Source organism: Macrosteles quadrilineatus, unplaced genomic scaffold (genome assembly GCF_028750875.1).
Source record: "Macrosteles quadrilineatus isolate MER2022 unplaced genomic scaffold, UCM_ALF_1.0 Scaffold_8__2_contigs__length_117827958, whole genome shotgun sequence".
Taxonomy (NCBI): domain Eukaryota; kingdom Metazoa; phylum Arthropoda; class Insecta; order Hemiptera; family Cicadellidae; genus Macrosteles; species Macrosteles quadrilineatus.
In genome coordinates, this window is record NW_026542601.1 from 88,771,802 (window position 1) to 88,843,890 (window position 72,089).

The following is a 72,089-nucleotide window of genomic DNA, read 5'->3' on the forward strand; positions in this document are numbered from 1 at the left end:
ATCACACGAGGAATAAATGGAAATAGAAATTCATCCTGACAAATAATATGAAAGAAGTTGTATCCAAAGACGTATTCACTGTACAAAATCGGGGGAAAAGATATATGAGAAGAAAGATTTAAGAAGCGTATAAACTATTCAGTCAGAAAACGTCAGCTCTCATGCAGTAAGTGATCAAAAATGTTTAATCCCCAATTTATGATAAAAAACTTAATAATTACGGCAATATAGTAAATTGAAAATTAATAATCCAGAGTAACATGTAGGAATATAAAAAAAGACTGCTTATTTTGTGAATTAAAAATTATGGTTAATCAAAGTATTGTCATGTAACTTAAAAAGTTAATAGATTGGCTTTTGGTAATTTACAAGAGTATTAATGTAGGTCTTAAAACAAAGATGGCGTGTTGTTAATTTTATTTAGGTAAGGCTGTGGGTTGAGATTGTGCGCGGACTCCAGTGAGTGGATGAACGCCGCGTGATTTCTCATGATGTCTGAAAGTTTTCAAGCCTCGGCGTGTACTGTACCTTGTAACAAGTAAGGTTTAAACCTAGATGAATCCTTTTTTCAAAAATAACTACATAGATGATACCGTAATTATGTTTTACCTAGTTGTTAAGATAAAGTTAACCGACAATTAATAATTTCCATGATGGTCTTTTTTAACATTAATTTAAACAAACGCAATGAATAAATTATACGTATGTAAGTTAAATGAAGAAATTGAGTATGGTTGGTTGTGTTGTTCCAAAAGAATGTTTACAGGAAATAGGAGTCTTAACATTAAGACCGGCCGTTGAAAGATATTATGTGTTACGCAATTTGAAAATAATGAGCTACGCAGTAAGGTGACGAAGCAGCGATTTATCAAGCTAGAAACATGCGAACTACATGTAAAAATGTATAAAGGTATTTATAAGGTTTATAATCTGATATGGTTTCAAAATATTTACAAACGAATGAAAGGGAGTTATTGAATTCCATGTCTGGTCTATACTGTAAAAGTCTTAATATAGCTAAAGTTTAAACATCTATAGTAATATTATTAGTGCAGTTAAAAAATTTTTTTATCAATTAGAAGGAAAATTGGGTTAATAAATCATATCACAAACAAATGTGTGTATTAATTAATTACTGATTAAGCTTTAAACTTCAACTATCGGGTGTTGTAAAATTTGTTTAGGTAATGCTGTTTGGTTGTGATATCGTGACAGCTCCACCTGTCCTCAGTGCATAATCGCGATGATGGAAGTAATCACGGTGTCGTATTCATTCGATTCTTAAGACCAGCCGTGTGCCATGCTCTACAACAAGTAAGGGAATATAAAACGTACTAAGATAAGTTATGTTGAGGTAATAAATATAAATTATGTTTAAATTACAGATTCTCTTAATTAAATTTTACTGCAGTTGCAAATAAATTACAGTTAAATATTTATAATTATTACTACGATTAATTGTGTATATGAAAAGTGCTATTTTTGTGTTCTGTTAAAAGAATGTTCCCATGAATACTTATTGGTCTACGTGAGGCTCCTACCAAGAATTCAAGCCGTGAATTTAAATGTTAAACAATTCTAAAAGTGTGAGATGCGCAGTTGAAATATTCCAAAGACAGATATAGAAAAAGCAGCATTGATCGAAATTTATCGTTTTTGTCTATCCGCTTGTTCAGATTGGATAAATGGTCTCAGCGTAGAAACAGGTATGACTTGGAAATGTAATTAAAAAAATGAGTAAATAGAGTTGAGTGAAAATTAACATTTTCAAATGTTAACTTTTCTTGCTTTTAACATTGATATTACAGTTTTATGATTAAGTAGAGTTTCGTGTTGCTAAAATATTTTTCAGGAAGCGATAGAGATTTACATTAGACTTTGCAATCACACGAGGAATAAATGGAAATAGAAATTCATCCTGACAAATAATATGAAAGAAGTTGTATCCAAAGACGTATTCACTGTACAAAATCGGGGGAAAAGATATATGAGAAGAAAAATTTACGAAGCGTATAAACTATTCAGTCAGAAAACGTCAGCTCTCATGCAGTAAGTGATCAAAAATGTTTAATCCCCAATTTATGATAAAAAACTTAATAATTACGGCAATATAGTAAATTGAAAATTAATAATCCAGAGTATCATGTGGGAAGATAAAAAAAGACTGCTTATTTTGTGAAATAAAAATTATGGGTAATCAAAGTATTGTCATGTAACTTGAAAGGTAAATAGATTGGCTTTTGGTAATTTACAAGAGTATTAATGTAGGTCTTTAAACAAAGATGGCGTGTTGTTAATTTTGTTTAGGTAAGGCTGTGGGTTGAGATTGTGCGCGGACTCCAGTGAGTGGATGAACGCCGCGTGATTTCTCATGATGTCTGAAAGTTTTCAAGCCTCGGCGTGTACTGTACCATGTAACAAGTAAGGTTTAAAACTAGATGAATCCTTTTTTCAAAAATAACTACATAGATGATACCGTAATTATGTTTTACCTAGTTGTTAAGATAAAGTTAACCGACAATTAATAATTTCCATGATGGTCTTTCTTAACATTAATTTAAACAAACGCAATGAATAAATTATACGTATGTAAGTTAAATGAAGAAATTGAGTATGGTTGGTTGTGTTGTTCCAAAAGAATGTTTACAGGAAATAGGAGTCTTAACATTAAGACCGGCCGTTTTGAAAATAATGAGCTTCGCAGTAAGGTGACGAAGAAGCGATTTATCAAGTTAGAAACATGCGAACTACATGTAAAAATGTGTAAAGGTATTTATAAGGTTTATAATCTGATATGGTTTCAAAATATTTACAAACGAATGAAAGGGAGTTATTAAATTCCATATCTGGTCTATACTGTAAAAGTCTTAATATAGCTAAAGTTTAAACATCCATAGTAATATTATTAGTGCAGTAAAAAAATTTCTTATCAATTAGAAGGAAAATTGGGTAAAAGAATCATATCACAAACAAATGTGTGTATTAATAATAACTGATTAAGCTTTAAACTTCCAACTATCGGGTGTTGTAAAATTTGTTTAGGTAATGCTGTTTGGTTGTGATATCGTGACAGGTCCACCTGTCCTCAGTGCATAATCGCGATGATGGAAGTAATCATGGTGTCGTATTCATTCGATTCTTAAGACCAGCCGTGTGCCATACTCTACAACAAGTAAGGGGATATAAAACGTACTAAGATAAGTTATGTTGAGGTAATAAATATAAATTATGTTTAAATTACAGATTCTCTTAATTAAATTTTACTGCAGTTGCAAATAAATTACAGTTAAATGTTTATAATAATTATTACTACGATTAATTGTGTTTATGAAAAGTGCTATTTTTGTGTTGTGTTAAAAGAATGTTCCCAGGAATACTTATTGGTCTACGTGAGGCTCCTACCAAGAATTCAAGCCGTGAATTTAAATGTTAAACAATTCTAAAAGTGTGAGATGCGCAGTTTGAAATATTCCAAAGACAGATATAGAAAAAGTAGCATTGATCGAAATTTATCGTTTTTGTCTATCCGCTTGTTCAGATTGGATAAATGGTCTCAGCGTAGAAACAGGTATGACTTGGAAATGTAATTAAAAAAATGAGTAAATAGAGTTGAGTGAAAATTAACATTTTCAAATGTTAACTTTTCTTGCTTTTAACGTTGATATTACAGTTTTATGATTAAGTAGAGTTTCGTGTTGCTAAAATATTTTTCAGGAAGCGATAGAGATTTACATTAGACTTTGCAATCACACGAGGAATAAATGGAAATAGAAATTCATCCTGACAAATAATATGAAAGAAGTTGTATCCAAAGACGTATTCACTGTACAAAATCGGGGGAAAAGATATATGAGAAGAAAGATTTAAGAAGCGTATAAACTATTCAGTCAGAAAACGTCAGCTCTCATGCAGTAAGTGATCAAAAATGTTTAATCCCCAATTTATGATAAAAAACTTAATAATTACGGCAATATAGTAAATTGAAAATTAATAATCCAGAGTAACATGTAGGAATATAAAAAAAGACTGCTTATTTTGTGAATTAAAAATTATGGTTAATCAAAGTATTGTCATGTAACTTAAAAAGTTAATAGATTGGCTTTTGGTAATTTACAAGAGTATTAATGTAGGTCTTTAAACAAAGATGGCGTGTTGTTAATTTTATTTAGGTAAGGCTGTGGGTTGAGATTGTGCGCGGACTCCAGTGAGTGGATGAACGCCGCGTGATTTCTCATGATGTCTGAAAGTTTTCAAGCCTCGGCGTGTACTGTACCTTGTAACAAGTAAGGTTTAAACCTAGATGAATCCTTTTTTCAAAAATAACTACATAGATGATACCGTAATTATGTTTTACCTAGTTGTTAAGATAAAGTTAACCGACAATTAATAATTTCCATGATGGTCTTTTTTAACATTAATTTAAACAAACGCAATGAATAAATTATACGTATGTAAGTTAAATGAAGAAATTGAGTATGGTTGGTTGTGTTGTTCCAAAAGAATGTTTACAGGAAATAGGAGTCTTAACATTAAGACCGGCCGTTGAAAGATATTATGTGTTACGCAATTTGAAAATAATGAGCTACGCAGTAAGGTGACGAAGCAGCGATTTATCAAGCTAGAAACATGCGAACTACATGTAAAAATGTATAAAGGTATTTATAAGGTTTATAATCTGATATGGTTTCAAAATATTTACAAACGAATGAAAGGGAGTTATTGAATTCCATGTCTGGTCTATACTGTAAAAGTCTTAATATAGCTAAAGTTTAAACATCTATAGTAATATTATTAGTGCAGTTAAAAAATTTTTTTATCAATTAGAAGGAAAATTGGGTTAATAAATCATATCACAAACAAATGTGTGTATTAATTAATTACTGATTAAGCTTTAAACTTCAACTATCGGGTGTTGTAAAATTTGTTTAGGTAATGCTGTTTGGTTGTGATATCGTGACAGCTCCACCTGTCCTCAGTGCATAATCGCGATGATGGAAGTAATCACGGTGTCGTATTCATTCGATTCTTAAGACCAGCCGTGTGCCATGCTCTACAACAAGTAAGGGAATATAAAACGTACTAAGATAAGTTATGTTGAGGTAATAAATATAAATTATGTTTAAATTACAGATTCTCTTAATTAAATTTTACTGCAGTTGCAAATAAATTACAGTTAAATATTTATAATTATTACTACGATTAATTGTGTATATGAAAAGTGCTATTTTTGTGTTCTGTTAAAAGAATGTTCCCATGAATACTTATTGGTCTACGTGAGGCTCCTACCAAGAATTCAAGCCGTGAATTTAAATGTTAAACAATTCTAAAAGTGTGAGATGCGCAGTTGAAATATTCCAAAGACAGATATAGAAAAAGCAGCATTGATCGAAATTTATCGTTTTTGTCTATCCGCTTGTTCAGATTGGATAAATGGTCTCAGCGTAGAAACAGGTATGACTTGGAAATGTAATTAAAAAAATGAGTAAATAGAGTTGAGTGAAAATTAACATTTTCAAATGTTAACTTTTCTTGCTTTTAACATTGATATTACAGTTTTATGATTAAGTAGAGTTTCGTGTTGCTAAAATATTTTTCAGGAAGCGATAGAGATTTACATTAGACTTTGCAATCACACGAGGAATAAATGGAAATAGAAATTCATCCTGACAAATAATATGAAAGAAGTTGTATCCAAAGACGTATTCACTGTACAAAATCGGGGGAAAAGATATATGAGAAGAAAAATTTACGAAGCGTATAAACTATTCAGTCAGAAAACGTCAGCTCTCATGCAGTAAGTGATCAAAAATGTTTAATCCCCAATTTATGATAAAAAACTTAATAATTACGGCAATATAGTAAATTGAAAATTAATAATCCAGAGTATCATGTGGGAAGATAAAAAAAGACTGCTTATTTTGTGAAATAAAAATTATGGGTAATCAAAGTATTGTCATGTAACTTGAAAGGTAAATAGATTGGCTTTTGGTAATTTACAAGAGTATTAATGTAGGTCTTTAAACAAAGATGGCGTGTTGTTAATTTTGTTTAGGTAAGGCTGTGGGTTGAGATTGTGCGCGGACTCCAGTGAGTGGATGAACGCCGCGTGATTTCTCATGATGTCTGAAAGTTTTCAAGCCTCGGCGTGTACTGTACCATGTAACAAGTAAGGTTTAAAACTAGATGAATCCTTTTTTCAAAAATAACTACATAGATGATACCGTAATTATGTTTTACCTAGTTGTTAAGATAAAGTTAACCGACAATTAATAATTTCCATGATGGTCTTTCTTAACATTAATTTAAACAAACGCAATGAATAAATTATACGTATGTAAGTTAAATGAAGAAATTGAGTATGGTTGGTTGTGTTGTTCCAAAAGAATGTTTACAGGAAATAGGAGTCTTAACATTAAGACCGGCCGTTTTGAAAATAATGAGCTTCGCAGTAAGGTGACGAAGCAGCGATTTATCAAGTTAGAAACATGCGAACTACATGTAAAAATGTGTAAAGGTATTTATAAGGTTTATAATCTGATATGGTTTCAAAATATTTACAAACGAATGAAAGGGAGTTATTAAATTCCATATCTGGTCTATACTGTAAAAGTCTTAATATAGCTAAAGTTTAAACATCCATAGTAATATTATTAGTGCAGTAAAAAAATTTCTTATCAATTAGAAGGAAAATTGGGTAAAAGAATCATATCACAAACAAATGTGTGTATTAATAATAACTGATTAAGCTTTAAACTTCCAACTATCGGGTGTTGTAAAATTTGTTTAGGTAATGCTGTTTGGTTGTGATATCGTGACAGGTCCACCTGTCCTCAGTGCATAATCGCGATGATGGAAGTAATCATGGTGTCGTATTCATTCGATTCTTAAGACCAGCCGTGTGCCATACTCTACAACAAGTAAGGGGATATAAAACGTACTAAGATAAGTTATGTTGAGGTAATAAATATAAATTATGTTTAAATTACAGATTCTCTTAATTAAATTTTACTGCAGTTGCAAATAAATTACAGTTAAATGTTTATAATAATTATTACTACGATTAATTGTGTTTATGAAAAGTGCTATTTTTGTGTTGTGTTAAAAGAATGTTCCCAGGAATACTTATTGGTCTACGTGAGGCTCCTACCAAGAATTCAAGCCGTGAATTTAAATGTTAAACAATTCTAAAAGTGTGAGATGCGCAGTTTGAAATATTCCAAAGACAGATATAGAAAAAGTAGCATTGATCGAAATTTATCGTTTTTGTCTATCCGCTTGTTCAGATTGGATAAATGGTCTCAGCGTAGAAACAGGTATGACTTGGAAATGTAATTAAAAAAATGAGTAAATAGAGTTGAGTGAAAATTAACATTTTCAAATGTTAACTTTTCTTGCTTTTAACGTTGATATTACAGTTTTATGATTAAGTAGAGTTTCGTGTTGCTAAAATATTTTTCAGGAAGCGATAGAGATTTACATTAGACTTTGCAATCACACGAGGAATAAATGGAAATAGAAATTCATCCTGACAAATAATATGAAAGAAGTTGTATCCAAAGACGTATTCACTGTACAAAATCGGGGGAAAAGATATATGAGAAGAAAAATTTAAGAAGCGTATAAACTATTCAGTCAGAAAACGTCAGCTCTCATGCAGTAAGTGATCAAAAATGTTTAATCCCCAATTTATGATAAAAAAACTTAATAATTACGGCAATATAGTAAATTGAAAATTAATAATCCAGAGTAACATGTGGGAAGATAAAAAAAGACTGCTTATTTTGTGAAATAAAAATTATGGTTAATCAAAGTATTGTCATGTAACTTGAAAGGTAAATAGATTGGCTTTTGGTAATTTACAAGAGTATTAATGTAGGTCTTTAAACAAAGATGGCGTGTTGTTAATTTTGTTTAGGTAAGGCTGTGGGTTGAGATTGTGCGCGGACTCCAGTGAGTGGATGAACGCCGCGTGATTTCTCATGATGTCTGAAAGTTTTCAAGCCTCGGCGTGTACTGTACCATGTAACAAGTAAGGTTTAAAACTAGATGAATCCTTTTTTCAAAAATAACTACATAGATTATACCGTAATTATGTTTTACCTAGTTGTTAAGATAAAGTTAACCGACAATTAATAATTTCCATGATGGTCTTTCTTAACATTAATTTAAACAAACGCAATGAATAAATTATACGTATGTAAGTTAAATGAAGAAATTGAGTATGATTGGTTGTGTTGTTCCAAAAGAATGTTTACAGGAAATAGGAGTCTTAACATTAAGACCGGCCGTTTTGAAAATAATGAGCTTCGCAGTAAGGTGACGAAGCAGCTATTTATCAAGTTAGAAACATGCGAACTACATGTAAAAATGTATAAAGGTATTTATAAGGTTTATAATCTGATATGGTTTCAAAATATTTACAAACGAATGAAAGGGAGTTATTGAATTCCATATCTGGTTTATACTGTAAAAGTCTTAATATAGCTAAAGTTTAAACATCTATAGTAATATTATTAGTGCAGTAAAAAAATTTCTTATCAATTAGAAGGAAAATTGGGTAAATAAATCATATCACAAACAAATGTGTGTATTAATAATAACTGATTAAGCTTTAAACTTCCAACTATCGGGTGTTGTAAAATTTGTTTAGGTAATGCTGTTTGGTTGTGATATCGTGACAGCTCCACCTGTCCTCAGTGCATAATCGCGATGATGGAAGTAATCATGGTGTCGTATTCATTCGATTCTTAAGACCAGCCGTGTGCCATACTCTACAACAAGTAAGGGGATATAAAACGTACTAAGATAAGTTATGTTGAGGTAATAAATATAAATTATGTTTAAATTACAGATTCTCTTAATTAAATTTTACTGCAGTTGCAAATAAATTACAGTTAAATGTTTATAATTATTACTACGATTAATTGTGTATATGAAAAGTGCTATTTTTGTGTTCTGTTAAAAGAATGTTCCCAGGAATACTTATTGGTCTACGTGAGGCTCCTACCAAGAATTCAAGCCGTGAATTTAAATGTTAAACAATTCTAAAAGTGTGAGATGCGCAGTTGAAATATTCCAAAGACAGATATAGAAAAAGCAGCATTGATCGAAATTTATCGTTTTTGTCTATCCGCTTGTTCAGATTGGATAAATGGTCTCAGCGTAGAAACAGGTATGACTTGGAAATGTAATTAAAAAAATGAGTAAATAGAGTTGAGTGAAAATTAACATTTTCAAATGTTAACTTTTCTTGCTTTTAACATTGATATTACAGTTTTATGATTAAGTAGAGTTTCGTGTTGCTAAAATATTTTTCAGGAAGCGATAGAGATTTACATTAGACTTTGCAATCACACGAGGAATAAATGGAAATAGAAATTCATCCTGACAAATAATATGAAAGAAGTTGTATCCAAAGACGTATTCACTGTACAAAATCGGGGGAAAAGATATATGAGAAGAAAAATTTACGAAGCGTATAAACTATTCAGTCAGAAAACGTCAGCTCTCATGCAGTAAGTGATCAAAAATGTTTAATCCCCAATTTATGATAAAAAACTTAATAATTACGGCAATATAGTAAATTGAAAATTAATAATCCAGAGTATCATGTGAGAAGATAAAAAAAGACTGCTTATTTTGTGAAATAAAAATTATGGGTAATCAAAGTATTGTCATGTAACTTGAAAGATAAATAGATTGGCTTTTGGTAATTTACAAGAGTATTAATGTAGGTCTTTAAACAAAGATGGCGTGTTGTTAATTTTGTTTAGGTAAGGCTGTGGGTTGAGATTGTGCGCGGACTCCAGTGAGTGGATGAACGCCGCGTGATTTCTCATGATGTCTGAAAGTTTTCAAGCCTCGGCGTGTACTGTACCATGTAACAAGTAAGGTTTAAAACTAGATGAATCCTTTTTTCAAAAATAACTACATAGATGATACCGTAATTATGTTTTACCTAGTTGTTAAGATAAAGTTAACCGACAATTAATAATTTCCATGATGGTCTTTCTTAACATTAATTTAAACAAACGCAATGAATAAATTATACGTATGTAAGTTAAATGAAGAAATTGAGTATGGTTGATTGTGTTGTTCCAAAAGAATGTTTACAGGAAATAGGAGTCTTAACATTAAGACCGGCCGTTTTGAAAATAATGAGCTTCGCAGTAAGGTGACGAAGCAGCGATTTATCAAGTTAGAAACATGCGAACTACATGTAAAAATGTGTAAAGGTATTTATAAGGTTTATAATCTGATATGGTTTCAAAATATTTACAAACGAATGAAAGGGAGTTATTAAATTTCATATCTGGTCTATACTGTAAAAGTCTTAATATAGCTAAAGTTTAAACATCCATAGTAATATTATTAGTGCAGTAAAAAAATTTCTTATCAATTAGAAGGAAAATTTTGTAAAAGAATCATATCACAAACAAATGTGTGTATTAATAATAACTGATTAAGCTTTAAACGTCAACTATCGGGTGTTGTAAAATTTGTTTAGGTAATGCTGTTTGGTTGTGATATCGTGACAGGTCCACCTGTCCTCAGTGCATAATCGCGATGATGGAAGTAATCATGGTGTCGTATTCATTCGATTCTTAAGACCAGCCGTGTGCCATACTCTACAACAAGTAAGGGGATATAAAACGTACTAAGATAAGTTATGTTGAGGTAATAAATATAAATTATGTTTAAATTACAGATTCTCTTAATTAAATTTTACTGCAGTTGCAAATAAATTACAGTTAAATGTTTATAATAATTATTACTACGATTAATTGTGTTTATGAAAAGTGCTATTTTTGTGTTGTGTTAAAAGAATGTTCCCAGGAATACTTATTGGTCTACGTGAGGCTCCTACCAAGAATTCAAGCCGTGAATTTAAATGTTAAACAATTCTAAAAGTGTGAGATGCGCAGTTTGAAATATTCCAAAGACAGATATAGAAAAAGTAGCATTGATCGAAATTTATCGTTTTTGTCTATCCGCTTGTTCAGATTGGATAAATGGTCTCAGCGTAGAAACAGGTATGACTTGGAAATGTAATTAAAAAAATGAGTAAATAGAGTTGAGTGAAAATTAACATTTTCAAATGTTAACTTTTCTTGCTTTTAACGTTGATATTACAGTTTTATGATTAAGTAGAGTTTCGTGTTGCTAAAATATTTTTCAGGAAGCGATAGAGATTTACATTAGACTTTGCAATCACACGAGGAATAAATGGAAATAGAAATTCATCCTGACAAATAATATGAAAGAAGTTGTATCCAAAGACGTATTCACTGTACAAAATCGGGGGAAAAGATATATGAGAAGAAAGATTTAAGAAGCGTATAAACTATTCAGTCAGAAAACGTCAGCTCTCATGCAGTAAGTGATCAAAAATGTTTAATCCCCAATTTATGATAAAAAACTTAATAATTTCGGCAATATAGTAAATTGAAAATTAATAATCCAGAGTAACATGTAGGAATATAAAAAAAGACTGCTTATTTTGTGAATTAAAAATTATGGTTAATCAAAGTATTGTCATGTAACTTAAAAAGTTAATAGATTGGCTTTTGGTAATTTACAAGAGTATTAATGTAGGTCTTTAAACAAAGATGGCGTGTTGTTAATTTTATTTAGGTAAGGCTGTGGGTTGAGATTGTGCGCGGACTCCAGTGAGTGGATGAACGCCGCGTGATTTCTCATGATGTCTGAAAGTTTTCAAGCCTCGGCGTGTACTGTACCTTGTAACAAGTAAGGTTTAAACCTAGATGAATCCTTTTTTCAAAAATAACTACATAGATGATACCGTAATTATGTTTTACCTAGTTGTTAAGATAAAGTTAACCGACAATTAATAATTTCCATGATGGTCTTTTTTAACATTAATTTAAACAAACGCAATGAATAAATTATACGTATGTAAGTTAAATGAAGAAATTGAGTATGGTTGGTTGTGTTGTTCCAAAAGAATGTTTACAGGAAATAGGAGTCTTAACATTAAGACCGGCCGTTGAAAGATATTATGTGTTACGCAATTTGAAAATAATGAGCTACGCAGTAAGGTGACGAAGCAGCGATTTATCAAGCTAGAAACATGCGAACTACATGTAAAAATGTATAAAGGTATTTATAAGGTTTATAATCTGATATGGTTTCAAAATATTTACAAACGAATGAAAGGGAGTTATTGAATTCCATATCTGGTCTATACTGTAAAAGTCTTAATATAGCTAAAGTTTAAACATCTATAGTAATATTATTAGTGCAGTAAAAAAATTTCTTATCAATTAGAAGGAAAATTGGGTAAATAAATCATATCACAAACAAATGTGTGTATTAATAATAACTGATTAAGCTTTAAACTTCCAACTATCGGGTGTTGTAAAATTTGTTTAGGTAATGCTGTTTGGTTGTGATATCGTGACAGCTCCACCTGTCCTCAGTGCAATGATGGAAGTAATCATGGTGTCGTATTCATTCGATTCTTAAGACCAGCCGTGTGCCATACTCTACAACAAGTAAGGGAATATAAAACGTACTAAGATAAGTTATGTTGAGGTAATAAATATAAATTATGTTTAAATTACAGATTCTCTTAATTGAATTTTACTGCAGTTGCAAATAAATTACAGTTAAATATTTATAATTATTACTACGATTAATTGTGTTTATGAAAAGTGCTATTTTTGTGTTGTGTTAAAAGAATGTTCCCAGGAATACTTATTGGTCTACGTGAGGCTCCTACCAAGAATTCAAGCCGTGAATTTAAATGTTAAACAATTCTAAAAGTGTGAGATGCGCAGTTTGAAATATTCCAAAGACAGATATAGAAAAAGCACTTTTCTTGCTTTTAACGTTGATATAACAGTTTTATGATTAAGTAGAGTTTCGTGTTGCTAAAATATTTTTCAGGAAGCGATAGAGATTTACATTAGACTTTGCAATCACACGAGGAATAAATGGGAATAGAAATTCATCCTGACAAATATTATGAAAGAAGTTGTATCTAAAGATGTATTAACTGTAGAAAATTGGGGGAAAAGATATATGAGAAGAAAGGACTCCAGTGAGTGGATGAACGCAATGAAGAACACGCGAGATTTCTCATGATGTCTGAAAGTTTTCAAGCCTCGACGTGTACTGTACCTTGTAACAAGTAAGGTTTAAAACTTGATGAATATTTTTTTCAAAAATAGCTATATTGTTGATACCGTACAGTGTTAGGTTAGGTATGTAAACTACGATTGCATGTTGTTTATTTTTTGGTGGGCTGTGGGTAGAGATTGCGCGTGGACAAACACGATGAAGAATATATGTGATTTCTTTTACTAGGGGCTAATTTAAGTAGTAGTTTTTCTTGGTTCTTGCATTGTAATTTAACTTTTTTTCTTGTTCTTAACTTGGTAACGTGAAACAGATTGGTTGTACATTATTGGCATGAATTATTGGATGAATATACTATGCTTAATTTTTTAACAGAGAATCCTTTTAATATTTATAACAATCTTTTTACCTATGAAGCCATTCCCCATCCATGGTTGTTGGTGTGATGTACTCTTGACTGTCACACTTAACTGTGCAAGATTTTGAGGACATAGCCCAACAACCACATCCGGCTCTTGGTAGGGGTTCTATTAAAGTAAAAAATCGTTTTTTGGAGTTGATGATGACTTTAACTTTTCTGAGAGCATATTAATTTTTTCCCCTAACAAATGTTAAGTCAACCAAAAGCAGTCTTAATTTCTGTTTCAGAAACTACCTGGTCCTGCAAATGTCTTGTATAATATTTACTGTAATGTTTGTCTTTTATAGTAAGCACGGCTTTTCTAAATACCACTTCTTAATATTTGTTATTAATTCTTTCCTGGATAAACAGAAATGAACAGCCACTATTGTTTATGATATGTTTCAGATAACTTGCTACACGTTTTTATTCCTTTGAATGTAGAAATTAAAATGCACCCTTCAACATAGCTATATTATTACAACGTGCAACCATTTCTAAGAATTATAATTATTTAAGGAATCCAGTTTATTCTTCTATTCTTGTTTACGTGGTTTAAACACAGGAGCTTGTCCTCTTTGTAGTTTTTCAGAAATAAGAAAAAAATAATGGTGTTTGTCCAAGGAACAAAGAAAATGTGAAGATAGAATTTCTCTTAAAGGTTTCTCTTGCTGCTTTTTATTGGTAACTGTATGTTCTCTGGCATTATCACAAGTTAGTATTATTGCCTGTTGTGTTCATATTTAAATGTATTTTGGTTTAATTTCATCAAACGTAATATGATAGTTAAGCTTGTAGGAAATTAACAGCCACTATAGTGCATGATGTTTCAGACAACTTGCTACACAGTCTATTCACGTTTAAGTGGTTTAAACACAGGAGCTTATCCTCTTTGTAGTTTTTCAGAAAAAATAATGGTGTTTGTCCAAGGAACAAAGAAAATGTTGTAAAGAAAAAAAAGAGAAATTCTTCACTTATATTCAAAATATACTCTTAACTTAACTGATCATTCCATCAATCAAAATCACCTCACACCTTTATGTAATGCAATTTGGCTATTCCATACAGGTGTGAGTATAACAAAAAGTTGCCCCCTGGTGGGGTTTTAATGAATTTAATTTACACTTTTAATTGAACTACTGAGGACATTACAATCACAGAGCTGCGCAGTGGAAATAAAGATGTTAAGTGTGGGCCCTGTAATTAAATATCCCAGAAGTCCGATTTATGGACCGTGAGAGGTCTGATATGTTGTCCTCCTTCACACCTTCTTCAGCTTAATTCTAACACTTCTTAAAACTAATAGATGTGTCTATTTGAACACTCCATGAATTAAAATGTGCTGTTCTGATGAAAGATTGTGATATGAATTGATACTCTGTAAAACTGTAAAATTGCAAATAATAATATTGAAATATTGATTGAAAATATTTGTGAAACTGTTTGTTCAGGAAATATTTATCAAAAGTATGACTTCAAGATGTTTATATATACTGGATTCGGTTAAGCCGATTGCTCGTGAATTCACCAATTTGATATTAAATATTATGAACTGAACCTATAAAAATTGTACTGTCAAAATATATTTATAGAATGTAAACATCAATATTCTTTGTGTATACTTTGTATACTTCTTTCAGTTAAGCCATTTACCTCTTTACTTTTCCAGTTTTAATATTAATAATATAAGCTAAAACACAGGATAATGATAAGATGGATTTTTGTAAAAACACTGTATAATGAATCAGAATTGAGCTGTGATACAAATTAAACATAAATAATGCAGTTACATTTTGTGCACAATAATTAACGGTTTGAGAGAGAGTGAGAGAGTTGATTGTAAGCTTTGGTGGTTTGCCACATTTTGAAACTACAAAGTCTCGGGATGACCAAGCCTTGATGATTTTATTTATTTGTTTTGGATCACCAGACTCCCCAAAGATGTTCGTAATTATCAAACTGGCCAGTTTACAATTTAATCAAACAGGGACTATTATGTAGGTTTGTGATCTACATCACTCCTTGCTGATCAGTGCAACGGGGCCAATCGACTGCTGAGTCGATTATTTGATAATTTTTTATTTAGTATTTAATATTTATGAATTTAATGGGAGTCTATCCTCATGACCCTTTATCAACCCTAGCCTTCGACCGAGCACTCTGTTACCCCCATTTACGTTACACAATCAAACTCTCACTATTAAAAAATGTAATACTGTTCAAAAATTATTCTACACATGAAATACAAACGTTTTAAATAATAATACTGATGATGATAGAATCTGACTGTACATAGAATACAAAAATAATAATATCACAGATAAACATTGCTCTTTAAATTAATATACCATTTCAATTCAATTTAATAAACAATTTTCATTTGACTAGGTTCACTATTATAACTTAAATTCTTTGTATGACATGACCAAATTTAATAAAACATTTTATCCTGAATCGTGACCATGTGCTCTAAGTAGACCAAATGAAACATGAAAATCTCAGACCAAACAAAACATGATTCATAACTTGTAAAACGAGTGGTACATGTGAAAAAATGTGGCAGATTGGCAAGACTATTTTAATACTAAAACACAAATAACACAAACATTTACTTACGTACACATGTCGACACATACACATTCATTCCGACGAAGATTCACGCGTACCGAACATTTAAAAACTGACTCGTGGTAATTTTGACTTTTTGTCTGACCGAGCGGAACATCACGACACGGTTTTTTCTGGTGTAGGACTTATTAATTCTTGTTTTTTCGAGCTGGCGTTTAATGATTCAATTGAAAATACCGTCACGACGACCCGCGATTCGCTAGAAATTGACATTTGCTATCGATATGATGCATGTACGAATTTTCATCACGAACGCGAACAATCAATCCGGCATCTCAACTGTCTCGACTTAATACTAATAAAACACACCCCCAAATGCAATTCGGCGAAATTTTGACAATTGCGATCATTTGATGCACGTACAATTTTCGCCCGAACGCAAATTTCCGAGCTACGAATGAAGATATTAATAAATTCGTCCTACACCAGCGACAAAACGCGACTTCACATGTTGACTACGCGATTACTGAGCCACGAGTGACGACGAGACGTTTGCACACGGCACGGCTCCCAACGGTCTTCCAGTTCGTATCCTTCCGCGTTACGTCATGTTGGACTGACTTGTCCATTGCCTGTCGCGGATTTTAAATCTTTTGATTTGAAAATCGGCACAATGTGAAGATTGAATTTCTCTTAAAGGTTTCTCTTGCTGCTTGTTATTGGTAACTGTATGTTCTCTGGCATTATCAAAAGTTTGTATTATTGCCTATTGTGTTGATATTTTAATTTGGTTTAAGTTCATCAAACGTAATATGATAATTAAGCTTGTTTGGAATTATATTTTTATACGTATTCTTGATGTTTTAACACATTTAACAAAATTGGATCTAAAATATAAAAACCATCTATACATTTTAATGAGGATTATGCAACTCGATTCTCTTCAAATTACTATTCCCTTTACTTGTTGTATTAGCTTTGCAGTGCTAACTTAATACTAGATTTTTGTTTTAATTAAACCCTTATTATTACTGTTTTCATAATAAAAAACAGTAAAAATATGTTTTACTACTTGCATTTTGTGTTTCTTGAAGGAATGTATAGTGAACTATATGTTATGCCACATCACTGATTTTCTCTTCTATTTGGACCCTACTGCATCAAAGCTTTTTCATGGCTTTTTGCAACCTTCCAATCAACAGCTTTTGTTTGTTGTGGATAGAATAAAAGGCACTGTATGAAGTAATCTGTGCTTAGAATAGAACTTGGGTTTGCAAAGGTGGTAGTAATGGTTGGCAACTCTTTGGAATAAGATGGAATAATTGCTTTGGTCCTACTACACTTGTGTCTAAAGATTTCTTGAGTGGTGCATTACCACTATCTATGGCAGTTTTGTTGTGTTTATTGCAATTCCTATTTCAACACTAATTCATTTGGATGTTTTTTTTTCTTTCTGGTGTTGAGGAAAGGTTTGACAGGGAAGATGGTTAATATTACATAAAAGCATGTTTTATGTTCAGCATCTTGAACAATATTGATATGTTAAACCTGTTGTCTATAGGTTACTAAACACATCAAGATTCACATTACCAAACGTCATATAATTCATAAAAATGGAAAAACAAACTGTACAGATTTGCTGTTCCTATCAAGTTGATTTTTTCCAGGCAAGTCATCATCTACAATAAATTAAAACCAATGGATACAACCCAGAGTGTAGCATGAAACTTTCTTTTCTTGCTGGAAAGTTATCAGCTTTCATGGGGTTCAGCTAATGTTGACTTGATGCTGCCTCTTTTACATAAATGTCTTTTCAATGCTCGTCATCACTGCCTTTGGTTGTTGCATAACATGTAGACAATTTTGTTGTTGCTTGAATTTTTGTGTACAATGTTGAAAATCTAGTAATCATATTGCACTTTCAAACAGCTTCTTAGCTAGAGAATGTTGAGTTTGTTAAAACAAGTCAAAGCTTGTGAGTACAGAGTTGAACCACAACCTTGCCCTGTTCTACCAGAATGTTTCAGATCATCTAGGAAACCGAGCATTAAGACAGGACCTACAGCCACTATCAATTTACAACTTCCAATGTTGCAAACTAAACTAAGTGCTCATGATAATTACAGAAGCATCCAAAACCCTTGAAGCATCTCACTAAAACCTACCATTAATAATTTTCTGTCTAGGCGGTGATACAGTTAATTTAAAGAATGTTAAATATAAGATTACTTGATTAGGTATGGTTGATAATAAGAATGGAAGTTTTAGCTAAGAAGAATCCTAAAGGCGAATCCAATTACACTAGTAACAATTTTTTTAAGTTTCAGACTAGAGGCCAGTCTTCAACTCTCTAGGATAGGTTCAGCCACATAAGTATACTTCACTTAATAAATTACAGATAAAGAAGTTTTGCCAAGATTTGTAGAGTTACATTGCCACGACCTTGCTTGATTATAACAGGTTAAAAAAATTGCAAGTTTTATACTAGGAACGGTTCCAACAATTCGGCCTATCTCAACAATGTCACCTGACCAACACTGAGAAAGTTAAGCTAAGAACCAGCTCATCAAAGCCAACTGAAATCTAAACTTCTCTAATGTACAGTTGATAAGTTTAAATTTAAGCACTTGATGTAGAACATAAAGTTTAACCACAATCTGTGTGCTGAGACAAATTCCACCAAATTAGTTTTGTCATAAACTTACACTCACCAAAAGCTTCAGCTCATCAATTTTACAAATCTGCTAGAATGTCTATTGCTAAGAACAAGCAAGCACGTTTCAGCTTATCAGGTTAACAAACAGTCTAAACTTTTGAATCGCCAGTCAGACCTCAACATTGTGTGCACCATCATCAAAGTCTATCAAATCATTTTGTGTGGTCTCATATCTTGGTTTCAGCTCATATGTAAAGATTTTCAACAAAACAAGAACACAAGCGTTCCAGAATCCAACATATCAAGCTTAACCTTCAATATTCATTTTAAACCAGTTCATGTCATGGTGTTCAACCATGACTCAACCTTACTTGTTTACAGAGGTTCAACCAGAATGCCACAAATGTTTCCAAGTCACCATCTAGTTTCTCGTTCAATCATCCAACAACAGCCAAGATGTTTCTTATTAATTTTACCTCTCTTAAGTTTTAGATTATGATTTCCAGCATCTAAGCCCAATGATAAAAAGTATGTGTTAAATTTCACAAGATGCAACTTAAATTCGTCCATAATCTCAAATGAACACTGTTTTAAGACTACCTGCATGGGAAAAAGAGAAATCATCACATGCTCATCAAATGTAAATGAACGTCAATGTAAAAAGGCAACATAGTGTAAATATTTCACTTACCAGAATTTTCCAATTTTTCTGTTTTAGGCAAATATTATCACATTATACTACCTTTGTTTCAAGGGAGTTGAAGCTGATGTTTGCTGGCATATTCACTGTAAAACATTAAATGTCAAGTTTATCTTAGGACCGAGACCACTTTAGATTCAGTTTTCTATCACAGGTTTAGTATTTCAGGAAAAAAAAAACTATTTATATAACACGCTTAATATACACACACTTTATTGTAGATGCTTAATATAAAGTCTTATTTCACCAAAAACTTGGTTTCAGATATTTGCTTTAAAAAAACTAAAGAAGCACTTTGGTATATTTATGTGTTCAACTTGTGAGCTTGTACTTTAGTACCTAAATAATAAACAAGTTGTGTCTTGTATTACTGCAATGATAGGTAGCATTAATTTAAAGGTTTATCCTAGCAGAGGTGCTTAGTTGTGTGCATATGGACATTGGTTTAAGTTTTTTAAGAATGTGTGTGTATCTTATATGCATCTTGTGTCCTTTATCACTGCCTATTTGAATGTCTTGGGGAGAATATTAATACACTATATTTGGTTGAAAATAGTACTTCACATAAAACTGTTGATTTGTTGTTTATGCTCTATTTAATACATTTCCATGCATACTTCTGTGCAGATATGGCATATCTCTATCACACTATCACCCTTAGTTGCCTTCCATATTATTTGTTGTTTGCTAGAAGATTTAATGTCGGATTTCTATGTACAGAGAGATATTTGTTTTAAAGTGTTATTGTTTTGTCCTCTGTTTTGTTTCTAATACCAATAGAAGTATTTTACTTGTTTGGAAGCTATAAATTTACATTTAAATGTTTATATAATATAAATATAGAGTTGTGTTGGTGTGGCAACACTTCAAAGTAGTAATCTATTTGCAACATGATTAGCAAATTGTGTGTATATAGCTTCTTTTGCTTGTGTTACGTACTAGTGTGGCTGCAGGATTTATCACTACATACTTTTTTATCCAAAAGTTTTTGCCAAAATTTGAAGCGTAATTTTACTCTCTTGGGATCCTTTTGCTTGGTTTTAATGTCAGATTAGTTATGACGTCTCATGTTGTTATGACAGTTGGTAGTGTTAATTTTCCCATATAACTAAGCAACTTAGAAGGGTGCAAGCAAAGATTAACTGAACATGAAAGAACCAAGCACGGCCTATTTAGAAATGTTGTAGGCAGTGTTAAGAGTTAACAACAGTTTGTTGTCTTGTCTGATTCTCTGGTTGCCTGCATACAATAAGATATAGGTATACTTGTTCTGCATGAGTTGGTGGCTTGAATAAATTTTCATTCAACAATTTTCTTTAACCAATTTTGATTGTAAAATGTACTGAAGTATTTGGATCTAATTTGTTTCTCTAATTTATGTTCTCCCTCAAGCTTAACTCTGCTCAACCACAACAGATATGGTAGTTACTACACTGTAAGGTGTTTTTTTTTAGGCTTTACTTAACTGTTTCTATTTTTTTTATTAAAATTTGTTTTTGTTAAGCTGTAACAAAATTTTACTGATTTATGTAAATTGAAAATAAAATTATAATTAAGGCCAAATAAAAAAGTTTTATTTAAACAACTAAAAAGAGATATTTAAATAATAAATTTAAAACAAAAAAAGTAAGGGTAAAAAGAAAAAAGACAAGAAATACAAAAAAGGACAAAATAAAAACATTCTAAGCAATAAAACAAGTAAAAACTAGACAAAGCAAATATACATAAAAAATGATATTATAGGCTAGTAGTTTTGAATAATTTTACCTAGCAGTTTAAAATTAATTGCTTTCAGTTGAATGTGTCCGCTTAAACAATGCCTCAGCATGTAATCAAATCTTAGACGGTTCCACGACAAGGCTGACTTTGGTGGTTCCACAATGGGGCGGACTTGGGCGGTTCCATGACGAGGTGGACATTTGCTGTTCCACAACAGGGTGTATTTTTGCTGTTCCACGACTGCCATATTTGGCAGTTCCACATCGAGACAGTTCTCAGCTAGTGGTTCCACAACGATGCGGTCATCGGTGGTTCCACTAAGAGACGTTCTTGGGTGGTTTTACGACAAGGCGTTCTTCGTTGGTTCTACGACGGGGCGGACTTTGACGGTTCCATTTGGTGATTCGGCGGCAGTTCCACGGCTTCCCGGGCATCGTCGGTTTGGGGTCAGAGCATTCATCAGCGGTTCCTTGGCGTGGCGTTCTTCGGCAATCTCACAGTGGAGCAGTTTCAGGCTTGATGGTGGGTCAGTCTTCAATTTTAGCAGTTTTTCATATGTGACCGTTTACATATTATATTAACTAATTATGTCATCCAGCAATCTTTTTTGGTAATACTTTTTTAACTCAACTAAATAATCAAAGGTTCTCTGAATCAAAATTACCATGGTTTGATAATTTGATAATAATCTTAAAGATATTTTTTCTCAAGTTGAAGATCATATAGTTTTACTTTTTTTTGCATTAATAATAATATTAAATAAGTATAGATTCAATGGTTATGGTGGCTTTTATAAATATAAGTAATGATGTATAAAATTGTTAGGGTCTAACATAACATTTCTAATGTCGATTTTTTTTCTCTTAACCTTGAATACCTGAATAACATTGATAAAATGGCTTGAATAGTATATGAAATAAAATGTGTGCTCTTAATTCAGACACACGTTTTTCTAACAGATGGTACAATCATTACTTTTGCACCTAGTATATTTTATTCAAGATTTGTTAATTGGATGATTTTTACAGATTCGCGCCAGAGAAGGAGACTCGTAAAGCAATTCCGCAACAGTCAGTCCTCAATGATTCCAAAGCGGCTGGGCTTCAACAGAGAGCGGTCTTCAGTATCTTAACATCGGGCAGGATATGGCGGCTCACAGCGAGCTGTATTTCGGGGTTTCATTACTAGGCGGACTTCGGCAGTTCCACGGCGAGATGGTCATAAGTGGTACCACGGCGGAGCGGTCTTCGGCCGGTTCCTCGGCGTGGCGGACTCCTGTGGCTCCACAGCGTGGTACACTCCGATGGCTCCAGCTCTACGGCGTGACGGACTCTGGCGGCTCCACGGCGTGGCGGAGTCCGGCGGCTCTACGGCGTGGTGGACTTCGGCGGCTCTTCGGCGTGGCGGACTCCGGCGGCTCTATGGCGTGGTGGACTTCGGCGGCTCTTTGGCGTGTTGGACTTCGGCGGCTCTTCGGCGTGGCAGACTCCGGCGGCTCTTCGGCGTGGCGGACTCCGGCGGCTCTTCGGCGTGGCGGACTCCGGCAGCTCTTCGGCGTGGCGGACTCCGGCGGATCTTCGGCCCGGCGGATCTTCGGCGTGGCGGTCTCCGGCAGCTCTTCGGCGTGGCGGACTCCGGCGGATCTTCGGCGTGGCGGTCTCCGGCGGCTCCACGGCGTGGTGGACTTCGGCGGCTACACAGCGAGGCGGACTCTGGTAGCTCTACGGCGTGACGGACTCCGGCGGCTCTTCGGTGTGGCGGACTCCGGCGGATCTTCGGCGTGGCGGACTCCGGCGGATCTTCGGTGTGGTGGTCTCCGGCGGCTCCACGGCGTGGTGGACTCCGGCGGCTACACAGCGAGGCGGACTGGTAGCTCTACGGCGTGACGGACTCTGGCGGCTCCACGACGTGGTGGACTCCGGCGGCTCTACGGCGTGGTGGACTTCGGCGGCTCTTCAGCGTGGCGGTCTCAGGCGGCTCTACGGTGTGGCGGGCTCCGGCGGCTCAACTGCGTGGCGGGCTCCGGCGGCTCCACTGCGAGATGGCTTAGGCAGTTCCACGGCGGAGCAGTTTCAAGGCTTGAGGTGGGTAGGTAAACAACTATTCACGTCATACTGCCATCCTTTTTAGGTGATACTTTTTTAAACTACTTTTTACTAAAAGGTTCTCTAAATCAGAATGATCAAGGTTTGATAATAATCTATCAAGTTTTTTTTAAGTTTTGAGGATAGAAGTAATGCCGTATACAATTATCAAATATAGTCTAAGGTATTTTTTTCTTAGCCTAGCATAACTGAATAACATTGATACAATTAGGCCCACAATTAGGCCGTGATGTGCTGTGCTGTGGGCCAAAGAGGTAGTTGCGCCCTCCCCCATACCCCTCAACATTGATTTGATTCATATAATGAAAACAGGCATTTTACGAGTGCACACGCATCTGTAATATTACAACAATAAGGCTCGTTATATTGTGTTTAATTTTGATTGTTAACACGTTGCCTACCAGCCGTCACACACAAGCTGTATGACAGGTGTTGTGAGACGTGATAGTGAAGGGGTTAATAAAATTAGACGCATAGTAAAGTGTAACATTTAAAAGAACAAGATAAAATCTAGTGCATTCAATTTAATCTCCATTTCAATCACAACTGAATTATTGTTATATAAACAAACTTGACAATCAGAACAAAACAAAATTCTTTAACACGTTGACTGCGCGCGCCGACTTTACAGGCGCTCCCCAGTGGCGGGCGAAGCCCCGGCGCGCAACCGAATTAGCGAACGCAATTGGCATTCAAATATTTCAGTCTGACGAATCACAAAAGAGCAGTGGTGACTGTGCTGCGTTACGCCGAGAGTGGATGTAGTTCACTGAAACACCCAAAGGTAGCAGCACTGCATGGATCCGTATCCAGTGTCTTTGTAATGTGGGTTGAAGAGAAAAAATCCCCGAAACCGGGACAAAAGCATTGCCAGACAGGATTTTACGGGAAGTTTAAGTACCAACCTACACCAAAGTAAAGCTCGCATTCTAAGCTGGCAGGCTGGCAACGATTATAACGTCTCCGTCTGAGGCTAAGCTCACACTGACTCAATGTATTTCTGTTGGTCTGGTGCCGACTTTAGTCGGCGCGCGCCACCTGGGAGCGCTGGCGACGCCGACTAAAGTCGGCACGCGCAGTCAACGTGTTAACGTCTGAAATGTAACAACATCATGAAATCAAATGCTGCTTCTTGCACAATGTATCAATTATCAATTATTTAAGATGGGGACGCCACTATGTGCGTATTTTAACCCAAATATGAGTGAAGGATGAGTGTAGGATGAGTGGCGCGATCTTGTAGTCTTGTTAGTGACTAAGGCCGACATGTTCCTTAGACACAGCTGTTAATTAATAGCCCATACAGCTAATGGCAACTAAGGGACCTACAGTTTATAGTGGAATCCGAACCACATTTTTCCTTGTAATTTACGAATTGGTCTAATTATCAGGATAGTACTGCGGATAGTCGTAGTACTCACTAGTGCGGACGTTAATCCACACCAGTGAGCATCGCATCCACAGTGCATCCCTATAAATATCCACAATTCGTGACCTCCTAGTAGCTGGATTACAGGACGACGCCACCCGTCCCAGTTTACTTATATGTATATATATATATGTACATATGTATATATATGTACAGTTTATATATGTATATAAACATATATTATATAAAGTAAAAACTTAATCTATAAAACAAATATTGATTAAGTTTAACTACACATTTATATTTCCAAGGGAGCATTTTTACAAATAAAATGAGTTTAGTTGTAAAATGTTTGTATTACAAAAAAAAAATTATTTGAGAAGTTATTTGCAAACATTTAAAACTCTAAGGAAGCAGTCAACACCTTAAATTACTGGTTTTTCCTACATTCGGTTCGGTAAACTCATCATCTAAGTTCATTTTTAGGGTTACGTCACTTTCTTTGCACATGTGATCATTAGGCCTTAATGGTTTTAATGATACTGTAAGCTACTTATTTATTTATTAAAATACACCACATAACACATAAGGAGTGCTTCTGCACGCAGGCAGGTAAATTGTCATTGTGCCATAATATACATTGTGTACTTACTAGAATAGAATAAAAGCAACAAGTCTCAAATAAGTTACGTTATTAGAAAAATTTGCAAGTACAGTAGAACCTCTTTAATCCGAACTAATTGGGACCAGGGGTAGTTCGGACTAGTGAATAGTTCGGATTACAGAACATATTGGTGTTTTTACATAACAATAGCTAAAACATGGCTAAAATTGATCTAAATTATTTTGGGAAAAGTGGAAAAAATGTTTTATAAATTAAAATACAGTGTTTATTTATTACATTAGTAAACATGGTGAATAAACAGTACTGTACATTAAATACAGTATACATTAAAGAACTGCTGTACTGTGTATAGAGTACAGCAATGAGGGGTTCGGATTAGTGGACGTTCGGATTACGGGGGTTCGGATTAAAGAGGTTCTACTGTAAGTTATACCAATTCTAATAAGTTATGTCTACTACAATCAGACTGATAAAAATGGACGCGTTGCAGAAAGTCAACAGTCCCGGAAGGTCAAATAATTTATACCTGTGCCGCTAGGTCAAAAACTACAATGTTTGCAGTGTCTGTAGATCAAAAATCCCAGTAAGTCAAATAGTACAGTCCGGGCTAAAAACGTAGTCTATGTTAAAGCAATTGACTTATTGGAAATTTGACCTAATGCAACAGCAGTTTTAATATAACGAAATAAGATAAAATATAAGTTCAGTTTCGCTGAGTCAACAGTGCCGGAAGGTCAAAAGTATAATCTGTTAAAAACAGCGATAGTCCTCTCGACGCATGACTTCAATAATTTCGTGTTTTGGTGTACTTAAAGTTGTGCTAACATTTTGAAAATTGGCACAGAGCTTCTTGGTTAGTCCTACTCGATGACAGTTTTGTTGGAACTTTAATTATTTACCGATCTAATTAATAAAAATTCATATGTATGGTGAAATATTTTTAAATCGTGATTTCTAACATGAAAAAGTTAGCATGCGAGATTTTTTTTTTGGGGGGTTAGAGATGTTTTGTCTGTGGCAAAGTTGTAGCTAAAAGTGCGTTGCGTAAAATATTTTTTTTTTTAATTTTTTACAATAAGTGGTTCAATAGATAACTTGGGTTGAAGAGGACGGCAAATTTAGCATTTCGCAACGCATGGAAAGAACTACATCGTACGATGCGACTGCTGAGTGGACTTTTAATTTACAGTTCTAAGGACAAGAAAAAGATGAATATACAGATTACCAGTACATTCATATTATATATAAAACATCTTTCTGTATTACCAGCTTACATTTTTCACTTATATTAATAAGAATACATCATAAACAGGGTGTTAAAAATAAGCGGAGAGATACTTTACCTAGTTAGTTATTCCTTGGGTCAAAATAAACAGAAAATGAAGGATAACATTTTTTTCCAAAATCGTTTCGTTAACCAGATATCCGCCATTTTGTATTTTTTACATACCGTACAAATATTTATCTTTACACTTTTTCAACCGATGATTATGAAACTTGGTATGTATGTTAAGGTAGGAGAGACCCATGTTATAAAAAAAAATTCATCTCGATTCACCCTAAAATTTCTACATTTAACACTTAACTACAATATAATATACTTTTCTACACCACAATATTTACGTATCACCATAAATCTTTAATAAAATAAAACGTTTACATTTTTAAAATTCAAAGTAAATCAATATAATCTTTCTTTTTTTGAAAAATATATAGTAAAAAAAATAAGGCGATGTTAAAATAACGACAGGCGAGTTCCGATCTGGGTGTTTCAGGTTTGAACCTAGGAGGATTTAACATTAATTAACATTAATGTTTAATCCTCCTAGGTTTGAACTAATTGAGAGGAATACATGAAACCGAAGGGGAGAGGTAGCAAAAAGTGCACTAGTACTTACTAGTGTCCAATTACAATTTGATGGATTTAACCAAAACCTATATTTCACTTATTTTCAGCTGTTAATTTTCAAACGATACGTTTTAGCTACATTATTATCATCATCATCGTTTGAGTTTGGGTTTGCGGCAATGTATTTTTATGTATAAACCCTTTAATTTGATACCTACCAAACTTGACCTCTGCTGCTATTAATTGACTGTATGGACTATTAATTAACAGCCGTGTCTAAGGATTACGTCGGCCTTAGACACTAACAGGACAACAAGATCGCTCCACTCATCACACACTCATCTCCATTCATACTTGGCTTAAAATGCATACATTTGTATGGTCGCCATTTCAAAAACAGGTAAAATAGTATTACAATTAATTATATCAGAATTTTGTCTTAGTCTTTGTGGTCCATCCCTCTTAAGGGATAAAAAAGTGATAATAACTTTTCAACCATACTGTATAACGCCAACACGAAATTTTTCCGTTGAACTCCTCCGCATTTCTTAGGCGATTTTGACCATTCATGTCTCATTAGAGAGAGCGTGTCACGTAAATTTGCAAACCAACCTTACATTTTTAAATCCCTTGGGCTCAGCCCCAGCGGCTCATGTTATGAACCTATGTTATGCCTATGAAGAACATATTGATTTATTTATATTAGGATCAGCCCAATTAATTGCTGTTATGCAATTCAAGGAAATAATGTAGGCTACATTATTAACATGTTACTGATTTTTTTGAAATACTATATTTACTATTTCAATTTGGGTTTGCTGGATAATTTAATCCATTTTACCAAACAATAAAAATTAATGGACAAAGTACTATATTTCATGAGCAATCATTGAAAGGACCGATTGAAGTCCTCGTCAACCAAAAGAATGCCTACTAAAGCAAATAAAATTGAGGCGAACATGTAATGCACAAAATCAGATGGTTCTTAAGTATGTGAAAAAATGTATCGCTATTCAAAAACAGACGGAAAACTTGTAAACATATTCGTGACAATGGGTGTAACCATGTAACATGGCTACAATCAATGACAAACGTGGACAACCTTATACGAGTGTAAGTCCGAAAACAACTCTAAAAAACAATAAGCAATAAATTGCAAGAACCGTTGCGCCGTTGCTTATATCATTGGGTATACACGTATCCACTGACGTGTATACTCAATGCTTATATCGAACTGTTATATGTACATCGTGAGTTGTTCCATTAGTTGTTCCATTTAGTTGTGTGTCCATTAGTATAATATTTTAGTTGACTCTTTTAAAGTCGGCGGAAATTGTGACTGTTATTACCCTTGAAATAATGTTTGTGTAGTACTTTGCAATCCTACCAATGCTTATAGGATCATACGATTACAATTTTCTGGCTAGAATATGTCGCATAGAGTGGTGACTACTGTATCTTTTTGGTTTGCTTGTAAAACAGGATCAACAAAGATTTTCCATCAACTTAAACAATACGATACTCCCAAATTGTTCATTGCAATAACAAAATATCACACAGTTTGATGAATATTTGTGTGTAAACCACATACAGTACACCTGTATTCTATCTATTTTACCTTTTATTTTTCAAAGACTTTATAGAAAATCACGCATTATGTGATCGGCGAAGAAAGGCTGTATCCCATGTGTTTTATAGGTAAAGAAGACAAGGGCGGTCCTAGACATATATTTTGGGGGGGTCACCGGGGGCCTGGGGGGTATGGAATACCCCCCAAAAAGGAGGGGGGTCCTGGGGTTCCCCCCGGGAAAAATATATAAATAAATAAATATAGGCTATACAGGGTGATCAACTCAAGGAGGCCACCATTGGGATATCTGAAACGGTAAGAATTAGAGAAAACTCAAAATGGAAGACATTCCTTTATTTTTTGTGGCAGTTAAAAATATGATTTTAATTTTTTGAAATTCAGCCACCATTTTCCAAAATGGCGGCCAAATTTGAAATTTCTTATCGAACCCTATATTTTATCATGTTTTCGGATAGAATAGGCAATTTAAAAACTTTTTTATCCTTGAAATTTTTTCGATAAACCCACTCGTCTAGGAGTTACCGCCTATGGAAAAATGACTTCCGGTGTACATATTACATCATGTAGCTCCTAAACAAGTAAGTTTATAGCAAAAATGCGAAGAGTAAAAAAGTCTTACAATTGCATCCACATTCCAAAAAGACCATAAAATTCATAAAAATATTAATTATATTATTTAAGAAATGGCAGCAAACTTGAAAAGTGGAAAACTTTTTATTTTATAGTCTTTAAGGAATGTAGATGCAATTCTAAGACTAATTTACTTTTTGCAATTTTGCTCTAAACTTGCTCGTTTAGGAGCTACATGATGTAAAATGTACACCGGAAGTCATTTTCCCATAGGCTGTACTCCTAAACGAGTGGGTTTATCGAAAAGGGTCAAGGCTAAAAAAGTTTTGAAATTGCATATTCTATCCGAAAACATGATAAAAAAACTAAAATCATATTTTTAACTGACACAAAAAATAAAGGAATGTCCCCCATTTAATGTTTTCTCTAATTCTTACCGTTTCCGATTTCCCAATGGTGGCCTCCTTGAGTTGATCACCCTGTATATGAATTTGAACGGATGATGTTTTTGGCCTCTAGGGAGCTCTAAACGAAAAATTAAATCGGTCCCGGGTCCAGGTGTTACCATAAGTACTACGGTAATAGCTTATTCCCTATATGGGAAATTCTCCAAAAACCTAATAGTTATACATAGAACAATATTACATTCAACCAGCTGTTAGTTAAAACAAATTATATGGGACTAAACCAAATCGATGATTACAAAGACTCCTTTAAAAAATAATTTGAACATCCTACTATTTTACTATGCATATTTAATTAATCTGCCATCCTCATACCTAAGAATTGAATGTATCAATGGTCAGCATTACACATAGTATAAATAAGTCAACCCTAAATATATCTTTAAATTTGTTTCCAAATGCTGAATTTGTGTCACAGATGCTGAATGTTTACAGCTGTTATGTTAAGCAAATTATAATATATTGTACTAAAAGCTGGCTTAGAAGGTTAGCGTCGGCTGCTAGACTTTTTAAAAATAAAACTTAATTTCTAAAAAACTGGGACCCTTAATTATAATTATGGCTTTGACATTCCCTAGTTCTCAAAATTATCTTTCTTTCAACACAAAACTAATGAAAATCCATCGTCTGGTTGATTCAGAATCGTGAAAACCCCCCATTTACGTTTTAATAATATATATGATAGTTTGGACAGGTTTCAACCCTTCCGAGGCGTAATACATTTACACAGTTTATATGTAGACTACATTATAACTCATAAAATAGTTCTACAATTAAATGGATCTCCTTTTATAAACGTATATAATAACCAGAAATTTTCAGATCGTCCTTGCGTGTATTTTATGCCACAAATTTTGACGAAAGGCTTTTCATTACATAAACTATACCTATTTACAGTGTTGACCAAACAGTTGGCAAGAAGCATTAATAGATAAGCTATGTACCAAATATGATAATTTTAGCTCTATTCTAATTATGACAAAACACGAAGTAACTAAAAGCGAGTTTTGTTGGTGTAGTAAGCGTTGCAGGAGGTCTACTTTACACTGAATCGACGTTCACTTTTATTGCTTTTGATCTTCCGGCACTGTTGACTCAGCGAAACTGAACTTGTATTTTACCGTATTTCGTTATATTAAAACTGCTGTTGCATTAGGTCAAATTCCCAATAAGTCAATTGCTTTAACATAGACCACGTTTTTAGCTCGGACTGTACTATTTGACTTACTGGGACTTTTGATCTACAGACACTGCAAACATTGTAGTTTTTGACCTAGCGGCACAGGTATAAATTATTTGATCTTCCGGGACTGTTGACTTTCAGCAACATTCCCATAAAAATCCCTGAATGCTGTAAAAACTATTGTCTAACAGGTAAGACAGTAAGTGTAACAGGAACTTTTTTAAATGATTCCAATTCTTTCAGTGATAAAGGAAGCTTATTATATAGTTTGAGACCCATATAAAAAGTACTCTTTTCATAAGTAGCAGATTTATGTATGGGGTATTGCAACACAGAGCTCCTGGGCCTAAAGCTGTATTGGGAGTTAGTTCTTTTTTCTTAAAAAATAGAAAAATGTTTTTTGACAAAGATTTAAGTGTTAAATATATAAAAAGAGGGCATAGGTAAAATCTTCATTCTTTTAAACAACGTTGTACAAGATGTTCTGTTTTAGGAACCGTTTGCAACGCTTTTTCACTGTCCAAAAGTTTTTTGCCGCCCTCTTCTAGCTAAAAAAATCTCTGCTAGCAGGAGTCCATTTGTCTCTGTGTGTCCCGGCCTTAAAATTTAGAATTTAAAATTTCAAAAATTATAGGACAGGGGAATCCTGATTTATGCATAAATTCTATAAAAATCATTTAATGTTAAGAGAAGCGCCCATTTTAGTGAATTTCTCTATAGGGAAGTTGCTATTAGTTCCACAGCGGGGCTAAGACCTAAACCCACGACCAATTAATTTCCATGTTGGTGTCCCTAGAAGCCAAAAACATTAATTGTTCAAATTTGTTTATATGTATAGTTAGGTTGTTCAGCTTCAACTAGGACAAACTTCAAAACAAGCTAAATATGCAATACAACATGTGTCCTATTTCAAACCGATAAGTATCTGTCTGCATGCATCTTATACAAAAATGTTCATAACTCATTAACGGTTTGAGCCACAGCGTTCAAATGGATTTCAAATTCCATGAAAACCGTAAATTTCACACAAAAACTGCAGGTTACATGAAATTTAGTGAATTTTATATAGATTTCAAGCTTAGTTTGAACACAGAATAACTCAATAAAAAATAATGAAATCTTGACTTGCTTTACCTATAGTTTTTTCAATTTTAACAATGTTAATTTGGATTAATAGTAATTTTAAATCTATTACTAAACAATATATATGGTTCCAGGGCGGCATGGACTTCGGTGGTTCCAAGACTGGGCGGCGGTGTCGACTTCGACGGTTCCAGGGCTGGGCGGCGTGGATATTGGCGGTTCCAGGGCGGGTACAAAAATCGATGCGGCATGGACTTCGGTGGTTCCAAGACTGGGCGGCGGTGTAGACTTCGGCGGTTCCAAGACTGGGCGGCGGTGTTGACTTCGGCGGTTCCAAGACTGGGCGGCGGTGTTGACTTCGGCGGTTCCAAGACTGGGCGGCGGTGTTGACTTCGGCAGTTCCAAGACTGGGCGGCGGTGTTGACTTCGGCGGTTCCAGGGATGGGTGGCGTGGACTTCTTCGGTTCCAGGGCTGGCCGGCGGTGTTGACTTCGGCGGTTCCAAGACCGGGCGGCGGTGTTGACTTCGGCGGTTCCAGGGATGGGTGGCGTGGACTTCTTCGGATCCAGGGCTGGCCGGCGGTGAGACTTCGGGGGTTCCAGGGCTGGGTGGCGTGGACTTCTTCGGTTCCAGGGCTGGGCGGCGTGGACTTCTTCGGTTCCAGGGCTGGCCGGCGGTGTTGACTTCGGCGGTTCCAGGGCTGGGTGGCGTGGACTTCTTCGGTTCCAGGGATGGGCGGCGTGAACTTCTTCGGTTTGAGGGCTGGGCGGCTTGGACTTCTTCGGTTCCAGGGCTGGGCGGCTTGGACTTCTTCGGTTTCAGGGCTGGGCGGGTGTGGACAGGGTGAATCCACGACGGATGATCGATGTTTCAGAGCCCGTCTTTTTTGTGATTGTAAGTATGATTCGTTATTTAATTTCAAAGTATAATATAAGCTAATACATGTTATCCAAGCAGAGGCGGATCCAGGGCACAGGGCCCCCCCCAGACAACCTGACTTCACACTAAATAAAATGAATTTTTACAAGAAAATGTTTTTATATTAGTTTTAAACGTCTTCATCATAACGCCTGCATAATCTTTGGACAAACGTAGTTTCACACAACTCCACCGAGAGCAGGACAGCAGGAGCAGCTCAGTCTCACTGGACTTTTAACAGATTTTTTATAGTCTTTTGGCAGCTTGAAAGAACATTACCATAGCCTCGAGTTGCTGTACAACAAAGGTAAATAAAATATGGTGTTTTTTTTACATTTACAATGAGATTCCTAGATAATGGAAGCTATAATAATTTAAATTAGGTACCAGTACAGAAAAATCTTTGCTCTAAAGTAAATACACTAAAACATGAGTTTTAATGTTAAAATTTGAAAATTTTTCTTAACCCCCCTTTTCACTGGGGGGTCTTCCATACCTCCCAGACCCGCCAGTTGTGCCCCTCCCAACATAAATTCTGGATCCGCCCCTGTATCCAAGTATATTTCAACACAAACTACAATACCATCATTGACTATTAATAGTCAAAGGTACCATGTATACCATCACATGGTATACCTATCAATTCTGACTTCATCTGTTGTTTTTGTTAAGTTACTATCTGAATGTGTACAAACATATTTTCGGTATTACATTTTGAAATTGATTATTATATTTTAAATAAGTAAGGCTTGTACAAAATGACGTTTTTCTTGGTTTTTTGGCAATATTTGCAGCCGATGCGCGACCGGATGATATTAACATACAATACTATTATTTAAATATCAATTTCTTAGTATCTTGTAGATTGTTAGCGTCTGTTCATATGCCTTATTTAAAGTCATGGCAAAGGTAACTTTAAAGTAAAATCTTTTCTTAGTCAGTTTGAAAGAATAACGGACTATTGCGTAGCATGACAGTTTGACCGGAGTCAGCCAACTCCGCTTTAATAGCACCCCAAGTGAGCTAAAGTCAATCTTGGACTATGCTTAGGTTTCCCAACAACGAGTTCTTTTTAGCATGGGTTTATGAGCTAACGAACATAAAGGCTTAATGAGTTAAAGAAAACTCTAATGGATATGTCCCTTGGTAAAGAACCATAAACTGTTTCCTGTCCTCGTTTGACTTCATAAGTATTAATAAAATTATTGATTGGTTAAGTTAAGCTAAAATAAACAAAACAGGATACAGTAATACAAACAAATAAGTACAGCTGAGGTATTTTTAACATTAGGTATATGGAAAGTTCCCTTTAGAAAGGAATTACGACCTTAAAGGGCAATTTATGAAATAATGGATAGTTTTGCGCAAGGTTTCTCGTCATGGTGAACATTTAAAGTATATGGTTTATGGGGGTGTGACTTGTAGTTTTCTCAAAAGTTCATGGGTACTTTGGCCTTATATATAGATATCGTTTTTTACCAAAAAAATACTGAAAAATGAGTGGTTTATACCTTTCTAGCGTAGTGGGTAAAAAAGCTTTAATAACCCCTAATTTATTTATGAAAATTGGTGAAGAATTAAGGAAGTTATGATGTACAAAAAAAGTAGGTACTTAAGAAATTATTATATTTATATAGATTGTCACACTGAATATTTATTTTTTTAAATCTAATCATGCCTGAAAATATGTTAGCTGTGTGTTGGATAAAACAACACCAAAATCACTATAAAATTTATTTAATTTTAGCTTTAGGAAGCCTAAACAAAAATTCAAACCCCAAACACTACTTTCCTAAAATAATTTTTCATTCTTTGTTTATCAATACTCGATTATCAACTATTATTTTGTTCAATTATTTTAATGATATTGCCAAACAACTTGGTTGATTCTAATGAAGCTAACTGTATGTCTGTCTAAAAATTAAAATAACAGTGATATAAAAATTTTCCACAAAATAATTGCTAGATTTTACTGATACTGTCCCAAAACTGTGATTTTACTGTTACTAAAGCTTCATATAAAATCAATTAATGGTTTTTGAATATTCAGTATTTTTTAAAGATGTTTTATAACATATTACATTCCATTTATTATTTTACCAACCATTTAAATTAATTCCTGCAACATGTAAATAATAATTTTAGCACATAATTGATCTATAAGTGGACTGTTTTGTTTCAGGATCTGTCAGCAAGAGACTACAGTCAGTCTTCTATTCTCAGCCATTCCAGGATGAGTTTGTACGGTTTCTCATCTCTTTCAGGCAAATGCCGGAATGGTTCCCCAAAGGGCCGTACCCCGCCAGGAAAGATGGAAGATAGGATAATGTCCTAATCATTCCTGGTTTTAGCATTCCCTTTAAACTGTAATTCATAATTCTTTCAATCTTAGTATAATATTGCAATTAAATAAATAGAATTTTGGTGTATAAGGTGTTTTAATAAAAACCTCTTCCTTAATAGATTACTTGTAGATATTAATAAGCTTAGCAGTTAGGCCGTGTTTACATGAGGACAGTTGGTGGGCAGATTTCTTGCCTCAGGTAACTTGAAATACATTAGAGGCAAGTAACCTGCCTGCTCTACTGGCCTCATGTAAACGCGGCTTAAGAGAAATCTCTATTCTCTTTCATTTTCTAGAATATGATTAAAATACTCTTGTTATAATATAAACCAACCATTCAAGTGAATAGTGAGTGACATCAAGAAACCAGTGGTAACCAATTGTTGTGAGTTACCAAAATTTAACAGATGTGAGTTAAATTTCACATCAAGATTTTACTTTCTTTGTAATCCATGTAGAAGAAAGATGTCTAATTTGAAAAATATTGAAATTTTAACTTGTGATTCAAACTTAAAAGTATTGCTGCAGCTGTGTGCAGTATTTGAACACCAATATTTGCCACAGTTACTTATTATCATACAAGCATCAAGAAATATATCTATTTGTGGTGAAGACAACCATAAACTTTTGGGTGAGATCCAACTGAACTTTATCTAGGCCTACCTTGTTAAAATACATTCCAAGAATTTCCTTTGACTTTTGCCAATTTGAACTTGAACCAAATTAATATTATATTATTTTATTAGACTATTCCAAATCCTAACTTAAATCTTTCAAAAAGTGTCTAATTGAACTTTAATTTGTGATGAACATTAGGCCTATGCCTATAAAAAATCACAGTCTGCTTTTAGCCTGCACGATACCCCTAGTACCCAGAGATATAGAGAGTTTCACCATACAATGTATAATAACCCTATTTATAAATTTTGATCAATACATGGTATATGTTTATTATTGTAAACTCTGGACGTTTATTTATTTACCACATCTACTTAGTAAACTTTGCATTGGTCAACAAGTAAACTCAGTACTAAAAATGTAGGCTGTGTATGTGTTTGACCTAATGGGATTTTGACCTAGTGAACCGGTCCTACGAATAACGAAGAACAAATATTTGATCAAACAATCTATTTGGATGTGTTGCTGAAAGTCAACGGTACCAGAAGGTCAAAAATTAGGAATAGTGTATTCAAAAAGCCAGCGGGCATATCTTCTCATATGCTTCTTATTATGTGCAGCCACAATCGAGGACCACAGCACACCCCCTATAGTAGAGGACCAGTAAAAATAATATTTATGTTTTCTTATCTTTGCTTGAAACCAAATGCTGAATCATGCTTGAACCTCTAGCACATAGGAGAAGCAAAGAAACAAAACACTTCAAGCAAATCGTTGTGCAACATTTTGCTTCAGGTGAAATGCTGGATCAGTGTGCGCCCAGCCTAAGCAGTTCTGGTTGTTTACATTGAAATGTCAACGCAAAGGCAAACAAAGATTGTGAATGTTCTCATGCTTCCATGGAGACCAATATTATTTTTGAAAACCTCACCTCATAACTTACATCCAAGGGACGTGGCCCAAGAGGAACTCAGGGAAGTGAATAGGCCTATGACATTCCTTGATTGTGGACCATCTTTGTGCCTAATTTTGGCTCTATTTTCTAGTATTTTAGATGTGGCAGCCACACAGACACCACCTCAATTTTATAATAGTATAGATAGATTATATTGCAGCTGCTGGACTTTTTATGGGTGAAATAAAATACAAATCATACAAAGAAAACCAAATATATATTTATATATATATATATATTTTTTAATCTAACGGGTTCTTCTCCTTTTGAAAGCTGAAACAGAGTTAAGAGAAATATTATAAGCGTAAAAAACTAGCTTCAAATAAAAATCCAGTTGATTATTTTACCACTAAATTACCCTGAAACCAAAAGTAAATTTCCCTTTGCCAGTGGCTAATATAGAGAGATGAGAAAATTATATGTCTATACAGCCAAAATAGTTTTAATTGTTTTTTAGTTTTAAATTGATAACTTAAATTAAAATTAAAGCACACCTTTTAAACAATGGTATAAAGTATATACATAACAAGAAGAATTATTATACATGTAAATATTTAATTTAGAAGGCAAAGCAAATGCAGCCAATAATAAGACCGTGACACATCTTGTCCCAACTACGAATTATTGGCGTCAGTTGAGTTTTGTTCTAATCCAAGTATATTTAGCAATGTTGATTATTTAAACCGGCGATTCTCTGTTTTATGATACCGTAGTCATTGAGTTGCACTGTGTATACTCAATGATAATATTCATTAATTTGCACTATACCACTTTATAATAACAACCATATTAAATAAATCATAAATATTTATCTGAGACTGGATTAATAACAGAAGTCAGCAAAACAAATGGTAGGTAGTGGTTTTTTACTTCTTTAAAAAACCCCTAAGAATTAAAGTAGGCCTAATCCTGGCTAGCAAGCCTGTTTCAATCTCATATACAAGTATAAAAAAGGATGTTGGTTTGTATATTTGTTATATTTGGCAGTGATAATCACAGACACCATTGGACTGATGCACACAAAACTTGGATACCAAACATTTTGTGATTATATTTCCAAAGAAATAAAGGAACTAAATTGAAATTTAGCTTGTGGATCGACATGTTTTTGTTTTCGATTAAGGTCTTAGTTGAGCAATCCCTATACAATCTACTTGCCAAATTTCACTTTAATGCAAAAGTACCTCCTCACAAAATCTTATCATAAAACACAATCTATACTTGGCAGGAAAACAAGTTTACCTTCCTTCGTTTTCTGCTATTAAGAAAGGTAATAGTGGTGATGAAATAAGTAACTATTAGTTGTCTCGTTTCATTGATTGAAAGTTTATCTAATCCAGACGTACAAAGGGTAAAGATTTACAGGTACAACAGGAAAAGACTTACAACAGGTAAGGCTATAAATTTTAGCTAAGAACTAGGAAATCCATTTGGATAAACATGAAAAACCTCTAAAAAGATAATTGAAAGCGGTTACAAGAATCTCAAGGATTAGCAAAAGTATTGTTATTTTCAATTGTCTCTGACACAAGTTAATATTAAAAAATAACTCACCTTTCTTTTTATCTGCTTTGCCACTAGACTTGCGTTTACCCTTCATCTTGCCTTGAAAAGCTGCTTCATCTTCAAGAACTTGGATGTCTTCAAAGTGAGTCAGCTGGTCACCAATGTTGCCAACTGTCATTGAGTAACGACTTTTATGTCGGTCTTTTTTCATTGTTGGCAGCCTAGTGAAGTATTCTTCTTCATATCTAAGGGCACACAAATGAAATATTAACATTGTTAGTATATAAACAATACCCCCGCCACAGCAAACCTGCCGACTAAGCGAATTTCCATTTATCTGAATTGATTTTCAATTAAAACTATTTAAATAACATTAGGTTTAACAAGTACCTAGGTTTGCTGCTACAAGGAAACTGAAACTAATAATGTGTTTTAGTAAAATATTAATAGCTTAGTATAAAATAAATAAATTTGCCAATTTTTAAAAATATATCCATAAACAAGCAAACTACATTTTACAATATTCTCCATAAGAATAACATGGGAATTTTAAATTTAAAATTTTTTTTATTTTCTCCGTTACCAATAATTGTACAAAAATACTTTTATATACTAAATTATTTGTATTTTTAAGCTCTTTAAAAAGGTCTAGAGAGAAATTGGAAAATTTTGTGCTTTGAGGGTCAGAAATGAGAAAAACCGATTTTTACCCCATAAAACCCCGTTCCTATGGTCCGATCATGCTGGTTCGCGAACTCATTCAAGTTTATCCCGCTTTAAACCAAATTTTATCAAAATCGGATAAAAATTACTCAAGTTATCGTGTTCACGGACACACATATATATATAAAAATTTGAACGAATGGTTTTTTTGGCCTCTGGGGACATCAAAATGAAAAAGTAAATCGGTCCCGGGCTTGGGTCTTACCATGCCACCTACGGTAATAGCTACTTCCCTATAGGGAAATTCGCTAACAATGTTGCACATGCACAGATAATTGTGAACTTGCAATATAAATAAGACCATTGATGAATACACATCGCCAATTTGTTCATCTGACTGTGATTTCACTGTCCAATGATACACATTCAATGATTATGTACTGACCGATTTTTGAACCTCTGCTGCTTGGTGAGAGACTGCTTGAGAACATTGCTGTGAGTCACCTCTGCTGGAGTGTCCAGATACTCCTCTCGTAACTCTTCCATCACAGAGCTGTGCAGCGCTCGCTTCCTCGCCCTCTCTACCAGCTTCTGCCTTCTACTGGCTGCATTCTCTTCCTCCTCTTCACAACCAAGCAAAACAAAGGGTGTAAAACAAATGTTTGAAAACTGTGTCGTAAGTCTATGCAATGCATATTTTGAACGATTTTATGTTAACACGTTCTCTACCGATTGTCACACATATGCGACGCTGCGGTTATTGCCACGGACCGAGGTATACGTTTTAATATTGCACATAGACCAGGTGTCACTTGGTTATACAGTACACGCAGACCACGTGATGCAGCAAAGTGAAAAACAGTTTTGCCAACTATCATATGACGTCACTAATCATCATAACCACAGACCAAGTGACACACATATGCCACAGACATCCCTGTAGACGACTGCAGAGAATTCAGGGCCTTCAAATATACCGTTACGAAGATATAAGTTTTTTAATATAACATTGGGACACCGACGTAAATACGCGACATCAGTCTATTTTAATGTGACCAACAGTCTATCGGTAAAAACCGGTTGTCGCATATAACGCACATATGAATGAAGGAAACGCTGGTCCATATGAATGAAAAATTTAGTACTATTGCCATTGGAGAAGGAATTAATGCACTGCCTGCAGCACCCTCTTTCGGCAATTAATTTTACCGAATTTTTAGATTTTTGAAAGAAAACAATAAATTAATAATTCTTTCGCCAATTTGTTAACAGTGAAATTGTCTGCAAAAAAAGTGGTAATTGGGTAATCAAAGTCAAAAACAAAATTTGTTTAAACAACTTTTTAAAAGTGAACTTGATTTACAAATTCCAAGATTAATACAGACACCAAATGACACTACTATTATAAAGTTCAATTGATTCCCTCCCTATAAAAATCACAAGCTGTTTACTTTTTTTAAGTAATAACATAGAAAAAAAATTGTTTTAGCCCAGCTGATTTTGGGTTACATCTGGTTACCATGGCAACACAACCTTGTTTTTTATTAGAAAAAATAAATGAGTAAAGTAAGAAGTAAAAGTAAGAAGAATCAAAAAGGGGGGAAATAATAATAAAATAACTAGTGGCGCTGTGTAACGGTGACACAAACGTTACTCGTACGTCGGCCACCGGGCCTGCAACGGCCGTACGAGGAACACTTGTAAGTTGGCGCCAATGTGTCAAAGACCGGTAAAGTACTACAACAACAGTTTTATTAACACGTTCGCTACCACAATTATATGGAATTTTCATTCACATAGACTAGAGTCGCATTTGTGCGTAGAATCGTTTCTGACCACCGACGCATATTTGCGTCAGCTGGTCACATTGAAATAAACTGACGACGCACACTCCCGCCTGTGTTCCATTGTTAATAAACAGCAGGGTGTCCGCAGAAAATTTGTCATTAATTTCAACGACTTTCCATTCCATGACCATTTTTCATTGATTTCCATGAGTCACAAACTTTACTCGAAAATTATAACATAACATACACACACGAATAATACTGCCTAGACAAGTTACAGTAGAGTCCCGTTAGTCCGAAATGGTTGGGACTGGACCCATTTGGGATTAAAATTTTTTTTTTTTTTTTTTTAAATATTTTAAAAAATTTTTTGTCTTAGGACGCTAGGCACGAGCCCGGGATTATTTTTCACATTACTTTAGGCTAGACTTATCGGCTGTAGCATTATCACTTAAATAAAATCCATTTGTTATTTGGCGGGATTGGAACCCGAGACAAATATGAAAAAATTTTAATAAAAAAAAAATGGCAAAATATTTACTAAAAATACTGGATCAGTTGCTCAAGGTCTAAGTCCCGGAAGGTCTAATTAGACCTTCGACACACATTTTACAGTTTGTACTTGTTGCTGAGGGTCTAATCTGGCAGTATGTCGAAGGTCTAAGTCCCGGAAGGTCTAAGAGTACAGTCAATGTAAAAAACGCCTCCACTGATACTGTTTTAGACCTTGCGGGATTAGACCTTGGGCACACAATGTATATTTTGTAAATAAATGTTTATAAAATGAGAGTTGCTGAAGGTCTAAGTCCCGGAAGGTCTAAGATTTGAGTCCCGGAAGGTCTAAGATTCGAGTCCCAGAAGGTCTAATATTCGAGTCCCGGAAGCACAATTTTTATTTCAGCTGCGGTTTTTCAATACAGACAAAATGAGAGTTAAAAAATGAAAAATTATAAAATTAATTTTTTAATTATAAAATTGAATTGTCATAACCAAAACTAAATAGCCAAACTTGCTAATAATATAAAAAAGATACAAGATAAATATCGAATAAAGGTTAACTAATCGAAAAAATAGTTCTTTTCATAAAATAAAATTACAAATGCCTCAAATTCTAACAAAAGACAAAAGATGTACCGAAGTAATCGCATTCTAAGCAAAATCTTTGACAAAAAGTTAGTGTCACCGGAGGGATTCGATCTGGTTACCTCTTGGACATCAGCCGGTAACTCTATCCACTACGCCACGAACACCAATGGCTGCACTTTGTATCGTTGCGGTAATGTTGTTCCCTCAAGAGAAGAGAGTGACGTCACGCCATGACAGCCAATAGAATGTTCTTATTTAGTCCGTAACAAAAAAACCGCAGCTGAAATAAAAAATTACGGGCCGGACACGTATTGAGAAGAGGCAGAATGCAGACTGAGAAGAGTATTAGAGGGCAATGCGGTTGGAAGGCGACCTCGATGAATACCAAAACAGAGATGGTGGAGACAAGTGAAAGAAGACATGGAGAGAATTTGAGCAGTAGAGGAAGATGCAATGGACCGAATAATGTGGCAAAGATTTGTTGGTGCGGCTAAATATCACCTCCGATAAAAATGGCGCTGGGATTAAGTAAGAGTAGGGATAGTTTCCATTATTTCTTGTTATCTGACCATTTTGCTTATTCAACTTTGCTACTACCGACACTCTACTGTATTCAATTAAACAACGGGTAAATGTTAGATAGTAACAAGATAAGAGTTTAGACGTACTCCTTTCAAGAAACATTGAAATTTACCAAAAATATATAAAGACACTCATGAAAGACTTACCATAATGCATAGGAGCCACTCTTGGAGGCACATACACTCCTGGTTTTTTCTCGGATTTGTCTTTTGAAGGAGTTTCGTCTTCCTCTGACTCACTTTCACTCCCAGCCATCTAAAAATGATGTTATTTTGTCTTATTGTATTAAATGTATACATTTGTTGCATTTAGATCTCGTTTGAATACAGATAAAAACGTTTTAAACATATTACAAAATAAATAAATAAAGCCATAAACTTTTATACACATCACATAGTCAGGAATAACAACAAACAGCTTTGAATTAAAAATAATACGGAAAACCCAAATTAACAGCCGATAACGATCAGTTTGCAGCTATGTCCACTCTCGTGCGTTTTTGTGTGTGGCAAGCGCATGCCTTGACGCAGATGGACACAAGTAACTCATGCGTAAAGGCATGCCCAAAATGAGTTCAAAGGAGATCCATTCTATAGCACACATCGTAGGGCAAGACAATCCACCAGCTTTGGATTTCTGTGCGTTTCAACTTGCAACCGCTTTACATTTTTGACAAGTAGCCGGTGTTGTAGTTGTTTGAAGCAACATAAATACCCAACAAACATCAGAATTCATAGAAAATTATCACTCGCATGTAAGTTTGGGAGACATACCGAGTAATACATAAAAATAAAAAAATATATGAATTATATTAATTTAATTAAATGAAATAAGAAAATTACGAGTTTTATAGTACTCCTTCTTCCATATTGTACACATTGATTTCTTACGTTTATGGAATCTACGTTTACGAGTCTACGTTACGAGTGTTTATGAAGTCTTACGTTTATGAGTCTATGTGGTTGGGCAAACGCAAGGTTAAAAGAGGCCGCCAACATCTTTTAAAAAAAAATAAATAAAAATTCTTAACACTAATATTTCCTCCCCAATTCCTCCTATCAGAATACAGCGTCGTCTTCATTCATCTAGGAAAAAGTATCTAAAACGTGAGGATAGTGAGGCACGGGTGTGGACAGATAAAAAAGGAATGCCTCAAAGCACTTGCAATAACGTATACTGTATGCATGTTGAAGTTGAATTAAATGTTGAGTTGAAGGTTGAACTAAAGGTACGTTGAAATTGAAAGCGCACAAGTGTGGACATAGCTAGAGATCCAGTCATGTTCTAATGGAATTACTGCTTAAGTGTTTCTATAAGCTGATATAAGATACCAGCTGATGTAAACATTGCATATTTGTTTGTTTATTGATTTAGTGTTCTGTTTTTATGTTAGAATAGTAATGCAGTTTTGAAATGAAAGAGGAAGACCGCGACTACCAAAGAGAGTATTTAGGAATGGTGCACAGCATAGGGAATGGTTAAGGCCAAATTACAACAGAGGTGAAGGGCAGCAATTGCTGCTATGGGCCTCTAGTTGTAGTTTAATTAATAATCAGCTTTGAACCTAAATAAACTTACATTAGCAGCCATATTTTCAGGATTGGCTCTAAAATGAGTGGGATCGTTCTCATTACCAGCTCCTGTTAGAGCAGTTTTTACCAACTTCTCCATCATATACTTCAGCTTTTGTTCCAAGGGGCGAATTCGTTCCAAAACTGTTCTCATCTCGACCAATCTTTCTGTGAAAAGCGCAAGAGTTAATTGTTACTAATTAAATATGCTTTGAATAGAAGCAATTGTAGGAAAAACACACTGACATAGATAGACAGACTCAAATTAAGTATTTTCAATAAAAAATTATGGCAGGTTTACAGTTTATTTTTGGAGGTAGGTTTTATCTTATTTAAGAAATTATTGCAGACATTTTCAGTCACTATTTTTTTTTTAGAGATCCCCATGTCATCACTACAGCCTCGTGACCTCAGTTTTGCTAGTGCCACAGCCTGGTGTCTTCATTGTGTTACCATGTGTTGCTCTTTTTTTGCCAGGTTTTTATACTAATCTTGCTGTTTCAGGTATTTTTATTTTCTCCCCCTATGGAGAAAGTATTGTTTTCGTCAACATTTTTGACTTTTGAGTGGATATATCCGTTTTGGGCCCCCTGAACCCAAAACAAGTAGTTTTCAAAGTGATGTCTGTCCGTGTGTGTGTGTGTGTGTATGTCTGTCTGTATATGTACAGTGAAGCTACAGACCACACCTGTTGTCAGATTTTGATGAAATTTGATATCTAGGTACTAATCCATGGTATCTCCAGGGCATTTTTTAATTATTTTGATATTTTGATTTTTAATGGTGATTTCCCCATAAAATAAAGAAAAATTCAATTTTCAAGAAAATGGCGCAAAGGACTTTGATAAAAATTTAGTATAATGTAGCCCTTTAAATTATAAACAAAATTGTAGAACTCCCATCCAATAAAAATTGTGGTTCAAAAGTTGTTGTAACTTATGTTGTTTTCCCATAAAAATAACCTATAAAATAACTAAATAAGAGAAAATCAGATTTTTAAAAAAGCCAGTTTTGATCGGAATTAGTATGTGATGGTCCTTGTAGTTCTTAACAACATGGTGCAACACCCCTTTGCTGTAAAAATTACAGTTCATAAGTGAGGCCTCTGCTATTTTTATCTATGACTTCTTAAAATTGATTGTTATGTCGCTGTAGGCCTACCATTCATCTAAAGGAGATCCTAACGGATTTTTGAACATACTTGATCAGGTTTTAAATTCCATCACTGTCTCCTCCAATAACAATATTATAACATTGACTATTGGATACTGAAGATTATAGTCTGACCATTTTGTGATAAGTTTTAAAACCTTCAAAGACCGTTACTGAACTGTTAAATATCCTTAATAAATATACAATTTTGAATACTTAAATGATAGGCCTACAAGATAAGATAATTAATTGTCTGGATAATGTATTTATTTATAAGAAAAATGCTACTATAACATCTGTCAGCTTATTAAATTTCCCATACTCAGACCACAATGGCATGCTTATCAAAATGAAACTGACAACTTTGTTGAGTTACAATTTCCAGTAAAGAATATTAATGATCTGCTCTTGAAACTATCTTCACGTGACTGGTTAAAAATGCTACAGAAAATTAGGGGTAAAGCCTCTGAGAGCTTGTTTCAACTTGTATTTGATACTATAATTAATACGCAGAGGATACGCGTCCGGTAACCGGTCGTGGATTAGGTGTTCGAGTGACGTCACCGGGTTGTGGGGGGGCCCGGAATACCATTATACAATGTAAGACCATCGGTGTTCCTGGTTTAGTGGATAGAGTAATCGTCTAATGTACAAGAGATTTCTAGATCGAATCCCATCGGTGACACTAACTTTTTGTCAAAGATTTTGCTTAGAATGCCATTTTTCTTAACCCCTTGCGGCCGAATGGCGAGTATAGGTCGCCGCCCGCCATTTTCCCGACTGCTAGAATAACAACCTATACTCGCAAAAAATGAAAAAAAATTGACCTCAAAGGGTTAACTGTACACCTTTTGATAGCATTTGAGGCATTTATCATTTTATTTTATGAACAGAATTTAACCTTCAATCAATTTTGCCACCATCAGCAAGATTAGTTAGTTAGGTTAGGTTATGACAGTAACTGCCGGACGCCTAATCCATGTCCGGTTACCGGACGCGTATCCTCTGCCTAATGAATTACATTATTTTTTCAAAAAACTTACAAAAAAAGAGTGATAACAGTCTTAGGTTAAAAGAGAAATTTGGTCAAGAATGGGGTACACCAATGGTTTGGCTATGATTAAAGAAAAGTTATTATTCATAATTATTTTATGAAACCCACCAAAAAACTAACCAAAAAACCCACATATTCCAGATACAACAGTTTACCTCTAATCAAGCCAGAACAACAACAAAAACGCCATGTTAATAATACAAAACCTATACACCCCAGAATGCACCATGAAATTAACCTAAGAAACTGCTGGACCATTTTATTTGGGTGCCATAGCAAAATGTAAACATCCTGAGTGTTCTCATGGCAGCCATGGAGACCAATGAATATTTACTTTTAAAATCCTTACCTAAGAACTTTTAAAGCCAAAGGGGCTAAGCCCACAGTCTGTATCGAAGTATGAATAGTCCTATTACCATCCTTGATATGGTAGCAAAATCTCAGTCAGTTCAGTAGTTTTTATATTATTTAGTAACAAACATACAGACATGGTACCATTAGATTTTTAAATAATAGTATACAGGGTGGCCGAAAAGTCCCTTTACACTAGTTGGTGTTTTAGGGCCGAAGCAGTGGTTGGGGAAGGGAGAATGAGGCTTCATTCTCTACTAACACTGTTTCCTTACTACTCACGTACAAATATTTGCTAATCAGTTATGTTTATAAACAACAGTGTTCTACGTACTGCAATATTGTGTAAAGGGACTTTTTGGCCATTCTATAGATATGTTACATCAACATATACTACTGGTAACAACTGCATCAAATGATAACATCAAATTATAACATCAATTATGGTCGTCTACTAGGTTATATACGAGTTTTATGTCAAAACATGAATACATTTTCAGTTCTTGTAAATTTAGCAAATGCATCAACATTTGGATACAAGCACTGTCCTATAACATTAAGGAAAGGCTAAATATTCAGGTTTCCTTTTGAACTAAGGATTTTTGAGATTGGCATGTACAAATTCAAAAATCCAAGAACTGGAATATTGTCCTAAATTTCTGAGGCACCTATAAATAAGTGAGCAGTAAAACTAATAAATGTATAAAACGGATGTACTGACCAATTGCACCATCTCCTTCAATATTGTTTCCATGAAGTTTCTTTGCAATTATATAAACAACATTGGAGATGTAGTTAATCATCATCTGGTTTTTCACATCCAAAAGACTTATTCCCTGAAAGAAATTTTTTTTATTAGAAAAGATTTATTAATGCACAAGAAAGTCATTAAAGAATTGATTGGTGTGAGTGCACCCCCCAATGAATGACAGTTTCTTATAAAAAAATATCATATTAGGCGTTATTTTTTCTCTACTCTATCCCAAATTATTTTTAAAAGCAACTTTGGAGCCTGTGTGGAATCCACCCTCTTACTAGTTAAAATACCCCCGCCGCAGCAAATCTAAATTTAATATCTATATATTTAATCTATACAGGGTGAGTTTTAAATGAGTTCCCCCCCTACTTTTTTCTACATTTCTTACGATATCAACTCCGGACCACGTCAGATCATTGAAGAGTAGTAAGTACTTCATTTTGACTGGGTATAAATTTTTGGCCGCCATCTTGGATCCGTCATATTGGATACGAAGTTTTTTTTTTCAAATGTAAAGGTAGGGTTGTGACCCATCATTTTTAACTACATTTTTATGCTGAATATGATGCTGCAATCCGTTTTTAAAAATCTTGATTCATTCTAAAGTTATGAGAACTTTTTATAACATTATTTTTAGCCCATTTTAACATTGTGCATTTAGAAATAAGAACATAATCGCAAAATAGTGCTAGAAAAAGATTTATGTATGTTATGTGGTGTATACTTATCTTTATCTAGCACTATTTTGCGATTATGTTCTTAGTTTCTAAATGCACTATGTTAAAATGGGCTAGAAATAATGTTATAAAAAGTTCTAATAACTTTAGAATGGATCAAGATTTTTAAAAACGAATTGCAGCATCGTATTCAGCATAAAAATGTAGTCTAAAACGATGGGTCACAACCCTACCTTTACATTTGAAAAAAAAATTGTGTATCCAATATGGCGGATCCAAGATGGCGGCCAAAAATTTATACCCAGTCAAAATGAAGTACTTACTACTCTACAATGATCTGACGTGGTCCGGAGTTGATATGTTAAGAAATGTAGAAAAAGGTAGGGGGGGAACTCATTTAAAACTCACCCTGTATATTTAATATGCTAGGCATATTTTTGTCATAATTGTTTTGGAACAGTGGTGCTACCGATCACCATGTCCAAGGTGTCATTAGAAAGGTCTTAGCATGTAGTTTTGCCATCAAACAAAAAAACTTTGGAATTCCATCAGGGCTCTGCCCCAGTGGCCTTTAAAGTTCCCATGTTATTATTAGGGAGGAAATGTTTGTTTACATTTGAACAGATGAATACTTTTAAATTGACACTAATATTTGAAACAGCTGGTTATACTAAAATTGGAGACATGTGCTATAAGGATTTATTATATTAGTTGAAAAGATTGATGTTTTACTGTTTTAGACCAGTTTTTATTTGCACAAAATCAAAACATAACCAAAAAAATGTTCGACATAATGGAGACTATAAGACGTCGACCAGGACAGCCAATAGGAGGAGGCCGATGAACTTTAACTGGTAGACACGATCGAAATACAAATAATACTATTGTCGTTGATAGCCGAATACAGCAAGCATCCTTCCGTGTTGGCTTTAAGTGTGCTCTCCTACAGCCGCCTGAAGATTTCACATGTCTGGGCGTTTCTTCCCCTGACTGACAGAATCGGCAGTCACTTTCCAGAACGATGTTCTCTTTTACTCCCAGAAGACCTCTTAGCCTACAATGTCCAATTAGAAAACCTGTTAACATTCTCAAAGAGTTCTTATTCTGGAGTGGGGTACTTCCTTGTGTACCCTTTTTCCCCTTTCTAGGTGCCGGTTTTTCCTGCGCTGCTGATGCCTTCCTTTCATCCTCTTTCTTCCTGGCTTCTTGATTCGTGATTTTCCCCCTAAGGGTTGTCGACAAGCTAATTAGAGGAAAAGTAGGTTTGTGTGCCACTTTGCTGATACCGTTTGTTTTTTTATGCCTAAAAACTGTATACAAAACACAATATTTAGGTACCTATTCAAAGTAAATTTGATAAGTAACTTAAAAAACTCATGCCTGATTATAAACCATACTTACATCTTTTGTATTCAGTTTGCCACTTTTTATGTCAACCTTCAAGTTATCCACCAGAGTATTCAACTCACCAGTGGACTCTTCAATATCTTTTAAGAGTTTTGATACCTCAGTGTGAGACTGTTCTTCAGGGTTCTCATCATGATTAACCTAGACACAAAATTATAAATTTAATATCATTTAAAATTTAATAAATTTTTACAATCATTTCCCAATCTTTTAGGACATCTAGGCCATTGATGTGTGATCATGTTCAGCGCATTTTTGAAATTATTATTTATTGTGTTTGTAGTAGGCTACTTTTAACAAAGTGCATAAAAACAGTCTGGAGATAATATAAATCAACAACTCGATTCATTATAACCTAAACTTTACCTTCCTAATCTAACCTAACTTCAAAACACTTAATACAGTCACGAGTCCGCATAACACCCAACCTACCAACCTCACATGTCTAAATAAGAACTGAAGTAGTTCATAATCAACGCTCAGTTGAATTTATAAATGCCTCTACCGGTACCTCTTTGTCCTCTTTGCATAAACTTACTCTTTGTCATATTAGGTTTCTTCTTCTTCCCTAGACGATCCTTTCAATTTCAATCGTTCATGTTTGTGTTGGTCAGTCAATTCACAGCAAAGTTATGGCGACAGTGACCAGCCGACAAGAGGCATTACAGTAATAAACTTTAAAAAATCGTAGTAAGTTAAATTCAGTTTTTGTGGCAGCAGAAAAATTTTTGCACCATTATTTGCAGGTAAAAATCTAGTTTCCAATGATATATAACTTACTATAGAACGCTTGGTCACCCCCATCCAAATAATTTCCAATTTTGCTGAATAAACGACTTATGACCAATAACCGCTACAGCTTAGGCCTAACTAGTATCTCGTATTTGGGGTCATAAGTGCCCACTAGGCTACCTAATTTGCATGTAACAATACACAATTGAAGTTTTAGGTTATTTTGGGTTTAACCTAAGTTAGGTACAAGTTTTGCAAGTATTTTATAACATTTTGACACGGAAGTAGAGGTATCATAGTGAATTAGCAGAAAAGGTCCAATAAATTCAGAAAACACGCATGTTTGTTCACGTCTAAAACTTCACGCACGCTTCCTTACCTCGTATGAAATTGTAATCATTTTCCTATAGTCGTCCTCCTTAAATAGGCCTAAATATAGGCCTAACTTATTGCACAAAATTGTCACTATTTCAGTTTCAGAAACAATTTAGACAAGCTTATTTTACTGACTATGCACATCATACATAACTAACACGCTTTTGATTTTGAAAGACGAAGCGAAGCATTTATAAATACAACAATTATTTACACATAACATAACCTCAGTTAAGTTCTGTTATGTTCTGTCGTAGTCGTTCTGCTGTCGTGCTGTGCTGAGTTAGCCACTCCAATCCAATCCACTCTCCTCCTCTCACTCACTCTCACTACTAAGTCAATATAAAACAGAATTTCGAAATGTTACAGCAAGTTTGGTTGGTTAGGTTAGGTTAGATTAGAACTGTTTGACAACTAAATGTGAGTGTCCGTGACTGGAAAACTACCCCCCCGGTCTCTGACGTTTGGGGGGGGGGTAGTTTTCCGGGGGGCAGTCTTCCGGCGACCCACTTCACTCACACTGTTAGTTTAGTAGTAAGCTAATAATTAATTGTGCATGCATACATTCATTGCAAGGGCGGTCCTAGACCTATATTTTTTTTGGGGGGGGGGGAGGTTGCGAGGGTTCCGGAGGTCCTCCCACGCTACGGTAGAATTTTAAGATTATGTGCTAAAATGAGAGAATTTAAGATATTTTTGAGACATACAACAATTAATTATCCTATATTGATGTACAAGAGTCCCATATTATTATTGAAGGTCCAAGAATTTGGTTTTAAACATGTAACAAGTAAGGAGATTTTCATTAACACGTAGCTTGAACAACGAATGAATACAACAAAAAATACAATACAGTACGGTACATTTAGTTTAAATCAAAAAACACTTTTTTATTAAGTTAATATTTTTGGACCCTTGAATTAAAGGGTTCAAACTTTTCCCCAAGCATTATTTGGCAAAACATCACTCGAGTCATACATCATATAAATAAATGTATTTTCCTACAGATACCTAACAATGTACATGTTCTCTCACTGATTCGAGAAAGCAAAGTGGCCAATTCGCTCATCCATCAGTGAGACAATGTTAACATTGTCTCACTCTAATTGAGCGGAGCGAGCGAAGCGAGCGAAGCTCTTATACGTCGACTTTTATGCATTTCGTAATACGCAAACTCCTCCTAGACGGCTGAATCAATCGTTTTCAAATTTTGCATGGTGATAATGACCATATCGGTGAGTGCCAACATCTATATAGCGTTAAAAAAGTCTCTCAGGAATCCGCCCCACTGGGTCTCAAAGTTTCAATGTAATCCTTATGGAAGCAGTATTTGACACATTAACAAAGACATATGATCAGCTGTTGACTTTTGAATGCAGTAGATAAATAAATAGCTGATAGCATTTTTCCACAGATATTAGAACATAAACGGTGGTATGGATCATAAATATAATCAAATGACGACACTAGCTTGAGGTTCGTGACGTAAGAAGTGGCGAAGGAAGTAGTAATGGTGAGCAGTCTGGAGTGTGGGAACTGTTTATGACGATTAGATTAAGGTATCTGCATTCCTAAAATGCTATGGGAAGGGAGGAAAACGGGTCCGCGACGTAGGAAGTGGTGAAGGAAGTAGACAAGGCGGGCTGCCCGGAGTGTGGGAACTGTTTATGGCGATTAGATTAAGGTATCTGCATTCCTAAAATTCTATGGGAAGGGAGGAAAACGGGTCCGCGACGTAGGAAGTGGTGAAGGAAGTATAGTCAATGCGAGCTGTCCGGAGTGTAGGAACTGTTTATGACAATTAGATTAAGGTATGTGCAATCCTAAAATGCTATTGGAAGGGAAGGAAACAAATCCGCAACGTAGGAAGTGGTGAAGGAATAGTAAAGGCGAGCTGTTCGGGGTATGGGATCTGTTTATGACCATTAGATTAAGGTATTTGCAATCCTAAAATGCTATGGGAAGGGAGGAAAACAGGTCTGCGACGTAGGAAGTGGTGAAGGAAGTAGTAAAGGCGAGCTGTCCGGAGTGTGGAAACTGTTTATGACTATTAGATTAAGGTATCTACAATCCTAAAATGCTATGGGACGGGAGGAAAACAGGTCCGCGATGTACGAAGTGGTGAAGGAAGTAGTCAATGCGAGCTGTCCGGAGTGTGGGAACTGTTTATGACGATTAGATTAAGGTATCTACATTCCTAAAATTCTATGGGAAGGGAGGAAAACGGGTCCGCGACGTAGGAAGTAGTGAAGGAAGTAGTCAAGGTGAGCTGTCCGGAGTGTGGAAACTCTTTATGACGATTAGATTAAGGTATCTGCATTCCTAAAATTCTATGGGAAGGGAGGAAAACGGGTCCGCGACGTAGGAAGTGGTGAAGGAAGTAGTCAAGGCAAGCTGTCCGGAGTGTCAAACTGTTTATGACAATTAGATTAAGGTATCTGCAATCCTAAAATGCTATTGGAAGGGAAGGAAACAGGTCCGCGACGTAGCAAGTGGTGAAGGAAGTAGTAAAGGCGAGCTGTTCGGGGTATGGGATTTGTTTATGACCATTAGATTAAGGTATTTGCAATCCTAAAATGCTATGGGAAGGGAGGAAAACAGGTCCGCGACGTAGGAAGTGGTGAAGGAAGTAGTCAAGGTGAGCTGTCCGGAGTGTGGGATCTGAGTTTATGACCAATAGATTAAGGTATTTGCATTCCAATAATGCTAAGGGAAGGGAGGTAAACAGGTCCGTGACGTAGGAAGTGATGAAGGAAGCAGTAATGGCAAGTTTTTCGGAGTGTGGGAACTGTTTATGACGATTAGTTTAAGGTATCTTGGTATCTACAATCTTAAAATTCTATGGGAAGAGAGGGAAACAGGTCTGCGACGTAAGAAGAGGCGAAGGAAGTAGTAAGGTGAGCAGTGTGGAGTTTGGGAACTGGAAACCGTTTGTAGCAGTTAGATTAATGTATCTGCAATGCTGAAATGCTATGAGTAGGGATGGAAGCATGTCCACGACATATAAAATGGTGAAAGAAGTAGTAAAGGCTAGCAGTGCGGAGTGTGGGCAATGTTTGTGGCAATTAGATTAACGTATCTAAAATAATAAAATGCTATGGAAAGTGATGAAAACAGGTCCACGATGCAGGAAGTGGCTTAGGAAGTAGTAAAGTATGAACATATTGTGAGAACCGTCTGTGGCAGTTAGATTAATGTATCTTCAATCCTAAAATGCTATGAGAATGGAAGGAAACAGGCCCCACGACGTAGGAAGTGGTGAAGGAAGTAGTAAAGGCTGGCAGTGCAGAGTGAGGGAACCGTTTGGGCAGTTAGATAAATGTATCTAATACTTAAATGCTAGGAGAAGGGAAGGAAACAGGTCTATGACGTAGGAAATGGTGAAGGAAGTAGTAAGGCTTGCAGTGCAGAGTGTGGGAACTGTCTTTGGCAATTACATTAATGTATCTGCAATCCTAAAATGCTATGGGAAGAGAGGGAAACAGCTCCACGACGTAGGGGGTGGTGAAGGAAGTAGTAAAGGTGGGCAGTGTTGAGTGTGGGAATGGATTAATGTATCTGCAATGCTAAAATGCTATGGGAAGAGACTGTAGACTGTAAGTTAAAGAAGCACAAATCGTTACATATTTCGATACGTATTCAATCGTTTACAATATAAATTTACAACTGAGTTGACAACAGCTGAGTTTTACTGATCCATAGAGGCTAAAAACGAATTTTATTTCCTAAAGAGTAAAAATGCTAGTTTAGACCCGCAACGCATGCACCAATGACGACTGTTTTTACTGCATTATGACAAAAACAATATAATGTGAACCATTGATGACTCCACTCAATTTTGTGGATGCATCTGCGAACGCCACCTAGTTACTTTGTCTCACTAACTCCAGATTTGCAACGTGAAGGCACGAAATAGTGAGCGCGTAACATGCAGACAAGGTCGTATGCGCGCGAAATACGTTGTATCATTAAATGTCATATTAAAAGTTCATTTCTGTGTAAAAATATGTTACGTTTCTTAACCAATTTATTTGTTTTATGGCATCTGTAGGAAAAATATAATGTACAACTCGAGTGCAAAGTGCAATTGCTCACTAGTTGCACAAATAAATAACCATACACTATACTGAAAAGAATTTTTCCTACAGTTACCTAACAATGTACATGTTCTCTCACTGATTTGGGAAAGCAAAGTGGCCCATTCGCTCATCAGTGAGACAATGTTAACATTGTCTCACTCACTCCAGATTTGCAACGTGAAGGCACGAAATGGTGAGCGCGTAACATGCAGACAAAGTCGTATGCGTGCGAAATACGTTGGCAGCATGGCAGCACTGGCTATAAATCAATTGGTCAGCTGTTGTACTTTTGTATCATTAAATGTAATATTAATAGTTCACTTCTGTGTAAATAAAATATGCCACGTTTCTTTACCAATTTATTTGTTTTATGGTAACTGCAGGAAAAATATAATGTGCAACTCGAGTGCAAAGTGCAATTGCCTCACTCGAGAAACCATTCCTCACTCGGCTACGGCTCGTGAGTAAGTATTTCTTTTTCTTAAGCAGTATCGTGAAGATAATGTTTCTTAAGCAGTATCGTGAAGATAATGTTAACCTACGCCGTTTTACACGATTTCGCACATTATTTGTTATAAGTTCGTTCAATACTTGTTACATTAACATTAACGTCCGCACTAGTGAGTACTACGACTATCCGCAGTACTATCCTGATAATTAGACCAATTCGTAAATTACAAGGAAAAATGTGGTTCGGATTCCACTATAAACTGTAGGTCCCTTAGTTGCCATTAGCTGTATGGGCTATTAATTAACAGCTGTGTCTAAGGAACATGTCGGCCTTAGTCACTAACAAGACTACAAGATCGCGCCACTCATCCTACACTCATCCTTCACTCATATTTGGGTTAAAATACGCACATAGTGGCGTCCCCATCTTAAATAATTGATAATTGATTGATTTCTCTCGAGTGAGTCAATTGCTCCCTTTGCTCAGTAGCTGTACAAATAACTATACTAGTGGTTATTCACACCAAATTTATAGGTTTCTGAGGGTATACTGTACTTCCTTGGCAAGGCTTTACTTACAAGTATAAGTATACTCGTGGTTATTCACTTCTGCCCAAGTAAATACTCAAATTATTATTAAAATTCAAGACAAGTAAACTTTTTTTCTCATTTTTATTCACTCCGGTCCAATGATCTGAGGGTATACCTGGACGCATTCACTACTTACAATGTAAACTTTATACAGTACGAGTAAATACTTCCAGCCTATTCCTCATAAACAAATTTGCCATTCTCTACTATTAATTTAAACCTGGTTTCCCTATGCGCTCTTACGTGTATATATATTCACTTGTTACTAACTACCCAGACAGCACACTTTCTCCTCAGGACATCCCACGGATATTGCGACAGGATATGCAAGATATCCCATAGTGGTCCTATGGTCAACTTGGGATATCACAGGATATCCACAGGAATGCGTAATGTCCCCGCCCGGGGATGTCCTACGGATAAGCTCACACGCATATCCGTGGGACATCCGAGGTCATCCCAGGGTAGTCCTCAGGACATTCTCAGGACATATGGGACTACTATGGGATGTCCCTGGGATAAAGTGTGGTCTGGGCCTGAACATAAAAAACACAAAATAATATAGATTTAGTATGAAAAGCTTAATTATAAGTTTAGTAAATTGATTAAATAGTTAATAAACACAAATTTTGAAGAAAAAAACGAGAAAAAAGTTTTTGGCCCAGACGGGTTTCGAACCTGGTACCTTCGCCTTGTGAGCCTCTTACCTTACCTCCTGAGCTATCTGCGCTTGTTGATAATGGGTGTTTTCAAGTTGTTAAAGAGTAGACGACAGTTGCAATGGTCGCAATACTTAAAATATTTTTGATACTACAGTATAGGCTATATATGATTCTGTTAATCTGTTTAGGCCTCAAGTAGTTGAATTGTTTTTCTGGTAGTTGGAGAGGATACTGGTATTTGAATATAGATTATTTAATCACCATTAGATTAGCACTGTAATAATTGATTGTTATATGATTAAAATTAGTTTTTTGTTGTTTTATTAATTTAAAGTTAGAATTAAATTCACATTTCACACAACTATGATAGAACTCTATAGTTTTCCTGAACTCAGTGGTAGTAATATGTCAGTAAAGTAAAGTCAACCCTTGCTAGCCATAGTATTAACAAGACATATTTTCAATCTGGGAAACCTTAAACTTTTAAAATAAATTATAAAACCTCAACATCTTAATGCGTGGGAATCTTATTTTTAGAAAAAAAAACAGACCAAAATTATTTGTTAAATAATGAAGACGGCCCAATTATAAATTCGGAATTACTGAAAATAATTACATCAAGAACAACACTGTAACATATCCAAAATTCAAAAGATTAATTTTTCTAATATTATTTTTTATTTTTCCAATATCCTTTAAATCATCTGTTTTAACTTTGTTTAAAATTAATTTATTAAGTAAATATTTACTTTCTGTACTAGTGTAAACACAGCCTGAAGATGGAAACCAAGTTTCTGAAAGCACTAGTGAAAAAAACAAATTATTATATATTGGCCTTGTTGAACATTTAAATTTAGATATACTGTACATTTCATCAGTGGTAGTATTTTTTTCTTCAGTTTGTTACCGGGACATTACGGGACATTACAGGATATCCAGTGGATTTTTTACATGTCCCGGGATGTCATGGGACATTCTGGGATATCCTATGGCATTCGTACATATCCCGGGACTTTACAGGATATCCTGAGGTTAACTTACAAATCCCGGGACATTACGGTATATTGTAGGATATCCTGTGGATTTCGTACTCGTCCCGGGATTTTGCGGGATATCCTGAGGATAGCGCACATATCCCGAGACATTCTCAGGACATATGGGACTACTATGGGATGTCCCTGGGATAAAGTGTGCTGTCTGGGTAGTGATCAGCATTGCTGAAGTAGGCTACGTGTGAAACCATAATAGTTAGTTGATTGTGCATGTTCACTGCAAGGGCAGTCATAGACCTATATGTTTAGGGGGGAGGGGTGTTGCGCGAGTCTGGAGGTCCTCCCACGGCCACGGAAAATTTTAATATTATGTGCTCAAATGAAAGATTTTTAAGCTATATCTGGCACTAGACAACACACTACTTGCAACGTTGCAAGTAGTGTTGTTTAGCGCCAGACGTCCCATAAGATAACATGGCAGACAGGTGACACCAGCTCATTCTTGCGCGTATTATTAATTTAAATTTAAATTTATGAATGCAAATTTATTAAAAATATTGAAAATAAAACATATAGAATTAAAAACCAAAACATTATCAATTGAAAATATATTTCTCTACATAAAATGGAGTCAATTCTTTTTTAAGCCCAGTAACCAAACAAAACAGCTGTAACAACACTACTTGCGAGTGCTTGCGACGCTGCCCCTTCAAAGTCCACGGCCTGGAGTTGATGGTGGCCGTGGATAACTACTCGAGTAATTTACTACAGGTAAAAATAGGTTTTTATTATTTTTGACCACAAAATAACAAAATCTCTCAATTATTATCTTTGGATCATTTTAAAGACAAAAAAAAATAATTTCGTATATATTAAAGTGTTTTTAACGATTATTGGTACGGAGAAATAAAAAAAAAAATGTAAATTTAAAATTGCCATTGTTTTTTTTTATGGAGAACGAGAAAACGTGGTAGTTTGCTAGTTTATTAATTTATTTTGATAAAACTTGGTAAATTTATTTATAAAGCTATTAATATTTTACTTAAAAACACACATTATTACCCTCCCCGCAGCAGCATCAAACCTAGGTATTGTTAAACCTATTTTTTTTAATGTTATTTAAATAGATTTAATTGAAAACCTAACCGTAATGAAAATTCCCTTAGTGTGCAGGTTTACTGTGGCGGGGGTATTTTACATTATTTGAGAATGGGCTCGCGTTTTTGTTTTGTAAAGAAATTATAGGGGAAATTTCAGCAACTTATGAAATCCCCCACTACATCACTCCACTCGTCTAGGAAAATCCTTGAAGATGCTGTAACCGTGTGGTACGTCAGAAATGAAACAGGACGTCTGCTTAGTGCTTCTCTCGATTAGTCCATTTAGATTATTTTGACACGTCATTTTATTTCCTACTGATAACAGTTTGTTTGATGAGTTATCATTTATTTAAAAGATATCTAGTGTAGTTTAGTTGTGGTCTTGTTTTGTGTGCCCCATTACTTACTGCTGAAATTTAATATTAATTTAACTGTTGATCGATCCACAAAGTTATTAACCTAAAGAAAGAAACATTTTTTTTCGTTATCAAGTATTGGTACCTTAATAGAGTTTTTCTGCCTACGTTAAGAATTATTTGTTATATATTATATAACAATACAATTTGAATGTTTTCCATGTTAGAGTTCAAGAATAGGGTGTAACCTTTAGCGCAGGCAAGGTTTTACTTAGGAGATAACTGAAAATGTCTAAAGCTCTTGGAAATTGTGAAGTAAGTACCCTTCAATTTGCTTATATTATATTATTTGCTTAGTTATACAAATTTACTTTTAGGCACGTTGTGTAACTATATCTTGGTCAACTGCATAGAAAATAGGCCTAATACTACCTAACTTAACTTGGCAAATCTTTGATAGGCCTATCTGACTCTATCATTATTTTCAATCATAAAAGTATGGATTCAATCAATCACTTAACTTAGCTCATCCGAATACCAAACTTGTACTGTATATATTGATTGTAACAATAAATTACAATGGAGTCGGATATCAAATGTTTCGGCTGCACTTTAACTTACTTTGGGCCCTACACTCATTCGAATGAAAATATCGATCAATCGATTGTTTCATTCGATATATATCGTTTGGTTAGTTAGGTAAGGTTAAGACAGGACAAAGTGGGGGCTTCCTTGCACAGATTATAATACAGAAAGCCTTACTTTGGCGCACACCAGGATTCCAACCCAACAACACAAAACATCGTGCTTTTATAAAGCACGTAATCCGTGTACGCTTGAAAATAAGTTGGCATCACTTAAAGATATTACGACTACAATCAGCTGGTGCCCATGCATTCCTGACGATGCGTAACACACTTTTTTCCGCTGTCCACGATGGGATATGCTCCACCAGGAGACCGTTCAACATCTTGTGGTGCTGTCGATTGAATCGATTTGTGAGACCTTGCTGAAGGGTGAGGACAACTGGGACTGCTGGTCGCACTTTGTCTGGAATGTCCTTCAAGCTAAAAAAAACGATCTAGATCAGATGACAGTCTAGATTTTGTAAGAAATGAACAGGTAGACACGGCATAAGCCCCTCGGGCGTAGGCAAACTCGGCCTAGTTCTGATGAAGTGCGACAAGTGTTCCCAGGCTAGTGTTAGAAGAGTAGAGGAGGTTTTTAGTGGGTAGTCTCTGGGCCTTAAGCCCATTGGAGTCCCACACTACAGGCTAGCCACCTGTGTGCATAAATGCATTTTCCCACCTCTCCCTAAAAAAAAATCTGCTGGTGCAGCATTTTCTAGGGATCCTAGACGTCCTTTTTTTGGGTAGGCTACATAGGAGGATTTTTGACAAAACCTTAAAATGTCCAGGATTTAGACTAAAAATAAATAAATAAAATTATTCCTGAACACATAGTAAGTTAGGCCTAGTATTAGTAACTGGCTCTAATCATCAATCGCCCAGGATGAGAATGAAATTGGAAACTAACTTAAATTAAAATATTGTGTTAGGTGTAATGATACATTATACCTATTTAGAAGTTTTGTTTGCTTTTTGGATCAAATTTTTTGTTAAGCTTAAGACTGTTGGCAAAATTAACCCCAGCTCTCTCTCTGTCTCTGCTCTCCACCACCCAGATGGTAAAATTGGCAAAACATATTTCTAAGCCAGTAACTTAATTTGATATTAGGCCTAAGTGAGGGGGGATCCAGTAATCCAGACAAACGTTCTGGAGTTAAAAGCCTAAGTTGCAAATTTTTTTTAATAGCATTGTTAACATAAGCCTCATGCCTGAATGAAAATCAAAAGCAAATATTTTAGTGATAGGCCTAGTAAAGAATTGGTTAGAAAATCAAAAATTCTTGTTTACAATGTTTAAAACTTACAATATAGGTTATGTTTTTAGGAATTGTCAGACAATATTCAGTTGAAAAAAATCCAAAATGCTGAAAGTTGTAGGGTAGTACCTAGGCCGATCTTAAATAGTCTAAAAACTGTTTTAAAAAGCCCTTAAAACGCATAAAAGTAATTCTAAATTTTAAAAAAATGTAGATGACCCCCTCCCCCCCTCCAAGGTAAGTTCCGCGAGTTAGAGAGGTAATTGTCCTCTTTTTTGATGGAGGGTCTCTGGGAACCCTTGGAAGCGTTTCCCATTTAGTTCAATATTTAGATTTAACATACCGGTAATCTAAAAACGTGTTGTGTGTTTGAAAGACTAATTATTTATATGATTTATAATAACTGTAGGAAAAATATTATGTGTAACACGAACGTGCAAACAGCATTAGTTACACAAATAACTATTTCAAATCAAAAATCTATTTTCCTTCCTGTTATATGTAAATAAGCTATGCAATATTTAAACAAATGCAATAACTAGTTTTGGGACTTTAACTGGTTGGGTAACTGAGTGGTTATAGTACTCACCTAACAATCAAAAGGTTGCCGGTTCAATCCTGAGCAAAGTCAGTCTTTTTGATAGTTCAAATCTGAACGCAGCTGTTCCTGACCATTGTGCTTTAAATAAATGATCCTGGCTAAAAAACGGGTACTATGTAAGAAAGTTACACAGATCATCTCACTCCATTCTACACCCACCCATCATTCGCATTCAGAATTAAATACGCACCTAGGTGTTACGAGTTTGAAGTTCAAGTGCATTTGTAGCATAATTTGCCTGGAAACAGCCAAATAACTAAACAAATAATACTCCTTAGAAATCAAAGAGTTAAAATCTTCTCCTACCACTGCATTGAAATTATCACATTGGGCCACACTTGTAAACAGTATGCAAATGAGCTCATATCTGCTTTTTTCAATTGCTCACTTAATCAGCTGATTTCACTGTTGGCATTTCTAAAAAAGGTACCTACTTAACCTAAAAAAGCAAACATAGGCTGTTTATGCTAATCTGACAGGAAGAAATCTTGTGTTTATTACAAGCACTAAAAATCATTGCCGCTCTCAAAACGTATGGCCGCACTCAGCTAAATCTTTTTGCGGCCATCTACAGTGGCAATGAGGTATTTTGTGCTCTTAATACACAAATAGCTATTTCCGTTTTGTTTAGCTAATCAGACACCAGACACACACACACACACAGACAAGCACATACAAGCTTATTTAGTTTCTGGCTAGGTATCACTTTTATATACAGGAAATGGTTGGCTTAGGCCTATATTTATTCTTTTGATGCTAGGGATGTGGCTGCACGTGCCACCGTTGTGGTGACTCAGCCAACCTTCATCTTCATGTAGAGATAGAGAACCTCAAGCAGCGGTTATTGGAACGGGAACATCACATTGTCAAGATGGAGACAAACTTCCTAAAGGAAGCGGAGAAGTTTCCCAATGGCGAGATGGCTGCTTTGACGGACGAACTTCTTGTATGGCAGGACAAATACTCAAGGTAGGTACTCTTTTTCTTAAGACAAATTATTTTAATACATCTGTTGATAAGCCTATAGAAGTAATCCCCTAACCATCCAAACAAAATGGGGGTTGAACGGCTCATTAGATATTATCTGATCAGTAAGGTTAAGTGTAACAAAAAGCACAAGCGCCAAGCTTTTTAGGATTTTTTTGTGAAGATATCAGGCTTACCTGGTTGGGGACGATTCCAAACTGGCACAAGAAACACAAAACATTACAATTCACTGTCGCTGACAGAATTTTCAATCATACATGGTTGTATACGTAGTTTTTTGTTGAAAATCCAGTTAGGAATGGTAAAATATTGTAGTCCTAACTTTTGTATTCTGATGTTGATTTTTTCTAATGTAAAATAATTCCCAACTGAAGACGGGAATCAGGCCAGGGGAAAGAAGTGGTTGGCTGAGCCCACGGCCATGAATCTCTTTACTAATCTTCCTTTCATGAGAACCATGACAGTCTTCTCTTTGGGGAACGTCATCTTCCGTTCTTCCCAGTGGCGGCTGGTCCATAAGGACTCTGGGGCAGAGTCCTCCCATTTTCAACAAAATAGTAAAAAAAAAAAAATAATAACATACTTAATAATAATTTGTAATCCTACATTCAATGTACATAAATGTCAGTTGGGTCAATGTTCTTAGGACGGGTAGTAGAGGACGCTACATGTTTTTGCAACAGGTAGTACGCCGGGACGCAGTAGGTATGAGTCCAAACTCCTATATAAACTGCATGGAAATATTCGACCAATCACAGCGCTGCATCAGGCTCTAATGCAACAGATATAGGGCGCAACCTCGGGCGTGCGCCCTTCGCTTCGACATGACTCATGAGCGTCAGATCGGCCATTTTTAATCTGAATGCACCATTTTCTCAGAACTTTCAATCATTATGTTCTTTTCCTTAAACTTCATACACTTGGCGATAAATCTCTATCGATTTTAAGTTTACTGCCAACACAAACCTTATCACTGACAGCACCTCTTAACTGGCGGTATTTTTAATCGCAGCGCTTATCTTAAGTTGAAATTGTGAAAAAAATGGGCAGTGCGAGAATGCTCCAATTGTCACGGCTGGATGCCGACTGAGTTGCCGAGTACGCACGCACCAAAATGTATGAGATCGGCGCGCGCCTAGCGGCGTCATAACGAAACGTTCTTTACTTTCTGGATAGCCTGAGTAGAATCCATTTTGAGGTATGGCATTACCTTATGGGGAAATTCAACAAATAGTAAAATAGTATATTTCATTACTAGGACCGAAAGCGGCATTTTCCGACGCGCGCTCAAGTTTCATGTGTGAGGCAAAGCCGAACACAGGAAAACCAAATTTCGCGTGCGAGGCAAAGCCGAGCAGGTGAGAGTTATTTTCACGTAGGAGGCGAAGCCGAGGACGGGAATAATGGAGCAAGTGTCGGAAAAAAGCTTTTGGTACGAGTTATGAACGATACTTTTCATCACGACGGAAAAATACACACATTCCGAATAACATATCGCAGTAGGATTAAAATAGTTTTAGACCACTCTTTATCATTGAAAATAACACTTCACAACTTACGTGTATGGTTTCATAATTGTAGATTATTTAGATAAATAATGTATTAATAAATACTTCGTCACGTTAATTAACTTAACATTTTGTGATTTGTACCAGTGTCTAAGCTTTCTGTATTCCTCTTCTTATCCTTCCCGTGATTTATACGGTGAAATATGATAAGTTAAGTTGTTTCCATCAAATCTTCAGTAATGTTAGACATACTTTGAGCAATTCCAAACATGCATTATGTTAAAAAAACAGCAAAACAAGCCGTTTCTGTAGATTTAGATTGAGCAACAATAAAAACAGCTGTTTCAAATCATTAAATTAAACCGTAACAAAACACTAGCGCACGTAGTGAATAAATGGAGAACTAATTGAGAGCGAGGGAAAGTAAATTTAGAGCGAGGGAAAATCAGCTGATCGATTTTCCCTCGCCCTAAATTAGAGCTTGGGAAACAGCTACTTTCATTGATGTCAGCTGTTATCGAAAATAGTTACTTTCGTAACGGAGTGATGAAAATATATTTTCAATGCAAAAAAGATTCATTAGAAATATGGCAAACGCTAAATTTAGAGCTTCCTGTAAAAAACATTTCAAAAATCAGTCCATATTAACTTTTCCCAGTCTGTTTATTTATGAAAGCAAAAAAAAAAAAAAAATTTAATTAGGCCCTATGTCCATGAAATTAAGAAAATTTTTTAAAAGTTCTTATTAAAAAATAAATCACTAGAAACAAGAACCTTTACAGTTACCCAATCCATCGGACAACAAAATTTGAAAAATGTCCTTTTTATACAGGTTTAAAGCTGTACAACCATTTGCCGAATAAATTTAAACAATTGGCAGTAAATGTTTTTAAAGTTAGAATTAAAGAAATTCAACTGGATAAAGTTTATTATTCCATCCCAGACTTTTTAGCAGACACCTCCTTGGGTTAGTCATTGTACATTTTTGTTGTTATTGTAATTTGTTTTGTATATAAATGTTTTTTCGCATTGTATTTTATTAAAAAGATTTATGTAATTGACGAGACACCAGTTACTGATATAAGCACCTAATGTAACGTTAATAATTTGTGTCAATAAATAGATTTGATTTTTTGATTTTGATTTAACTTCAAAATTTATTTGTTGTATTTTAAAAAATCATGTTAATAAACCTTATTGATGCTTTAAACCACATTTCTTTTACATATACATATTAAATAAAACAGGTAATCTGATGGTAAGTGATAGGTGTGAAACAAGGTTTTGTCACACACGATTAAAAGAACGCTGTGACGTGAGATTTGAACACTGTACCCAGGAAAAAACTAAGAATAAGGGATTGAACTCTGTATTTTCAAATATTAATAATAATATTTCTTAAATCCCATTTGCCCTGAGATAAGAATCTAATGTATAAACAAATTATATAACGCAATTAAATAAACTAATGTTACAGTACAGTGAAAATAACTGCCATTGGAAATCTTGCCATGCAATGATGCAATACTTTTAAGTGATAAAATATGAACAGACAGGGTTTAGGGGAAAACAATTATATATTTTGGAAAGAATCTAAGATATAACAAGATCTGAGTAGTTAGTATTTAAATAGTTTGTTATTATTAGTCAAATGGCAAATTCTTGAGCTAAAATACAAAAATATACCAAAATACCAAAATACCAAAATATTCATTTCTACATGACATTTTAGCAAACCAAATTTAATTTAAGTCTTGTGAAATAATTTTCAAACATTTGTGTATGATTTAAATTTCCAAGCTACACATTAATCATACGGTACAGCAATTATAACCCTGTGGTGTATGATTATTACCAACCTTATTATTTTTTGTTGACCTTGACATTCCTGTTGTGTTTATGCAGACTGGTTCTCACCTTCAGTTTAATGATGAGTCAGTAGTTCATATCAGTAGCTTTCATCTCACAGTCTATTCACCTCATTGTTACAATTCTTTCTTTTGTCATAAAAATACTGCTAATCAGCTGTTGGCAGAGCCAAATAAAATAAATTTAATCAATATCATCTATATAATATCAAAACGTGACAGGTTTTTTTATTTCACGATTCTGAATCAACCACATTTCAAAAAAACGTGCAAAAAAAGTCTAGCAGCCGACGCTAACATTTTACACTAGCTTTTGGTATAATACCATTTGCTGTAACAGCTGTAAACATTAAGCGTGTGTAACACAAATTCAGCATTTGGATAGTAATGACATGCATAGGGTTGACTTATTTATACTATGTGTAATGCTATAGTCATTGATACGTTCATTTAATTGGTAAGAGGATGACAGACTATTTAAATATACATAGTAAAATTGTAGATGTTCTAATTTATTTTTTAGATCAGTCTATGAAATTGTAAGTATGTTTTAGTGCAATACCTATAATTTGTTTTAACTAACAGCTAGTTGAATATAAAAATATTCTAATGAACTATCAGGTTAGTTTATTATTCTGTGATTTTGCCATTGATTATAGGAGATGAGAAAGATTCTATAACCACTGTAGTGTTTTCAACTAACTTTTGAGATTTTCATTTGTATTCATGTAGTTAGTTAAAACTATCATTCTAGCTACATTTCCTCAACCTTTGATAGTTTTGCCTTGATGTATTTGAAAAGTCTGGAAAATTATACAGTTAACAAAACTTTGTCATAATACATTCTAAATAGTGGCTCTTTTTTATTTTTTTTGTATATATACAATAGAGAGTTGAATTTGAAACAAATTAGGAACATGGTCAAATGTGTGACCTAAAAATCAATCCCATAACACTACATTTTTAGAAATTTCTCAAATGGTCATCCTAAACTTTAAAAACCGTTTAAAAATAGGATACGCTTTCTGTTTTAGTAACCATCATCAAGAATTATTAAATAAACACTTAACAGATGACAGTGTAGAATGTGTCATAATATCTTAACCTAAAACCTTTTGACGAATTCAATTCACTTTAAGCAAGCCAAAGTGTTTTTGCAGGTTGTACGAATCTCACAAGAGGGTTCAGAAAGTGAATCAGAACCTGGAGGACAAACTGCTGAGGATCGTAGACAAATTTGAAACAGAAAAGAACAGTTTGACCAGTGAAGTTGCCTCTTTGACTCGGAGATTAGTGGACGAGAAGTTCAACATATCTAGGTTACAGGAGGAAAATGTGAGTAAACATTTTTAAATATAACTTTTACGTTTTCAGTTATCTTTGTATTCACATTTTGTCTGTAGTATTTTTAAACGTATCATCTTATTGAATTAGAGTATTAAAGTAATTTAAACACATTTCAATGTACTAGTTAGTACAATTAAGTGAATTTAGTTTTTTTTTTCAGTGACTCGTATATTGACTTTCGAAATGTTGATTTTTCAAACTGAATTTGACATTTAATTTTATTTCTCTAAAACGGTGGATATCCTTTTAAAAAATGTTATTACAACCATGTTATATTGCACAGAAGTAATTCTCTTTCTTTATCATTTAAATTAAATCATCCAAAATGCCACAGAATTCTTTTGCCTTCCGTTTATTGTTGCATCTTCTATGCATGTTTAGGCCACAAAAACTGTAAAAATCTAAATTGTATCATATATCAAAGTGTGTAAATTTGATTTTAGCCTAAGATCCTTTTGGTAAATAATAAATTATTTGTATTGACATAGCTATTGCAACTTATCCGTTTCTTTGAGCTGAATTAAATGATTTATTTTAAAATTGGATAGTACTGTCACAGCATCAGGGATACTTAGCCTATTTCACTTTTCTAAGTGATCTTGGTCAATAGTCATAGACCTAAAGTCTATAATTTTGTTGTTTACATTTTTTTACATAGATGGAAATGTTTTACGTTTTCCTTGTTATCCTTCAGGAGAGGTATCGTAACGACGTCAACCTGGCCATTCAGTTGCTTCAGTGCAAACCCTCAAATTTTGTGTCTCAACGGTATGACTCTGTAAGTAGCCAGTTATATAATTATTTTTATTTAGATTTTATCTAGAAGTTAACTCATGCTTAATCAAAATGACGAACTTAATATTAATTTATACACATTTGGAATTTAAAAATTAATGTACATTTTTTATCGTAGTACAGTTGTTCCTTGATAATCCGACATGTTAGGGGATGGGAGAGTGCCGTATTCTGAAAATATTAGAATTATCAAGACTGGTTTTACCATTACATTTGAACAAGATAATTCATGACCGTTAATTTATAATGCAGTATTAATAACTTTTTTACATGGGACAGTATGAAAACACGATAAAGTTAACAAGTAATAAACTTTAAATGTAATTTTTTTCAAATAGGCTTCACAAAGATATACACAGTGTAGTGTGGGGGAGGAATTCCTTTTGCTGCAGGCTTATTTTGTTTTTGCCCATAAGATAACCAGAGGCACTTCTGACTACCAGAGCTAACTTGATTGTTTTGTTTTTCTTTTGATGATTGTCATGAAGTAGTTTTAACGACAATAAATTATCCATTTCATTTCATTCATAATTATGGTGGACTTCATGGTGTCAGATCATCAAGGGACAACTAAGCACAAGCTTTTTTAATTGCTTTAACCTCAAATATCTATTGTATATTTCAAGTTTTATTATAGTGGTAGAATAAAAGAAATTTTGATTCTCCAAAAGAGGGCTTTAAGAGCTATGACAGGGACACACCCTGATCATTTCAAACCTCTTTTTATAGATCTGCAAATTCAAACTGCAGTAAATTTGTTCATTTATGATCTGATTGTTTATATATTAAAAAACCCTGAATATCTTCAATTTAATAATCACAGTCACAACACTCGTTTTAAAAATACTGCGCTGTTAGAATCCCATCGTCTTAGTAAAACTAGTAATTGCCACATAATTTTATCAATTAAAGTGTATAATTCAGTAAAAAATAATATAAATTTTCATTCAATTAACAAATTTAAGGCTATGTTTTATAATTATCTACTTCAGAACCCTTTTTATAGTCTGGATGATTATTTTAAACTGGGAGAAATTGTCCTTTAGTTTGGTTTTAATTTCAGTTAAGAATGTGAATGGAGTTGAATGTTAATTGTAATATTTGGCCTGTAAGAGTATTTTGTTGTTTATTTTAAGACTTGGTTTGAAAACTGCAAATAGACTTTGTCAATGATATGTAAATGTATCCTTATGGCAAATAAAGATTGATTGATTGATTAAAACTAAATGGGAAGATTTATGATCCATGTGAATGTCAGCTGTGTTCATCTGAATACTTTAAACAATGCATATCCACAACTTTATATGATCCAAATTGTCAAAGATAAAATTACAATTTACAGTAGAACCTCGATAGTTCGACACTTTGTGGACTTAAGGGGTGTCGAACTATCGAAATGTGTTAAGTCTCAATCTCAAGTCAACAATAAATGACAAATTAATGTTTTAGTCAACTTACATCACAATAGTAACCATTAAATATCACTTGACAAAATATTTTGTGATCTTCGATTGTTAACCACTCTGATTTCACTCTGAAAATTTGGAAAGAACTGGTCTCGGTCATTGACCGGCGTACGTGTCAAAACAAAATGTCGATCGCTAATATTTAGAAAAGTAGCCTCAGCCCGTGTCGAACTACAAAGAGTGTCGAACTATTGAAGGTTTACTGTATTTAGTATATTAGAAAAATATTGATCATAAATCAGAGCAAAAGTGTATTTTGGTGCTTATTCGGTTTTCAAAGTTCATGAAGTATGATTTCACCACACCCAAAACAACTGCTTTTTTAACACACCTTTGTTAGGTTTGCACTCTTTTGGAACAATCAGAAAGTAATGTAATGAAAATAGCAATAATGCACCATCTCAAGGTTACATACATGCTGTTGTTCTGTTGTAGTTGCCTCATGATATGCAACAGAAGGTTCGCAACTACATCAGCAGCAAGCGACGGATCTCTGATGGCAACGGCAACATTCCTGCCAAGCCTGAGATGAAGACTATCAAAGTGCCCATCCCTACCTTCCCTCCCACAGCCATGGTCTACTCCGTCAACAAGGGGCCTTCAGGTACACTTCTTAATATTGTCAACCGATATTTCTCGCGTATGTATCATCATACAACCAAATTTTGGATAGTTTACATGGGTAATATCATATTACCATATTATTTATTGTTTTACCTAAAATATGTAATAAAATCAAACTTTCATAATTATTTGCAAATCTACATGTATTAAGCTTTCCAACGACCCATTAAGTAACAAAATCGGTCCAGTAGAAATCTAGATTAAGTTGTACATAGTTTAACAAAAATATATCTAATTCAGTATTTTCTCACCACTATAAATTTGGAGATCACTTATATTATTTCCAATAATTTTTAAATGGAGGGGAAATGGACCAAAGTGGATGTTATATTCTGAAAGAGAATAAAATTTACTACAAATAACTAGCCTACTATGCATTTCTTGAAAATTCTTAATAAAAGCAGCCAAAAGCTGGCTACAATTAGAAACTTGTAAACAGAAATAAAAAAAAAGACAGTTTTTAATGTGTTTTTGTTGTTTTTACTTTTTTACCACAAAGATTTAATAAAATCACACTTTCATTATTATTTGCAAATCTACATGAGTTGGGCTTTCTAATGACCCATTAATTAACAAAATCGCTCTAGTAGAAGTCTAGATTTAGTTGTACAAAGTTTAACAAAAATATCCCTAACTCAATATTTTCTCATTACTATAAATTCAGAGGTTGCTTAGCTTTTTTGTAAATAACTTTTAAATGGTGAGGAAATCGACTAAAGTGGAAGGTGATATTCTGAAAGAGAATAGAATTTCCTACAAATTTATACCATACACTTCTTGGAAACACTCAAAAAAAGGCAGCCAAAAGTCTCGCCCAAATAAAAAGTGTGAAAAACACATGTTTTTTTTTATTTTTCACCATAAATCATAACAAAAACAAACTTTCATAATTATTTGCAAATCTACACGAATTAAGCTTTCCAACGACCCATTAATTAATAAAATCGGTCCAGTAGAACTCTAGATTTAGTTGTAGGCCTACAAAAATTTTCAAAACTGAATTATATATAGAATAGATTGATTTTATCGGTTGTAGCTTATTGTTGCACTCTTGTCAATAGTTTGACTTATTGATAGTATAATATACACTAACACAGTCGTGATAGACTAAATGATCGAACTTACTAAATAGCTGCTTGTTTACTTTAGCGAAATTGAAAACAAGTTGGAAACTTAGTTTGCTTAAAACATATTGCAATATGACAGCAGATAGTCCTTTCAATCCTCGCTCATTTTCCGACCTCGGCTTGGTAAAACTTAAGCTCAGGTCGAAAAGAGACACTTTACGCCGTAATATACGTTATACGTGATGAAATATACTTTTTTAAGTAAGGATCTAAGTTTTTGTTATTTATCAAGCTTTTATATATTTTTTATAAAAACATTCAACTAGTCTAGTAGTCTATAGGCTATGCTTATACTGTGCTAAATGCTGTAGCGATACAGCACAAATTTGTCTTCAACACAAGTGTACAATAGTTATTTGTGTAACTAGTGCACATTGCACCCGTGTTACACATTATATTTTTCCTACAGTTACAATAAAGCATAGAAATAATTAGTCTTTTTGGTGCAGTGTTTCCCAAGCCTTGAACGAAATGGGAAACACTGCACCAGCTGATCGTAGTCGTTATTATCTTTAAATGTTGCCAACATAATTTCAAGCGTACACGTATAACGTTCCTAATAAAAGCCATTGTGTTATACTGTTTTGTGTTGTCTTGTTGAAATACTAGAGTATGTAAAAAAAATGAGTGCGGCAAAAGTAAAAAGAGTGCAACAAAAGTAAATGCAGCAATTAGCCACTTTGAGTGCTATTATCAGTACAAGAAAGCCCGTTTTGTCAGGTAACTGTAGGAAAAGTGTATTGTTATAAATAATACATTTATTTTATACAGAAAAAGAGACATCAGAAGAGAAGCAATGCAAGCAAGGCTCGGTTGACATTGTGTCAGCAGCGATCATGGCCAAGATACTGGAGGAGAGAGAAAAAGAGCGAGCCCACACTAAGCATTGTGAGAGCTGTACCTGCCCAATCATTGGTGAGGAATTTGTCTGAATTTGTCTGTGTCGGTTGCAAATTTTATCGGTTCGGTTTTTATTATTGTTTTTTATTTTATGGGTTTTCGGTTTTGAATATTTAAAATTACCACCGAATTATAATGTATCCTAAGCTACATTAATGATCATTTTCATTGTGTGAGATTGAGGTTAATTGTTGGAGATGTTAGGTTTCTGTTTTACACAGTTATTACAGTTA

The 72,089-nt window shown here is 34.6% G+C and overlaps 4 protein-coding genes across 5 annotated transcripts in view; 2 read left to right on the forward strand and 2 right to left on the reverse strand.

Annotated features, from left to right (window-relative positions):
- Positions 1-15,169: 15,169 nt before the first annotated feature.
- On the forward strand, positions 15,170-35,333 carry LOC129000816 (uncharacterized). 2 transcript variants are annotated; one of them, XM_054427841.1, is made up of 4 exons: positions 15,170-21,666; positions 22,173-23,232; positions 32,118-32,877; positions 35,084-35,333. In XM_054427841.1, exon 2 carries the CDS (start codon positions 22,290-22,292, stop codon positions 23,028-23,030), a length of 741 nt encoding a protein of 246 aa, XP_054283816.1. In that variant the 5' UTR covers positions 15,170-21,666; positions 22,173-22,289; the 3' UTR covers positions 23,031-23,232; positions 32,118-32,877; positions 35,084-35,333. The 2 variants fall into 2 exon arrangements, with proteins under 2 accessions (XP_054283816.1, XP_054283815.1); XM_054427840.1 differs by having other exon boundaries at positions 22,173-23,228.
- On the reverse strand, positions 32,095-33,431 carry LOC129000546 (uncharacterized). The gene is made up of 2 exons (XM_054427507.1): positions 33,398-33,431; positions 32,095-32,807 (listed from the first exon to the last, which is right to left on the reverse strand). Exons 1-2 carry the CDS (start codon positions 33,429-33,431, stop codon positions 32,095-32,097), a joined length of 747 nt encoding a protein of 248 aa, XP_054283482.1.
- A 1,683-nt stretch (positions 35,334-37,016) lies between the features above and the next one.
- On the reverse strand, positions 37,017-50,752 carry LOC129000782 (neuroguidin). Its single transcript, XM_054427778.1, has 8 exons — positions 50,523-50,752; positions 49,406-49,552; positions 47,292-47,406; positions 44,021-44,181; positions 42,589-42,697; positions 39,433-39,610; positions 38,373-38,569; positions 37,017-37,091 (listed from the first exon to the last, which is right to left on the reverse strand). Exons 1-8 carry the CDS (start codon positions 50,541-50,543, stop codon positions 37,066-37,068), a joined length of 954 nt encoding a protein of 317 aa, XP_054283753.1. The 5' UTR covers positions 50,544-50,752; the 3' UTR covers positions 37,017-37,065.
- A 7,970-nt stretch (positions 50,753-58,722) lies between these two features.
- LOC129001000 (uncharacterized) overlaps positions 58,723-72,089 on the forward strand; it is a 16,778-nt gene continuing 3,411 nt past the window's right edge. Inside the window, exons 1-6 of the mRNA XM_054428122.1 lie at positions 58,723-59,063; positions 61,995-62,203; positions 66,758-66,932; positions 67,639-67,722; positions 69,641-69,809; positions 71,728-71,871. Coding sequence (XP_054284097.1) covers positions 59,037-59,063; positions 61,995-62,203; positions 66,758-66,932; positions 67,639-67,722; positions 69,641-69,809; positions 71,728-71,871 — 808 coding nt within the window. The 5' untranslated portion in view covers positions 58,723-59,036. The remainder of the gene's footprint in view (positions 59,064-61,994; positions 62,204-66,757; positions 66,933-67,638; positions 67,723-69,640; positions 69,810-71,727; positions 71,872-72,089) is intronic.

Excerpts from the sequence above, each read along its gene's own strand:
- LOC129000816 (XM_054427841.1), top strand. The coding sequence starts at position 22,290 with ATGGCGGCTCACAGCGAGCTGTATTTCGGGGTTTCATTACTAGGCGGA.
- LOC129000782 (XM_054427778.1), bottom strand. The coding sequence starts at position 50,543 with ATGATTACAATTTCATACGAG. Across the intron at positions 47,407-49,405 it reads GCAAACTGAATACAAAAGAT|GGAATAAGTCTTTTGGATGT; the intron begins GTAAGTATGGTT and ends AATTTCTTTCAG. Across the intron at positions 39,611-42,588 it reads AGTGGCTCCTATGCATTATG|AGGAGGAAGAGAATGCAGCC; the intron begins GTAAGTCTTTCA and ends TTGGTTGTGAAG.
- LOC129000546 (XM_054427507.1), bottom strand. The coding sequence starts at position 33,431 with ATGTTGGGAGGGGCACAACTGGCGGGTCTGGGAG. Across the intron at positions 32,808-33,397 it reads ACAACTGGCGGGTCTGGGAG|CCCTGAAACCGAAGAAGTCC; the intron begins GTATGGAAGACC and ends ACACCCGCCCAG.